The 65,209-nt window shown below is 43.2% G+C and overlaps 1 protein-coding gene across 2 annotated transcripts; it reads right to left on the bottom strand.

Moving 5' to 3' along the window:
* Positions 1 to 4,706: 4,706 nt before the first annotated feature.
* grm3 (glutamate receptor, metabotropic 3) lies at positions 4,707 to 39,719 on the bottom strand. Of its 2 annotated transcripts, XM_030097326.1 has the most exons (14): positions 39,574 to 39,719; positions 35,748 to 35,816; positions 28,067 to 28,126; positions 23,471 to 24,036; positions 21,595 to 21,738; positions 18,967 to 19,236; positions 17,908 to 18,508; positions 10,336 to 10,578; positions 10,018 to 10,207; positions 9,525 to 9,834; positions 9,219 to 9,412; positions 8,939 to 9,071; positions 6,716 to 6,893; positions 4,707 to 4,848 (listed from the first exon to the last, which is right to left on the bottom strand). In XM_030097326.1, the coding sequence occupies exons 4-14, from the start codon at positions 23,783 to 23,785 to the stop codon at positions 4,772 to 4,774; spliced, it is 2,655 nt and encodes an 884-aa protein (XP_029953186.1). In that variant the 5' UTR covers positions 23,786 to 24,036; positions 28,067 to 28,126; positions 35,748 to 35,816; positions 39,574 to 39,719; the 3' UTR covers positions 4,707 to 4,771. The 2 variants fall into 2 exon arrangements, with proteins under 2 accessions (XP_029953186.1, XP_029953187.1); XM_030097327.1 differs by lacking the exon at positions 35,748 to 35,816.
* Between the last annotated feature and the right edge of the window lie 25,490 nt (positions 39,720 to 65,209).

Here is a 65,209-nt window from a genome sequence, read left to right as displayed (position 1 = left end):
TTCACCGGCCCGCCACTCTGCATATACAGCCAATTTAGAGACAAATTGGCCTCAAATCTGTTTCTTGACAGAGGTTTTCAGTGACTTTAACTAAGCTGTCCTGCAGAGGGCAGCAAGACACCGAACTGCAACCATGTGTCCTGCAGTTTAGAGGTGCAGGCTTTGAGCCAGATAGAAGCTGATACCAAGCGAAAAGCAGGTTACATTTCCCTCACTGAACCATCACAGGGACAGATGACCACCACAACCTTTCTCACTCTTAAAATCCACTACGATCCTCTATTAAAAAAAAAAAAAAAAAAACTCAACAAGCACACCTTTTGAAGGTGAAAGGAAGCTGGGCTAAATTGAAAGGATGTGTCCAGGTGAAATGGATGCAAACGCCACACAGAAAGATCCTACGAGATCAAATATTACAATGATCTAAAAGCCAAAGATGGTGTTAATGCATAATTAAATGAGTTCAGGTTGTAGAAAACGGCGCATTCTTCAGGTGTGGTGTTTGCAGAAGGTGCAAGGTCTAAAACTAACCAGCAGATGGCGATCATGGACAGAGAACAACGCGAGACTGCTCATCCAGGTTTGGAAAAAAAAAAGGGAGAACCTGTGGAAATGATCATGTAACCGTGACTAAACAAACAGATTAATCACAGAAGACATGAGCAGAATTGACCTGTATACCTCACACTGACAAGCAGTAAGATGTTCATGAAATTAAGCAACAGTTTGACATGTTAGAACCTGACAAGTCACACTCTGGCACTGACGAGCCAAAACTACTGAATGACTGCTTCAGCTTGTATCTTTTTTCACCTCAGGTCCCCTGTTTAAAAAAAGCTGTCTCTCATTGTTTGTTTATTCCTGCCTGCGCTCTTCCGCACTCGAAGACGCCGAGCCTTCACACTGGACGGCTTTGTGCCGGAGCAGGGAGCCCTCCAGTCGACGCTTTAATTGGAGTGCCATCACTTGGGGAACAGACGAGGCAGAGTGTTTCAGCCATCTTTCAACATTTGCCAGCAAACACTATCAATAGAGTCGGTGTGTGTGAAAGTGATGGTGAGGGGATGTTAATGTTGCTGAAAAGAGGAAAAAAAAAACAAAAACCAAGCCAAATCCATCTATCCCTGCATTCACAATTCAGATTTTAGATGCGATTTATGAGCCCTGCAAGCAGATTTACCACATTACTCCCCCCCCCACCCCCCAGCAGAACGGACAGAAGGATGAGCAGACAACACCAGCTGTTTGGTTGTTGTTATTTATTATGATGCCATCACACCCTCATTATTGCACATATCATGAACACGGAACTATTGCTTTGTGATCGGCCAGTCCCAGAGCGCAGCCTCGACCTCGGCTTCATTTCACCTCAGAGGTCCTGTCTTGGTTTCAGAGCCTTGCAGGCCAAGCTCAGCCTGCAGTATAGCAGGATCTATAAGTGCAGAGACCTTTGTAGAGCACATGGCGGCTGGCAGAGACTGAATAGAGGGGAAATGTCCATAGTGGGCGGCTTGAAAAGAATATTGATGAGTAAAGCCAATTCAGAGGAAGTTACTGTGTATATGAGATAATATGTTTCAAAATGGGAGAATTCTTTATCTGATTTTACTTTTCAACGTCTCCTCTGAGCTTGTCCGACGAGGCTGCCTCACTGGCATGCGCTGCGGTGGGCACCCACATCCAAAGTGCTTCAGCTGAAGTGCGAGCGAGCAAAGTCTGCCGGTCTGGCTTAGGTGGTCCTGGCTGAGATCAACTCCGCAGCAAGTTTCACACACAGAGTGGGGACGGAGTGGAGAATAGGTGGCGAGGGAACAGTTGAAGAGGTGAGCGAGGGGGGGTCAGAGGAAGAGTGTGAGACTGTTGTCCGAGATTAGTCCCCGGACTAAATTAGAGCAGAATCAGGGTTAAGTGCTCTCTTTCTGTGGCCATTAAAAGCCAAGAGTAGACCACAGAGTCTTACGGAGCCAGATCTCATCAGTCGGTGCCAATTTGAATCGGAACCAGCAGCCCTCCGCCGCCCCCTCCACCTTTCTATTCCTCCTCTTTCGGCCACTCCTCACCCCTCCTCCCTCTCTTCCCTTCATGCAGACAAACTGACATTCCGGTAGCAGATGCGGTGGTGGTTGTCCATAGCAACATGCCATGCAGGGTGTATCTTGTGGGAGCAGGACCACTGAGTGAATGGCTAAGCCTTCTTCTAACAAAGGCTGTGAATCTCCGAGATGCTTTGAGCTTCCATAGAAGTGCTGTGACTTCTGGGCTGTGGGAGTGCTTTACATAATCCAGCAGCAGCTTCCCTCTGCTCTGCCACATCGCTCTCTCCTGCTGCTCCCTGCACCTCTAACACACACATACACACTCACACACACACACACACCAATGTAGGTCGACTCATCTTGACGCATCCTCTGAAATTCCTTCAATCCATCATTCAGTGAGATAATCGCAGGATGCTGTTGGCGATCGGCTGTGCGAAGGTGCAGACCGGTCAAAGGATGAATGTTCAACAGTCCTGCCTGCTGTGAATGTTTAATGTGGCGAGAGCAGATTTCAAAAACGCTCGACCACGGAAGCAAAATAAGTGAGGTTAACCACATGTTTCATTGCAAACAAACTGTAACAGTCTCCCTTTATTTTAGACAGAATATTAAATGCAAACATTAGGATTGAATAATTAATAACTTACTATAATCCCATAAATTATTGCATGATGATTCAGTCTTTAAAATAAATCTTTCTAAATTAGTCCTCTAACTTAGGCTACTTATTTTTTGTTTTAACAACTTTGTTTAAGTTTTTTTTTCTTCTCATTTGCCCAACCTCCTCGCAACTGTCCAGCTAAGTCTCAGCCGTTTTTCCAGGCTGAAACACAGAGTCTGACGTGTGCGTGTATTTAGATGAAATCTTATGTATTGTGCACATGAGCGCTGCTCGAGCAATCTTTCGTTAGCTGAGATCTGCCAGCAGCTGACACTGTGTGCTCTGCTCCGTCTCGTGAGCCTCTCTCCGGGGCCGCCGAAGCCAGCTGCTCCACTCTGCCTCTCAACGTCGACACATTTAACACAGACATGTAAACCGCACACTTCAATAGGCCGACGAGTCGCCGACTTCGTCTTAACGGCGTATCTGCTTCTCTTGCACCCCTCCCCTTCTCTCAGCTGTAGAATCCATGGGATGGGAGTATATCACAGATATCCACGTTGAGGTTTTTTTTTTTTTTTTTAATGAGGAGAACAAAGGGTGGCGGAGAAAGTTGTTCTAACCCGGGGATTCCTCAGAGTCACTCTTCCAGCCCTGCAGGTAAACAATCAGTGACTGAAGGGGAATAAAAACTTACTGGTTTTGTAGTGTTGTCATTGAAGCAGATACTCTATATCGAGACCACATTTACATTTACCGAACAAAAAAATTTGCAGCTTGCGTGTAAAAACGGATCTCTTACGACCTCTACCTGGAGCACTATCAGACATACATTAAGGCACATAGCCATATTCAAAACATCACCACATATTGTATCTATGGGGCACAGAAACATGAGCTACCAATCCCCAGTAGTTAATAAAAACACAACGTGTGTTCAGCAAAGCAGATCATTTTTCCTCCATCGGCGTTTCAGTCATCGTTGGACACGAAGGTCATTAAAACGAGTAAAATCACAGATTCGTATTTTGCCAGAACTGCTGCAGCTCTGTCTGTGACCGTAGTTCTCAGGCAAAAAATAAATGCGTTTGTTGTAGTGCCTCTTTTCAGGCCTGCTAATGATTGCTATTAGTAATCCATTACAACGGTCTCTCAGAAGAGGAATAAAACAGCAGTTTGCGAGTGGGAGTGAGATACTGTTGCTTTGTTGAACACATGTCTGGAACTATGGCCATTTAGATAAAGGGATTCCATGATTAGAAATAGAAAACCGAACATTTGTATCAAAAGCAAAAACATATTCTTCTGCAAAAAAAAAAAAAAAAAAGAGAAAAGAACCCAAAACAAAACAAAAAAAAAGAATAGCCACAATAGGTTCTTTTTCAGCTCTAGGATGCAAAGCACATCTATCAAGATGTGAATACATGAATTATCAAACTAAAAGTGTCAGAGTTTGATGAGATCCTCTTTGTACACGTTCATTCCAGCACTTAGATCCTGTCCAGTGTTCTGTCCACATTCATTCCAGGCTTTACAAGACTGTCAACATTGTGCTGTTTGAACCATCAGTAGTAGAATATACAAATGTACAGATACACAATAGAAATGCATACGCAATCGGTTATTACAATGAGACCTACAAAAAATCATGACGATAAAAAGTCTGTGGGGGGGGTATTGCAGGTGAGGCAAGCAGAGCCACAAATGTGCATCCAGACTTGAAGGGACTCGGCCCCTCCTACCATGAGTAAGCGCATGTCTATTTACACAGAGTCATAACAAAGCTATCAAAAACAAAGGCTCCAAAAATTCCTCCTAAAAACGTTTTTTTGTTCTTTTGTTTCTCTACATACAACAGTGTCGATTCCATGTATATACATCCCTAGAAAATAATTTAATTATAGTTACACACTTTCTACATTTTGTGAAACGATACAGTTCTAGTCCACAAGGAAGGAGTTGGTCTGCCTGTTTTTTTTTTTGTGCGTGTCTGTGTACGTGTGTTAATGTCGATGTTAACGTGTGTGAGGCCGGGGAAACATCGGGGGGGGGGGGGGGGGGGACGGGGATGGACGTTCAATCGTTGGCTAACAGTCGCAGGGGGCAGGTTTAGAGAGCGGACGGGGCGCGGTCACAGAGAGGACGTGGTGGAGTCGACAATCTCTCTCCCGTTGCACACCGTCGGCACGTAGTGGGCGCTCACGGAAGCTGGAAGAAGGCACACAATGAAAAAACTGAAATCAGATCACACTCTGGTGAAACAAATGAATTATTTCTTATAAAATTAATGCGTTATTAAAGACTTCCACTGAGTTGCTTTTCTTGTTTGTATGCAGAAAGTCCAGATTTTAGAATTGGCTATTTGATTGTTCTACCAAATTCGACTCATTTCCTCATCGGCTTTGCTTCGTGCAATATTGATATACCAAATAGTGCAGGCACACGCATGCTAATACTGCTGATCTCCATATTTCGGGCCTCGCGATGACAAATCGAGAGAAAAGAGGGCAGCTGCAGTAAGAGAAAGTCTTGATGTGGAGACGGTGCGGCACGGGCCGCGGCTAGCTTGATTTCCTAATATGAACCCCATCGAGCGTGCCTGGGACGCCTCGGGCCAAACCCTTGATGAGAGGAAGCATTATTCCTTAGAGCCTGCAGGAATTGATCTAACCCAGGAGTAGGACTCTGTCCATTGACGGCGTCAAAAAGCTTTTAAACATTATGCAACATCTTATTGATGCTTTGAGTTTTTGAAGTGCTGCTATGCTCAATATTAGTGAATGAGTGACATTTTTTTAATATGCAGAGGATATGCGCACCATTATCTTTGTAAAGTTGTAGCCGTCTGTTCATTCAGTTTTAAATAAGTTATTGGAACTCAGGGTGACATTATCGGTTAGCTGATAAATCCTGGATCCTCAAACCTTGCAGAAACCCTGAACAGACCGTGGCTTGCTTCAAGCAATTGACTAAAGATCTGAAAATAAAGCCAAGTGATGTCTAACAGGTAGGGAAAGGCTATAAAAAGATAGCAAAGTGCTTCTGGGTAGCAATTTCCACTGTCCGTAATGCCATTAACAACTAGCAGTTAAGAGCAACTGTGGAAATCACAGCATCTGAAAAACTACCATACAGAGTCAAAACAAAAAAGAAAGAAAAAAACCCACATGACTGCAAGGAAAGCTGCAGGAAAATTCAGCTGACACACACCTGATGATTGCAACGTAAAGCAATGTTCCGTATTGAAAGCTGTGCCCATGTCACAACATCTGGATGAGCCCGGAGCAGATTAGAGCATAAACGGACGAATCAATTTCAAACTGAGCTCTTTGGAATAAATGATGAGACGGTAGCAGTTTCCCCCCCGGGGGTTAATAAAGTATTTCTATTCTATTCTGTGCCTATTATATAAGGTGTATTAACATTTTTTTTTTTAACTGCTAATGCATATTTATAGCTGTCAGCCAAAAACCCGAATGTGAAAAAGCATCTGGCTTTTTATAAGACGATCTTGCCAAGCAGACCTGAATTCCTCAATGAACCACGTCAGAAAAAAAAACACGTCGGCTCAAATCAGCAATTAAACATGCTGAGCATGCTAGAAAAACCTAAGAGAAAGATCAAAATGTAAAAAAATGTAAAAAAAAATATGAGCAAGAAAATACAAAAAGTGTTGAATTAGCACACATACAGATTTAAAATGTTTATCAGTCTGATCGAGTGGTGTGTTAGTAAATGCTGCCTTGGTGTTATGCCATTGAAAAAACTGGAAAAAAAAAAAGACAAACTGACTTGTATTTACTACAAAATACATTCAAACTGCATAAAGACATCAACAAGACATGGTTGGAAGACTGCAGTGGCTGTTAAGTGGTAGTAAAAAAACAAATTGCAGGCCTTGCATTTAAATGTGGGTGTAAGTCACTGCTAAACTCAACAACATGCAGTAAATATTGAAACTAATGGAGTGTAATTGGAAATTTAAACTGCATTTCAGAACACTGTGGGTCCATAAATATGTATGAGGAAATGGGAAACGCAAAACACACTGAATCATTGTAAGAGCTTCCCGTACCATGTGACGCGTATGTGGTGGCGGCGCCGCTGACGCTGAAGCGGTTGAGGTTGAGCCGGTGGCTGGTCACGTTCTTCTGCGGCTGGAACATGATGATGTGGACTTTGGGAGCGAACATGCAGCCGAGGACCACGAAGCCGCTCAGGCTCACTGAGATGCACATGGTGGTGGTCTGAACCTGGAAGGTGAAGGCGGGAACTGTGAGAAGTGACTGGTGAACGCCACGTCACCGCAGATGGCCGCAGCCGCAACTCGAAAAAAGAGTGAGTGTGAGGAAACCAGCTGGTGGAGCTTCAGGAGAGCGGTGTTCTTGTCTCATGGAGGAGTCTCGCTGCTTCACAGTCCCGAGTTGGATTATTGGATGGTAATCTCATAATTTCTAAATATAATTTAAATCACTCAGAGCACACTGATAATGCTGTAGCTGGATAATAAGTCATTTCTACGTGCTCCTGTTGCCAACACGGCTTGTAAAGTGAGCGTGCAGCTCTTTGTAGGCAGAGCTTGTTACCTTGTAACAGTCCACAGCGTAACAGCTTCAGAGTCGATCAATAAAAGACTCGATCAACTGAGAACACAGTGGATGAAAAACTTCTCTCGCCAGTAGCTTTAGATTCATTTTCTGGAATTTATTGCATGAAATCAATGCTGACTTCGTTAGATCTTATAATTGACCGCAGGTTGTGCAGCTCTGTTTAGGCCGCCATGACCGGAACTGTGAGTGTCTGAAGGTAAAATCACAACACAGCTCAGTCCATCAGTAATCAAACCGTCCAAGTTTCCTCTGTGAGTGTGTATTCTTTTGTGAGTGGGTGGGTGGGCATGTTGGTGTTATTATGACTGTACCTGACGAATCTTAAAAAAAAAAACTATTTCAAGAGATCGAGAGAGAGAGAGAGAGAGAGAGAGAGAGAGAGAGAGAGAGAGAGAGGTTTTTTTTCTAAATGAAGGATCAAATGAGCAAACCTGGCATCAGCACTCCTCTCTTGTGCCCTTTGATATACTGTGAATGGGTGTGTGCTTAAGGTGTGTGTGTGTTGTGTGTGTGTGTGTCTGTGTGCTTAAGATTTGTTGAGCTCAGGTGGTGAACACTCGCTCTCCTTCGCTGTTAAATCTGGACATGTGTCAGCAGTTTGACAGAGCCAGCCTGTTTGTCACCCCGGCACTGCAGAGCCGGACGTTTGCCAGCAGGATTAGGAATAGTTTAGGTGAGTACAACATCTGCGTTGTTGCTCTTCTGTCTCCTGTGTGCCGCAGTTAGTGATTTTTGGGGACTAAAATTACTCAATGTTCGATTGATGGGAAAAAAATAAATAGATTTCGATATCAGCCTGTCCATCCATTACCGCAGGAGAGCAGCTAGATAGAACCAAAACAATCAGACTATTTCCATGAGGTTGCGCTCACACTTGGCAGATTTGGTGGGATTAAAATGAACAGTGGTGTGATTGTTGTGTTACTGTGGTCCGTTTGCGGAGGTGTGAAGGCTGCCGTCCGAATCTTGCTCCGCACCAAGCGAGGACGAGCAACTTTTGGTCAGCTTCCAGGCAAACTCGAGCACAGTTTGCTAAAAGTGTGAACGTGCCATGGAGCCAAGAGGAGCTGAATGGACCAAACACCGGATGTGACAGGTGTCAGAGGAACTGTCTCCCTGCTGCAGAGCTTTGTTATTGTGTGAGATGAAGGAAATCTTGCCGCTGTTTTGCAAAGCATGAGCAAAAATGAGCTCTCGAGAAATCCTGCTGAAGAGTGAATTTTCAGTTCTTTACTCTCACATTCAGATTGACAGATTTATTGTTAATGACTATTTGGATTCATAGGAAGAACTCTCCTATTGCAGTTTAATTCACGTTATCATTTCTTAAAAACTGTGTTCATCGCATTGATATTAAAATCTGTCCATAAAGTGTTTTAAGCAAAGAAAAATATAATTCTCTCTCTACCCACCCCATCACTCTTTCTGAGGTTGTCACAAATCACAGTTTTTATAAAAATGTCCACTGTGTTGTCTGTTCTGTTTACTTTGTCTATAATGCAAAACGAAAATCAATGTGAACCACAGGAAAAAAAAAAAAAAAAAAAGAAATAGACTATAATCTTCTATTCTTCTCCGCTTTAGTCTGGACAAATGTGAGCATAGCCTGAGGTTAGCATCACAGCCAGCTGCTTTAGAGTCGAAGCAACGTCTCCCTAAACTGTGTGTGTGTTTGTTTTAGAGCGTACCCTGTAGTCACTAGATGTAACATAGAAGATGGGAAGAAAGGCCAGCCATATTATGCAGGTGGTGTACATTGTGAATCCGATAAACTTGGCCTCGTTGAAATTCTCAGGGCACTTCCTGGTCTTAAAGGCATACCTGGAAGGAGAAAACAGCACTTCTGATTAGACAGACAACACCAGGAAAAGGTCAAAACCCAATCTACCAAAAAGCAAAATCCTCTCAGTGTTTGCCGAAGAGCCGGGCTCCATCTGTTACTAATGTGTTCAGCTACGAGACGCTTACACAGTACACAGGATGACCAGGAGCACATCATATCCCAGCGACAGCAGCATGCTGGAGTCGCGCACGTTACACTTGAGGATGACGGTCTGCCGCCGCTCTGGCAACGTGAAGCGCCGCGTCCCGGGGACCTCCAGCAGGAGCCACACCGACACCATCACGAGCTGCACCGAGATGAGACTCAAGCAGATGAACACCTGCAAGAGAGGCAGAGGGAGAGGAGCGGGGCCATCAGGATCCGCCGTTCGGTCCGTCCGGTCGTCCGTCTGGCTGATGTGGATGGATGGACGCAACGCCGCGATCAATCACCTGAGAAGATGGGCTAATGAAGCGTGGTCTCACTGCGCCCGCTCCGTCTTTCACGCCGTTGAAGATCCTGGCGATCCTGTTCGTTTTGGTGAGGAGGGCGGAGTAGCAGACAGCGAACGACGTGCCGAGCCCGAGGCGCCGCAGGGCGCAGATGGCGGGAGAGGGCTTGGCCAAGAAGAGGAAAGTCATAGCGTAGGACATGAAGACCCCTGAGAGGAGGATGTAGCACAGCTCTCTGCCCGACGCCTTCACCAGAGGAGTGTTGTTGTGTCTGATAAACACCCAAAACACCAGACCGGTGCACATGAACCTGCAGGCAGACGATCACTCTCATTTAGTAGCTGTTTGTGCTGTCAAAGAAACTATGGAAAAGTTTGACAACATACAGAAGTAACCTTCTACTATTGATTATTTGATTATTGTTTGCATCTGGTTAAGATAATCAAACTGTTAGATACAAATGGGCTATCATCGGAAATCAAAGGCATCTCACCCTACACAGGCAATGGTAATCGGACCGATAGCCCAAGCGTCTTCCCACATGATGTAGTCCTCAGGAAGGTCGTAACAGGAGGTCAGGTCGTCAGTGGGCCATTGGCCGGGAGCGCAGGGCGAGCAGGTGAACTCATCGGCCAGGTATTCATGAGGCTCACAGGCCGTGCAGATCCAGCAGCAGTACTCACCTGGGAAACAGCAGGATGAACAGTGAGCGTGGCAGTTTTTCTTTTTCTTTTTTTCTTTTCTTTAAAGGCTCTGCTGAGAGTTATGTTGCTCATAACTAAAAGAAAATGGATTAAATTCTCTCTCCTACCTGCCTGCATTTTCTTCATCTCGTTGCGTTCGCAGGGGTCGCTGCACTGTGAAGTGGGCACCGTTTCTCTGGGCCAGCGGATTAGCTCGCTGCTCAGGCTCAGACTCTCGGCCCATTCGCCCACTGGCACATAGCCGTACCGATCGCCGGAGTGCTGGTAGCTGAAGATGTTGTATCTGCCCATGCCGTCCCCCTGGGAATCAAACTTCACTACTGTCTCACTGCCTGGAGGCGAGAAAGGGGCTGGAGGGGGGCGAGAGGAGAGACAAAGAGTGTGAAAAAACCCCCTCGATAGAGCCAGTGGAGTAGGAGATCAAAGATAAACAATCACAAACAATCGTCCCATTGAAGCTTCATTGATGCTTTTTTAAAAGCAGCAGTGAAGACAGACAATAAGCGATGCTCAGTTAAGCCTGAGGAGTCCAGGACAGACAGCGTAGGGTGTTTTCATTACTGAAGACCAGCCGGTTACAAAAGTATTTTCTAACAGGCTATAAATGCCCGTGTTGCTGGGTGATGTGAGTATCACTGGCCTCCCTAAGGTCACATAGGGACGAATTCACCGGTCTAAATTCTGGTCTGAGTTTATTACCAAATGCATCATTAACAAACTGCCCATAAAGTCGTATAAGCAGAACAGCAGAGGATTGAATCCCTGGGCAATGCTATAGCTACCCACACACGGATAGAATTAGCCTCTGGGTCTCTTCTATGACGAAGGTACAGTGCTGAAACTGCCAAATTGGTTTGTATGCATGTTGTTATGAAAGGATTACCATCTGCCCCTGAGGATGTGCGAACAGAGGAGATTGTAAAACTGGCAGGATACGAAAACCACAAGATAAATAACAGGAATAAAGGGCTGGGGTCTCAGATAAATGTAGCTTCTCGGACCTAAAGCAGGCAAAGTTCACGTCACTCCTTCAGAGGCGCTTCTGCCTCGGCAGCAGAACAATCAGCTGTGCTGCTGACACGCGGAGCTGTATATTATATGCAGCTGCCTGTCAAATCATGATGTGATGAAGGATGGCTCGGTGTGCGCCGGCTTCATAAGGCACCGCTCGTCAACGTATAACAAGGCTCTCAGTCCTCGGCGTGAAGCGGCGCCGATAATGCGGCGCTGCCGCCCCGATACCCCTGTGTCTTGGGGCAAACTTGAAGAAATCACAAGCCAAATTCATTCTCCATACATACCAGCTTGGGATCAGTGGAATGAATCAGAATACAGACTGCAAATAAGCTGTTGGGCAAGGGAGTGTGCGTTTGTGTGAAGACGTGCGCACAACTGAGTGTGGAAGCTCCATTAGGTTTCACTTTACAGTGTGATGGCTGAGGTATTGCTCTGAGCGCTGTGGGAGGCTGTGCTGACAGAACCAAAGCTCTGACCCCGCTGTTAGCGGCGTGCCGGCGCGAATGTGTGTACGCACACGCATGGATCCCCGACAAAGGCTAAAGCTGTGCTATTGTTGTGAAAGCTCAGTGTGTTCGGAGAAGAATGGCGTGTCAGATGGCAGCAGAGGGGGTTAGGGTTTATGAAATCCATAAATCACAGAGACAGCACAACCCTCTATCTTCCTCCTCCCTGCCTCTGTCACAGGAAATTCCAAGTGTCAAGTCTTCTTTGGATTTCGGAACTAAATGTTTCTTTGACAGCTAAATGAAACTGATTTCAATAAGATGACGGTGATAATATCTGGAGACGCAGACGAGATATGAAACCATTATTCCACAAGTTGCCAGATAATAAAGTCTGTTAATAACGCCGAGGAATGAGAGAAGCCAGGCACTCCTCCTCCTCCCAGACACCCAAACACACTCTGCCACCAGCTAATTATCATAACCGCACCTTATTAGGACCGTAGATGTGTGCAGAAGCCTAATTAGCAGCATGTGGTAATTACGTGTAATATTGACTAAAGAGATAACAGTATTGGCCTACAGACTCTTTTGAAGGTGCTGCTTCGCCCTTGACTTCCCCGAACAGATCTCAGTCACAGCGAAACCGACTCGGAGGGCTGGTGATTTCTCCGTACTGCCGATGGTGACCTTGCTGACAGCACAGAAAGGCTTATCAAGAAAGTGTATGAGGGCGCAACTTGGAGCCGGGGAAGGCCGCCGAGTCTCCACCGAGTGCAGAGAGGACAGGACAGACAGCGCACGTCCTTGATGGATAGGCAATGTTGTCGCTCTTCATCGCTCACCTAAACCAAATTCAAGAAAGCGCCATGCTGAAGCAGCTGAGGGATCATTTCTGTTTTGACAAGACTCACTCTCCAGCCATTTCTGCTGTGTGGAGATTTTCTCAACTTTAGAAACTGACAACAAAGTCGCCGTTTGTAATGAATGCTCAATGTCGGTCATGTTAGGAGGAGTTAAAACTCCTTATTTCAAACAAAAAGCACGTGGCTAAAAAATTTCTACACAATATTACGCCACAACTGTTTAAATCTAAAGGTTATAATGACACTATTTTAACGGTCTGCTCCACTCAACATGAAATTGGGCTGTTTATAGGCCCGGAAATAAAATCAGTCTGACACATGTTTGGTGAAAACACAGAGATGCTTATTTTCATGCAGAAAAATCTTCCTCTAATTATGGAGTTATAGGATAGAATAGTTTTTTGCTTTGGACCTGAGAGGAATTCTACACTTTTGTTCATTTTGTTTGTGCATCATAAACATGACCATCAGTGGTTCCAGCTCATATAAGTGTGTTCAATAGTCTGAGCTCAGCCTTGAGTTTAAAGCCTTGCATAACCACAGTTATTGAAAAAAAAAAAATGCTTTCATTAAGTTAATACACGAGTCTGAATCTCCTGTGGTCCACTAATTCAGGTTCATTCATTTAGGTATAGGGGCTACTTTATGTTCCATAAAGCTGCAAGGTGCACTTTTATTATTCCTGCAACGAGAAATGGTGAACAGTTCTGACAATATTATTAAAAGAGATTACAGTTGCTAGAAAACAGCAATCCCATTACAAGGTTGTCAAAAGTGTAGCAATTTAATTATGATTTGTATGAGTTGATACGGAAGATGGATGGATATTCGAATTATAAAGATTTCCTTAATCCAACAAATGAAAAAAACCCTGAAGTGCCAGTGTGACAAAAGTATCACAGCAGCAGGTGTTTTAAAATAATAGAGGGAGTACATAGTTATTATATGTAATACAGAGAAATTAAGGAATGAAAGGAACCAATGATTATTTGCTTGATTATATCTGATATAAAGAAGTACTTCTGTATTATTTCAAAATATTAGTTAAAAAAAAAAAACATCTATCAACATCATCAACAATGACAGCATTCAACGTCAATGTCAGCTCTTCAAACACTTGCAGACATACTTCAGAGTGGACCGGTTTTGTCAACTGCAAAAAAAAGAAGAAAAAGAAAAAGGAAAAGTGACTGGATTGTCCAAAAGGAAGTTCTTCCCTTGGGAATTGTTCCGCAGCACGCTAGAGTCCAATGCAACGTTGATGAACCATGAACTGAACCTGCTCAGTTATTTAAAGAACTGAATGTGGCGACTGCTCCCAAACAGCAGAAGGCTTTCCTGCGGTGTCTCAACACATTCGGGACAATGGCCTGTAACACTGGAGATAAATGATTCTGTGTCACCTCATCCATACAATGCTTCCCACAGGCCCCGTCCAATCCAGCTGAGACCCACTGCAGGCGCTGCCTTCGGCGCCGCTTCCAATTCTCACTGACTTTTAATGCCTGTTAGCACCCAAAGGTGAACCATGCCAGTTTAGCCACAAACTCCCTAAAACCGTGCATGATGTATAGTCGAATAAATGTTAGAAAATTCACTTTTGAGTCAAAATGTTTGGACTCCTGACAAAATGTGAAGGATTATTTGGATTGTCGAGCATTTCTGTGAGTGCAAAGAGCCAAAATCACATAATTTAACTAAAACAATACTGAGAAAAAGTAAATCGACTAAGGTGTGAGAAACTATAGCGAAATCAGAAACCTGTTTTTCTTAGCATTCCCGCTAACTCAAGAAACACCTTATTATTCTGGCTTAATTAGAAGCATGGTGAAAACAGGCTTTTCATTCAGAAGCTGAGAAATTAATTATGTTCTTGGCCATGTCGGGCTAAAGCGAAGCCCAAGGGGGATTGTGGGTATTAAAGGCAAAGAGGGAGAGAGGAGGCAAAGGGGCTTGGAAGGAATAAGTAGGAATAAGTAATCTAAAAGTGGGGAGAGAAGCATACAGACTCAGAGAAAGTGGCTGGATTTTTCCTTTTGTGTGTTTGTGTGTGTGTGTGTGTGCACTGACTGCATGTATGCATTCACAAGCGCGCACATAGACAGATCGCATTGGCTATATTTGTTCTCCCCGGAGAGTCTCTCCTCGGGGACGGAGGAGCTGCCCGGGCCACAGAGCAACAGACCACAGGGGAACAGAGGACAGATAGGGTGGAGAAAAGGAAGTCAAGGATGAGGCCGAGGGATCTATAGGAGAGAAGGTGCAGCAGCAAAGAGCCGAGACTTGACTGAAAGAAAGGTGTTGAGATAGAGGGTACAAAAGAATGGGAACGGCGGGCCAGAAACAGGAGGTACGGGGATGGAGGATGAGCCAGGAGACAAGATAAGGGCTAAGAATGGGTGGAAGTGACAAGGGAGAAGAGGAGAAGAATACGAGGGATACCAGCAACGCAAGGAACTAATGCCGTGGCAGCAGAGATAGGTAGATGCAGGAAAGCCTTTCGAAGGAGGAATCAATAGAGAATAGGTGAGGGATGGATGGAGAGATGAGCAAAGTGAAGGACTGGAGGAACAGACCGGCGCAGAGAGGCAGAAGAGGCAGGAGAGCAACCTTGTGAAGTCTGAGTGGGATGTGCTGTTTTTGAATGTAGAGAGAGAGAGAGAGAGAGAGAGAGAGAGAGAGAGAGAGAGAGAGAGAGAGAGAGAAAGAGAGAGAGTAGGACACTTTCTGGGTGAGAAAGTGAAAGCAGACAGAGCGATACAGAGAGGGAGAGATGGAGTGATAAAGATCGAGAGAAAGAGTGACAGAAAAAAAAAACCCAGAGAGATGGAGACAGAGGGAGAGAATGAAGAGAAAAGGAGGGAGAGAATGAGTGAAGGTTGTTCTCTAGCATCTAAACGTTGCAGTAAGCTCTCTGCTCAATATGGCCCTGAAGGCACACCGCCTCTGCTAACACAGACATATCACACACACACACACGCACGTACACACATACACACACACACACACACACACACACACACACACACACACACGGAATATCACATCTATCTGAACTGAGGACTGCATGCATGTGTGTTTGCTGCAGATCGGGGAGGTGGGTGGGTGGGAGTTGAATGATGGCTTTGAGAAGTGTGTGGGTTGGGGGTGTCTGCAATTTCACGCTGGTAGAAAAACAAGCATTTCAAGCTACCTCTTTGTAAAAAAAAATAAATAAAATAACGCGGACTACTTTGCACGTGTTTGCGAGCATCTCTTGTGTGTATGCATGTCTGTGCTTTGTGTTTGAAGTGCGTACCAAGGCCTCATAAAATTGCAGGAATATGCCTGTGTGCCTATTACTATCTGGTATGGAACAGTTCCCATGATCTACCCGATCAACAATTGGCAATAGAGTCGGCTTCATTACCATAGCAACTAGCGAGATGAAACTAGATGAGGAGAGCCGCATATGAAAACACTGTCCAAACCACACAACACTCTGCCTCGCTGCAATACACACACCGACGGTAAAACACGCCATCCTCATCGCATTTGGAGGATACAGTCTGCCGAGCGGTGAAGTTAAAATGAAGGGACGGTGCATTTCAAGCATGATGACATAAGGGAACCCAAACTTTGACGTGACGGCAGCGCAACAAACATGTGAGGGAGAAGGAGATGGAAAGAGAGATACAGAGCTCTGAACGGCATTGGTTTTTTCTTTTTTTTTTTCTTGTCTGCTACAGTTCAGACTGAGAGCACTGCGGATGGTGATGCTGCAGTATTTATTCCCCACATTTCAACCTCAACTCACCTCAGCTTCCTCCTTACATGCCATAGATGGAGAGATGTATATGTACACCGGTGAGAGTGAGTCATTCAGGGCTAACCAACAGCTCAAAAGAAGCGACTGCCACAGCATCCAGCCTACCTCCACCGCCGTCCTGATCATTTCTAGCTCTTATCAGCGCAGGTGCTCAGAATACAGTTGTCTCTCAGTCTGTATCAGTCACTGCCTCTGAGCTGTAAAGAACTCAGGAGCCTTGTACACGCTGTTATTCTTTTCCAACTGCAGAAGAAAGACGAGCGCCTCACGGACGTGCATCAGCGGCGAACAGAAGGGAGGGACATGGGTACAAGAGAATATAAGGGAGAAGGATGATCAGATAGAGAGCTGTCACAAAGGGATCCCCCCCTTTTTTCCTCTCTTCTTCTTCTTTCCCAAAACTCACTTCTGAGTGTTTTTAAACTTCCTGGCTGTGAAATCTGTATATCTGTCCCACCCTTCCCTCTCTCTGTGTATCCCGGAGCAGAGAAGTATCACCTCTGCCAAGTGGAGGCAGCGACTGCAATTGCCTCGACTACTTCCTCTTTCTCTATCTCACTCGCACTCCTGCTCGCTCCTTCTCTCCGTCTCGTACAGAAATGCTCCACACGCTTTGATTTGAGGCAGAAATGAAGATGAGGAGTTTCAAAGAGAATCCTCTCCTTCTGCTGACGCATGCTGGCCCACTCTGGAATTGCCTCAGCGCTCACTTGTTCTTTTCCATCCTTCCATCCCTATCTGTTTTTCAGTCTCACGCTCTTTTACCTTTTCCCCAAAACTCTCTTTTCTCATGTTAGTGTGCCTGTCAGTCTTATCTGTAAACCTCATTCCCCATTCCCTCCGAATGCAATGTCATTCTCCCGTCCTCCAGCCATCCCTCTCGCTCTGCCTCCCCAAGCGTCCCGTGGCAAAGCTGCCGTGTTAAGAGTTGTTTGTCGGGGTGTTTTGATGTCTGCTCCTGGTCACGGTTGGCGGAGGAATAAGCACCTCTAAACCTGTGTCAGTCCCTGAGACACAGCAGTTTATTTATAACGCTTCCTTTGTGCGCTATCTGTCAGTCAAGCCAATCCGCCGTCTTTTCCTCCCCGCAACTCTACAGAGACTGACAGACAGACAGGCAGCGCGCTATAGGAGCTATTATAACACACACAATCTCATTAGTGCAAGAAGGAAGAATATGGAGGACGGATTAACCGCGGCTCTCAGTCCTCAAAGCAACTTTGTAGTGTCGTATCAATTACGCATGGGTAATAGGTGTCAATGGCAATCTGGCTCCGACAATATGCAGCAATTAAGCGGATTTGTCTCAGTACTTTTTATGTTCAGTGGCTTGGCTGTTTTGGCTCAGGAGAAGGACAACATCCTCGCGCCGTTCACTCGAGGACCGTTAACAAGGCATTACTCGCACATTCCCGCTTTCTGATATCTTTCCCCTTTCCTCCCAAGCCTACCCTCCAACATCCACTTGTTTTCTCTCTCTAGCCACCTTGAACGGCTTATCTAGGACTCTTCATTCTCCGTAGCATGCTCCAGTTCTCTTACCTGTGAAGCTGACATTAAGGATGTAATCCCTGTAGAGTCTGCGGCCGTCCAGGGCCTTCATGCTGTCACACAGCTTGGTGGTGTTAAAGCACAGGCTCCGTTGCATATTGTGGAGAGCGTAAGCCATGGCGTACACTGCATTCACCACAAACATGATCTTGGACTCCGGCTCAAACTTGTTTTTGTCCATTGACAAGTTCGTGTCGCACGGCGGCAGCGGCGTCTCCCCCGGCGCAGCGGCTCCCCCTCCCAAGGAGCACTGGAACCGCTGCTCCCAGAATTCCTTGTACCAGGGATTTCGAAGGTTTTTGACAGGGTTCAGACCGAGGAAGTAGTGGTTAAACTCTGCGATGGGATTGGCAGCCAACTCGAGTGTGATGGCTCCTTCAGCCGTGACCTCGTTTCCCTTAACAATGCTTTCTTGTGCGCCCCAGCCGTCGCTGGCCACCCAGATGAAGGAGGTGTTAAGTCTGGCAGCTGCTGCCAGAAGCTCTCTGGCGTCGTCGCTGCGCAAGAAAAGGACAGCCACACGAGCGTTTGGCTTCTGGAGGAGCTGACGGATCACAGCTTCATAGGACTTCTTAGCGTTCGAACGCCCGACCTGGACAAAGAGAGAACATGATGTAAGTACTTATGTACACGCGCCTTCAAATCTAAAATGAACTGCTTAAAATTATGTACTACAATCATTCATACAGAAAATAAGCAGAGTCTCGGGGAGGTGTGTATCTCCATAGCAAATGAGATGAAAAATGTGAGTGTGAAAGAGCACAGAATGAGTTCTTGGAGATAAGCTTTCATTTTCTGGTTCACAGCTGATAACACCGGTGTAATAATAAAACCACATCTGAGCGTAAGACAAGATAAGACATAAAGACGAACTTCCATAAGCTCACAAATTTAGCTTCCTGCTCATTGTTTCCGCCGCAGCTTCGGGCCATACATCAGGGTGACATCGCAGATTAAAGTTTTAACTTTTTTAGTCCCGCAAGTTGCTTATATTCATGCAGATTGGAGGGCAGACATGAACTCATAACTAATATGAAATGTGCCCTGTACCTTTTCCGAGGTGGCGATGCAGATGTTTCTCATGCGGGCTTCCTGCTCGAATGCCTCAATGCCGGTTTCGCCATAGTCTCCCTCCGAGGCCACTGTGGACACGTACGTCCAGTTGAAGGAGCGGAGGATCTCGGCCATGGCCTTGGCCTGGTAGAAGTCGGGGGGCACGGTGCGGGCGAAATAATCGTAGCGCGTCTTGTCGCTGAGCTTCGCACTCGTCGAAGCATAGCTTATCTGAGGGATCTGGAAGAGCCTGAGAAGATTGGCAACCTGAAAGGAAGAGAGGCAGTAAATTGAGAAAAATGCCAAAGGAGTAATATTTGCAGCTCCAACTGTGAAAGATGAACAAAAACTTCAGTGACCGTTGGTATATCTGCACCAAGATTCCAATGGAATTAAGCATAAAATTTACCAAAAATACATACAGGATTGTATCTAAATATCACTGCTAATTTCACGCGTAATGCGATTGCTGGAAGATAAAACCTACAGCAGCAAATACATATGATTAGAGGTGAAAAATAGAAAGAACGCATGCACGAACACACACATTTTGATGTCCTATCAGAACTTGCATTCATTTTCTGAATACTTACTCTGACCTTAAAACGTGGGGTAAAACCTAAAAACTGACTGGCTTTTAACTGTTGTCAGGACGAGCAAAGCAAATCGCCAAAATGTGAGTGTGTAAGCTAATTTTGGTCCCCGCAACAATATTAAAACATCCACCCATACACACACACACACACACACACACACACACACACACAGAATTCAATGAAACACTGACTCATTCATTAATGATGGACATCATCTGGGGTCTAGTGGTATCCATATAATATTCCCTTTTACTCTTGATTGCGCTTCGGTCATGTTCTCTTCATCGCAAATTTAGTCACAGATGCCGCACAAACAATGGGAAATATAAGACACACTCGCGCTCGCAAAGACATGTAAACACACAAAGCCAAACATGCACACATGCGCAAATAAACACAAACTGCAAAGCCGTTCTGTTCTCGCCTCCATTTAATCCTTTTAGAGCGCGTCACTCTGGGGTTTTCTATATTTCATTCACAGCGCGGTTGATGAGCTGTTTTGACAACATGTCGGAATCTCATTAGACTAATAATGTAGGAGATTAGGAAACACAGTCACATACATATGTGCGCAAGGACAGGTTGATACACACAAAAACGCACACACACACACTCACAGTTCTGTCGGATTTTTTTGCATTTAAGTTGGGAGGTGACTTTAATGTCACGGAAGGTCACACAGCAAACTGTAACGGCACTGCTGCATTACCTGCCACTGAACAGGTATGTCAGAGGCCTGCACGAGAGAACATGGAGCGTTTACTCTTTTAGTGAAAGCTGCTTTCTTTGAGGGAGAGAGAGAGAGAGAGAGAGAGAGAGAGAGAGAGAGAGAGAGAGAGAGAGAGAGAGAGAGAGAGAGAGAGAGAGAGAGAGAGAGAAGATGTATTCCGTAGGAAATGAAAGGGAAGGAGGAAAAATGGTGCAGTGGAGGGGTTCTGTATGTTTTTCTGCTTGGAATGCAAGTCACACAGACACACACACACACACACACACACACACACACACACACACACACACACACACACACACACACACACACACACGCACACAAATGCAGAGATTTGTGCCCACATATGAATGGATGGAAGGGAGAAATGATGCCTGCTAAGTAAATGCCTTCAAGACATGTAAGTTTAGTCGTGCATGGTTAAACATAAAATAATTCCCCATTACTTCATTTGGAAGCAACAGACAGACTGGCCAAGTGGAGATGCATGAAGAAGCAGTCGGATCAGCTGCACTGGCGGATGAATCAGAAAGCGGGGCACAGTTCAGGCCTCGCAAAAAACCCGGGGTGCGTTCAGAAAACAGGTGAGAACAACAGGAAGAGCGAGAACGAGCCGTGAGAAAACAAAGAAAAATTAATGTGGGATGAAGGACAAGAGGCAGAGCAGACGTGTTAACAATGGCTGCCCCGGGAAGGAGGAGGAGGAGAATAAGGGGGCTGAGGTCAGCACACACCGAGCCCTCCCCAAATAGCCGGAGGGATGCCTCTGAATGTGTATAAAGATGAAGGCAAAAGAGCAATGATGAGACGTAGCAGAGAAAAGATTTGAGGGATGGATAAAAAGCTATACATGAAATGGGAGAGTGAGATGGAGAAAGAGAAGACTAGAAAGAGAAGACAGAAAGACAGTTGCAGAGATTAGGGATTTAAGGACTGATAGGAGGAGGCTTTTGTGCAGTCACAGAGGAGTAAGGGAGAAGGAGGTTTTATGCTAAACTATGCAAATTACCCAGCTCTGTGACAAGAGCTACATGAGCTGGGGAAACACACAAGAACACACCAGCGGAACTCTTGATTCCAAGAATCAAGCACACGCGTGCGCAGAAACACACACACGTCCGAACACACGCAAAGTCACAAAACACAGAGACACAGAAACTGGAACATGTCGCTGGACGCCAGCCACTGCATGGATGTTCAGGAAATCATGTGAGCATGGATGAGTAAAGGACGAGAAGAGCGGCTAAGAAGATGATAATGAATAACGGTTGTACATCCATGACCGCCCGACACTCCTGTTACCTGTATAGAGACGCTGCTGAAGGATCCTCCGATGACTCCTGCGATCGCCAGCGGGCTGTCATCCTGCAGAGCGTAAGATCCATCTGGACAGATGAACTCGGTGTCATCCACCTTGGTGAGCGACGCTCTGACAAACTCCAGTGCCTGCATGGACAAAAACAAGCACATAGATGAAGATTTATTTTTTTATTTTTTACAATGCAAAATTTATGTCTTTTGAAGAGACTATAAACACCCGTTGCCATTTACAAGGGCTTCCTAATGCTTTCAGTACAGGGTCCAAATGACAAATTAACTCCACTGAGACAACAGCAGATTATAACATATTTATGATCTGTGGACAAACAAGTGATGAATCGCCAAGCCAGCATTGGTACGATCCATAAAGAGCTTATTGTATAAGATCAACCCTAAGTCGTGCAGCAATAAGATGCTTCTTCTGCTTTGTTTTTTTCTTCTCAAGATGAAGAGGCAGCCGTCCCCTGAGGGGAAAGAGCTGTGCATTCTTTGATATGGCTCATTTCCCTCCTTGGACGTAGCTTCAATCTCTCATAGTCATCAAGATTTTGCTGTTATCATACGACAAGATTCTTTACCTGTTGTGAGTTATTAGTGGAGCGCTCTGGTCCATTTATTCCACTTGGATATTGCATTAAAATGACGTCCTATAATTTTCTCATAAATCTTAATTTAAGATTGCCCTTTTCACTTCTGATCTCACAAAAAAATGAGTTGGGAAACTTTTTAGAAAACAAAAATGTTGTAAAAGTTGAAGTTGTCCAGCAGTGCAAAGACAACAAATAGATAATTAGGCAAACTTAATTCTGTCTGTGCTGTATTTTAACTTTGCTATAAAAAGTTTATCAGCACTCACAGGTAAACCTAATACATCATAAAACAGGAAGTTGCGTGTCAGAATCAGGGTTGTCAGTTTTAATCGCATTAATCACATTTAATTAATCGAGGGCTGTCAATGATTAATTTTGTAAAGTTGTGATTACTTGCAGATTCAGGGTTAGCAATTGGTTCAAACTAAAGAAATAAGAGAAAACTCATTTTACTGTCATTGAGACATTATTTTTTTCATCCCTGTGCAGCACAGCTGGATTATGAGGATTAGATTCTTCATTTCTGTCTTGAAAACGTTGCAGATATCCTACTGTGGTCATCCATGTCCTGGACCATTCAACACCAAAAGAGAGAATAGGACTGGGCCTCCTTTGAGCATCTCAACTCTAAGATGTTGGATGGTTCAAATTCCACATTTGTGAGTATTTTCTGATGTGAACCTGCTCCACTCAAGTTAAAAGATTCAGATAAAAAGACATTTTTGTGCATTAAAATTGGTGATTTTGTGTTGATTATCAGTTCACAAATGATGTGATTAATCTCGATTAATTGTGGTCAGACTTGCAATTATTCAGTTAAAAATTTTTTTGACAGCACTTTGACACCTCTTTAATTTTTCATCAGTTTTTTTTGAGGATGAGATTGTTGGACCACTGCTGTTCCTACCATATGTAGGCATGTGAAACACACGCAGTAAAAATTAAAAAATGATTATGAGGAGAGCATACCACTGTGTCAGAGATATGACAATTAGATCAATTATCATCTATGTCTTCTAAATATACTCTGGATGTGATCAAATTTTGAATCAAGCTCAAGTGAAAGCTGCTCTCAGCAGCTTTGGATTTATTGTACGTATCTAAATTTACACCTTGCACACATAATTAGCTGCATTATAATTTATTAGAAAGCAGGATAGAATTTAGATTAGGGAAACAAAAGAAGGACCGATTTTAACATTGAAATGTAATCAGATAATGTCGTTAATAATCCGCTTTGAAGAAACACTGATTTATTCAAAGCTCACCTGCTCCAGTGCGTAGGTATCTCTGGAGCAGGTGTCAAGGATGTGGACTCCGAGAGAGACGCCCGGCAGCAGCGTCTTGTCCGTGTTGATTCGGTCTATGGCAAACAGCATGGCCTCCAGCCTCTGGATGCCGCGGTCCTCGTTGACGCGGCCGCACTCCTCCATCCCGGCTCCCTTCTCGTGCACCGGGAACAGGCCGCCGAGCACGAGGTCGCCCTCGATGCGGATCTCCCGTCGCGACTGAGGCGGGTCTGACAGCAAGGCGCCTTGACACATCATGACCAGAACTAGAGTGGGAACGCGCCCCGCCACCATGTTGCGCTCAGAAAAGGGGTCGGGCGGTCAGAACGTGAGGACGGGCTTGAAAGAGAGCGAGCGAGAGGGGGGGTGAGGGGCGAGGGGTCAGTGAGGTGAGGGGTGCGGGTTGAAGAGTGGGGCGTACAGAGCGCGGCGGGGTTGTGTCGGGCGGCGGCCGTGGGTACTTGGGTCGATTGGCGGCCCGCGAAACGGTCAGGGAGAGCTGGGTGGAAGCACACATGGAGGGGCACACCATCTGGGCATCAGTTCTGTTCCGGCGAGAAAGAGGAGAGAGAGAGAGAGAGAGAGAGAGAGGGGACGAGAGACAGTGAGCCCACATGCTACAGGACGAATCACAACGCTGTCAGGAGGCCGGCGATAAAATACTCCAGTACGGGTAACTGTGAAGAATAAAGACAGCAAATCAGACCTTTAGTGGAGTTTGGGGACACTGTTAACAAGAGCTCAAAGTCATTTCCGCTTCACCGCCAAAGCCATGACCAAACGAGAGAGATGGAACTGTTTGGAAATTGTACCCCACCGTTCTCCAACCTCCTCCTCCTCCTCTCTGCAAACTTTTCTTTGCACAGTGTGTGTGTGTGTGTGTGTGTGTGTGTGCGCGCATGTGTGTTTATGTGTGTCTGCCTCTGGTTGTATCAGGATAAGCCAGCTTAGATGGCTGGTTGATACATGAGCCCAGTCTTCTCATGCCACAGATCAGAAAAGCTTCTCTAATCTGATCTCTGTTTCAACAATTCTCTGCTTGTCCATGAGTTTATACCCTGGAGTATACAGACGTGTGTGTGCGTGTGTGTGTGTGTGTGTGTGTGTGTGTTATCGTCTCCCTTGCATAATTACAGTGTGAGGACTGAATGCATTTCAGCATGAAAGAAGCTATCTGACAACAATGAGGCCAACAATAAACAACAGCTGATGCTACTTATCACAGCTTACAACTTAATTATGTGTTTTGACTATTTTGCTCAGCAACACTCCCCACCTCCACATCCGTCACAGGCAGCTGAAAATATTAACCAGTTTTAGGTAATATGAGCTTAATTGCGACCGCACACATCTTATTCAACACAATTTAAGTGTCAAAAGCAACACTGATCAGCATGTTAACACAGCTGTGTCATGTTTTTCATTCATCGTCGTTGGTTTTTATACAGTCGAATTGTACAGGAGCCTTATACTCTACGTTCATCATTTCCTGGCGTCAGTCTCATGCTAACAATTATTTTTTAACACAATCCTGCAGAAGAATAACTGAGGTTGAAATGTGAAGCATGGTTACCTGCTTTCTCATACCTGCTGGAAACCAACTGATCAACCTGAACGTTTCTGTGTGAAGTCCACATGTCCTTTCTGGTTATATATACACCATTTTTTTTCTGGGATTATCTTCTTGACTGCAGCGGTTGCCAACCTGGGGTCAGGGACCCAGTTGGGGGAGCAGCAGATATAGGACTTATAAGGGCGAACGCTTTGCTTGCTCTGAGTTCTGCGTCCTGCGTTGTTATTGCTGCTATATGGATGAAATTCAACCCAGAACACAGACCACCAGCGGACGGCTTCATATCACAGATTAGCGAGGGGCTCCGCAGTCTTTCTTCAGTCAATCAGGGCTTTAAGAAAAAGGGGATTCAGAGCCAGCATGCTCTACAGGGTGAAGGATTTATAAATTATCTATAGGCACTTTCACACCAACGCTGTTTGGCTCAGTTCTTTGGGCAGGTGGGAGAGCTCATCTGCACTTTGGTGTCGACCAAACAAATGACATCTGGTCTGCACGGATCAGTGGATTTCAGAGATAAATGAATTCAAGAATTCCTCGACACAAAATCACTGTGATATTATTGCCGTTTGAAGCAGCTTTATGTGATGGGAAGTTACTCATGAGGTCTCAGTGAACGTGAGCTTTCTTCTTTTTCAGTTCTGTCTTCAGTTGTGTCTTTTGGAATCTTCTGTCCTCTGGAGAGATAAGACAGAAACTGGGAGCTGACACTGTGACTAGAAAAGTCAATCTAGACTGACAAGCTCAGAGCAAAAATTTCTGTTGATTGCATGTTAGTGTGTGTGTCTATGGGTGTAGGCGTGCGTGTGTGAAACAGTGACGTTTTCCCTCCTCGATGTTCCAGCGGGACGAAGGCTTCTCTCAGATCCAGACAGTTCAGGTTTTTTCTGCACGCAGCTGCCATACCCTTACCCCTCTGCTATGTAATATTAAACATCACACACGTATGTCCCCAGCACACACACACATACACACACACACACATCCTGACACAGTCACACATGCACATACACACCTGTGCTTCTCTGAGGAGGTGACCTAAAAGCAGAGTATTTCTGTGTCTCCTTTCTCTCTCAAGCAGAGATGTGAAAAACTCTGTTCAGGAAGCATGTACAGACGCGCAGCGAGCGAGGATCACCGTGAATAAGAGAAGGTGACAGAAGTAACAACACAGCATTTGAATCACAGGTAAATTTAACAAGATGTACCCTGATATGACATTTTAAATGGACTCCTGTCTGCACTGAGCACATTTCATGAAGTTATTTCACGTTAAAACCCAACAAAAGACGGCACCACGCGAAAACTTAATTGAGGTATAAATGTCAACATGAAAGATTCATGCATTCTTGAGGACATCGTCACGCATGCTAAACGCGTTTGTGTATTAGAGGGGAAAAAAAAGAAGTTCCTCTTTGAAAGATTTCCAGTGTTCCAGTGAAACAGCAGGAGTTCCTGGAAATCGAGTCTCCATCCAAACTCGTGTCGTTATCAGAGGCCGCTTTCAAACAAACACGGAGGGGGAAACTTTGTAATGAGCTCTGTTTTGCAAACCGTGCTGCAACCGTGCTGCGGACGTAGCTGCGTGTGTGTGTGTGCGTTTGCTCTGAGTGTGTTTTTAAGCTCATATTCATAAATATGTGAGTTGTGGATATAACACTGTATATTTATGGAGCTGAAACTATCACAGCACCTTATTCAATGTCTTACTTTGACACAACGGCTCGCTGTAATTGCCACCTCTTGAAGTCCGTTTCCGAAGAACTGTGCCAAATAATATCTCCCAGCATTTTTGCGCGGCTTTCATGGTGTCCACTGAAATTGAATGTTTGCTTCATAATAACCTCTTGGAAAGAGCCCAAACCCCGCTTCCTCTCTCAAGAGCGACTGTGTAAGCAAAGCACATGCTGTTAAGCACACAATCTTTTTGTCCTTTCCTTTATTACCAAAAATATATCCAAGGAAACCAAAGCACAAGGCAGGGCGCCTTAATTTCTGATATATTGCCCGTATTTTAAAACTGGTAGTACTCCTGCATGTGAGACTGTCTTTATTAGAGGGGGAAGACACGGTATTGCTGTTGAGAAAACATTCTGGTGCCGGTATGAAGGGCAGTGGCAGAAGCCGTAATAGAAGCTTTTATTTACTGAAGCATATTAGAGCTGAAACCACTTTGACCTCACTGTGTCGGGCGCGATCAGGGCAGAATGGAGAGAAATGTGACTTACACCTGCTGCTTGACTTTGTTTTAAAACACAATAAAAAATGTATCGCGGTGACAGGGAAGGCTTTTTCTCCTTGCAGTTAATACAGAAATGATGAAACTGTTTTCCTGCTTTCAGCAGCATTTTATCCATGTTTATTGGAGACTCACATCAGCATTCAATTCTTCAAATCGACTCGAGATCGCCTCCATTCTGCACCCGGGACAACACGTATCATTGTTTTGATAATCAATACCACTGGAAGAGGAGGAAAACTCCAACATTCAAACACGAGGAATGATTTATAGATTTAGTAAGAGAGAAGGTGGAACTGACAAGCAGTTAGCTTAGCTTAGCATAGAGAAGGAAACGGCCATGCTAATACGTCTTCATTATTACAATGCAATTTAATCTGAAAGATAATATTGTTGCTGTTATTATTAATGTGTATATTAATACTATTAGGTGTTCCTATATCAAGACGAAGCATAACAGGAAAACAGCTATTTATAAGTAACACTTAACTTCATATTTTCCATTAGAAAGTGTAACATGGTTTCCCTCCATTATTTCTATTATTATTTTCTACTTGCAGCTTTATAGAATAATATAACTGTGGATATTCATTTGTAAGATGTGGGAATGTCAGTGATGTGACTGTGAAGCCAAAAGAGGCATCAGGAAGAAAATACCATCTGCAGCAGAGCCAGAACACATGGACAGAGTGGATTCTGTAATCAACAGTATTATTAGTCTCACATTTGAAAGACATACACTCTATAGGTGATCAGTTCTTACCTGAATAAATGAGGATAAGAGAAGATGGCAAACAGCACATGGCAACATCACCAAATACACCTATTGAGGAGAGATGAGGGAAACAAATGAGGAGAGAATTAAACTTAAAGCACGGAAACTGACGGCTAAAAAAATAAAGACTGAGTTAAGGGTTGAGCACTTCCCACTGAGAGCTAGGAAGCTGAGTAAAACCTGACAGACAACTGCATTTCACCTCCGGCCTGGCTAAAGTTGGTAAGTCGGCTGCATGCACGCCTCATAACTGCTCCTTACTTTTGACTTTCCCCCCTGAATCCCCCACGATTCCTCCTCTCTCGTCTTTCACCCACTCATCGCCGGTTCTCCTACATCCACTCTTATTTGCAGCTCCCTCGCACCCTCCACAGCTCTCCCCGTCTCTCCCTCTAACAGGCAGGGCTGCTGCGGTTGACACGTATCCAGCTGAGAGCAGCCACGCTGGGTCGATGGACCGCGGGAAGCTGAGGGGAGCCGCCGCCTGCTCCCCGGTACCTCTGAATATTCGGTCAAAGTTATTAAAAGGTGGGTTGTTATTCTAGATCAGCAGGTCCCTCACTGAACTTGCAATGTCAGAGGTTTATCAGTTAAATCCATCACTTGCTCTGCCGTTAATTATCGCTGTATCTCTCTCTACTTTCCATTTGTCCTCTATTGTAGCCGTTGAAGCCACAGCAGTACATTACCACTCATTAGGGAATGTAAAATCAGGAAACATCCACTGTAAAGTGAAAACTGTGGCTCTGGTCAAAATGCAGAGTGTGTGTGTGTGTGTGTGTGTGTGTGTGTGTGTGTGTGTGTGTGTGTGTGTTACTCGTTACAGTATGTGTGTAGACGCAGAGTCCCAGACTTCTGACAGTCTAACGGGTGCAATGGGCTGTGACCATTAATTATTCACGAAGTACGTTTTAGGCAGGAAAAGAGTGATGATCCATAAATAGGACAGAAGGATCCCACAAAATACAACAGCCAGCAAAACATAATGCACAGACCTCCTTTCTCTTAATCTGTGCTTCAAATAGCAACAAACAAACAAACAAACAAACAAAAACTTGCTTAATTCATTCACTACAGTGAATGTAGATTGACCGCGGGTATGCAAAAGGTGTCAGCACCGGGGAAAACGGTTTAGCATGATGACGGCTAACGTGTGTAGAGCGTCTTTTATCACCATTTACCAGTTCGAATCGATAATTAGTTACTCCGAGCTCAGCCCTTCCGGTATCGATCAGGCAGTCTATTCTGTGACCTGCAGTTGGTCCAAAGGTTAAAGGCGGCATTATGTTGGAAACATAGAAATTGATTTTGTGCACCTTGCACGCCGCTAAAACTGAAAGGATTTCCCTACACAACCATTGATTTTTGCCGAACAACAGGACTTGCGGTTCCACATTTTCGCTGTGCACGATTCGCACGCCGCTCCAGACGAAGAGGTGCATTCATAATGGAAACTGGATTAACCCATATGTAAGAAGTGGTGATGCTTCGGGGGCGCACGGGCTGAATTCTGCTCTCGTGTGCAGTGGGTCCTCCAAAAGTATTCTCCACTAAAAGAGCTTTTAACCTTTGAGCGCCACACAAGTCTGCTGTGGGAGTTTACAGCGTTTTCACAACTGACAATGAAAGGAAAAATAAATAAATGTAATTACATTTTAAACTGCCTGAAATGCATAATAATGAGTTATTCCAGGATTGTCTCTGTGTGTATTTTCAGCCTGTTTTCTGCCGCTATCAAGGCAAATTAAATATGTTTGTGTTTTGAATGATTGGTTCGACAGAAGGAGCAATTTTAAGAAATCACCCTCTGCTCTAGGATATTGTTATGTGCATTTTTTTTATGATCCTCTGGCATTTTATGGACCAATAGAGAGGAAAAAAAAATCGAGAGATTAATCTACAGGGTTGACAAAAACAGATTTACGTTTTGCCTTCCCACTGAGTTTCAATCAGATGTCTCTGTCTTCATGGTGTTCGCTGTGTGTGTTTCCCGGGTTTTGGTGGTCCACAACTCATCCGGCGCCTCGTGATTAAAAAATGGCTGCTCAGCCTAAAAACAGAGCCGGGCCGAGAATTGTGCGAAAGCATTCATCAGATCCTCGTTTCATCACTGTAAAAAAAGGGAGTAGGCTTGTCACAGAGAGAATTACCCTTCCGTGGGAGGCATCTATCAACGTAACTGTCATGTAATGACCCTGGGAGACGTCGCGGGGCATCAGTCACCCTCCGCCGTGACACGGGTCTCGCCGCATCCTGCTTAATTCATGTTCACGCGCGCGCCGGTTTGTCATCGCCGCCGTTTATACGCGCGGCGTACAGAGCATTAACGTTGGCGGTAATGAACAACGCTGACCACAGTGCATCTCCAGAACCTTGAAGAACACATAAGAATCGGTTTAAAGAAATAAAATAGGAATAAAATAAAAATACTGTTAATACCGTTTCAAACCATTTTATCAGAATTTAAACGATGTAGAAAGTCTGTGATTTGCTTGCACACATTAGCCTTGGAGGTTGTGGAATCCATTGTTCCCGCAGCGGCACAATTAGTTCAGGCTTTTGTGTTCAAACACGAAGCCTTTCATCTGCCTGAAGTGTCAAAGTGGTTATTCAGCGTCGTCAGAAACTCAATGCACTGCAACATGTGGTTTGAGAAAAAAAAGCTCGTAAATTATCTTCAAGCCGTCATTTGTATTCTTTTCGGTTTGTTAGTGCTAATATTTCTCGTTCAATAAAAGATCAGGATCCAAAAGCAAACCTTTATATTCACAATTACTGTGATATCAAAGACGAGCTTATAGATTAGTGAAGTGCCGGGCCTGATTTACCAAGAGACTGACTTGACTGAATCCTGTACTCAGAACTCTCAGTTTGTATGCTTTGCATGCGGTTTACAGAGAACAACACAATTAGTGACATGATGTACAAATAGGAGTATTAATTAGATTTCTGATTGTTTTAGACCCTGTTTACACGAGAACGATCTGCTGAAAACTGAATCATTTCGGTGTTGGTTTGACAGCGATCACCATTCAATGGCTGAAGAAGACGCAACAGAAAACAAAATGAGGCGAGGAGGTGTGCGTGGAAGTTATAAAACATATCAGAGCATTACAGCAATCAATCTGAAACCAGACACATGAAAAGGTAAAACACACACCACGTATTCATGGAAGTGAAGACGCTCAATGGAAAGATGAAGATGTTTCTAGGTGTTGAAGTTGACATGTTCTTTCTCTACGTGTCTGATTTTCCTCCCAGTTCATGTTGAGGTGAACTGGTGACTGCAAATCGCCTGTAAATGTGAATGTATGTCTATAATTGTGAAGACTTCTCTCTGTGCTGAACTGGCAAACTTTCCAGAACATCCTACTTCTGTCCATGTTCACTAATGATCAGCTCATGCAAACTGCAAACCTAGATTTGGATAAAGCTGAAAAAATGACGATTACGGCTTTGTCTTCTTTAAAAAGCATTATAAACCTTAGATCACAAACATTTCCTCCTCTTTGTTGACTTTTACTCTTTCGCAGCATGAATACATCTTAAAGGACGCTTGCCTCTCTTCCTCCACGCTGCTGAACCGGCAGTGCGGTGTCCAGACTAGCGTTCCACCGCTTTCAGGCAAAACATTCGGGTTTTGCACAGTTGTTGCATATATTTTTGTCAGCGAGCGATAAATCTTTCTGCAGACTGAAACACCATCTGGCATAATATGAGGATGTTTTTAAATGACGACTTCCAGCCAGTTAACGATCAATCAGAAAGAAATGTGAGATAAATGTGTGAATTTCGAAAAAAAAAAAAAAGAAAAAGAAAATGTCACCGCCAGTTTTGTAGAAACTGTAACTGCAAGACATTTAATACGCTGTATATGAGAATATATGTGATATTTATTGATCACTTCAAAAGGACACTCGCAGCTCAGACCTATGGTTCCCAGGTGTGTGACAGATGCACACACAGCAGTGAGGGAGCGAAGCTGTGTGGTCGGATAGAGGGAGCGAGACCTGTGCATTTCAATTGAATATCCAGAGTAGTTGCCACACCTGATGCAATAGGAGCGACAGAATTACAACACCCCTACGCCTATAATGTGGTCATATCCTGAAAGAGTAGGGTTTTTTATTATTATTTCTTGAAAGACACTGTGAGACAGTAAGTTTCTGTTAGAAAACAGAACAAACATGGGAACCGAAGAGATAATCGACTTGTTTATGTAAAACACTCTTTCTTTTCTGATAAAGAACACGTGTGTCGTGCGGTATTGATTTGTTTTTTCTTTCTGACAGGAACGTCAGCAGCTGGAAGGCTTTATTTGTACTGGATCTGGTTGTGTGTCATTTAATCCCTGGTGTGATCACCCCTCCGAGTGGTTATGGCACAAAAATAAACACATCCACTCACTATTTTCATGCAGTCATCATTTAGTATGTAGATTGCAATGATTAAAACAATTAAACATGTGACACAGATGAGCTCTGACATGAAATAAATGAAGATGTAGACCTCCACACTAATAATAGGTTTACTAATCACAAACTTAATAATAACTGTGATAAAATATGCCGAACGGATGCTGCGAGTGCTTACCATGGTCTGTTCCTTTTTCATATGTTATCAAGCATGCACTTACACAAGCCAAAAAAAGCTCCATCAGTGCCGCTGCTGAAAAAATCACATATATATAGGTATAAACACACGTCGTTTTAAATAGCTATTTCCTTTTTTTTTTTTCAAACTGACTCAGTCTGTTTTTGATCTCTAAATGGCTCCTGTCATGAAGTGTCTCGTCATCAATCACATGTTGACCTTTACAGCCATATCCTGTCTCACAAGCTTAACTTCTAGACTGTTTCTGATATTATGCAAAATCTAAAGATGACCCAAAACAGTTAGCTACAAGAGTTTTAAATCAGACGTCATGACGTTTGAAATAGTAAATGCTGGATCGGCACACTGAAAAACTCCACGGTACGGATCCGGCATGCTCAAACTTTCAAGCAGGAATACTTTGTGTGAAGAGTAGCCGGTGACCAGCGAGCCACCTTACACTATCCATCTCACACAATCACACACACAGTTTCCCTCCTCGAGATCATCATTTATTAAAGAGTCTGATCTCTCTCTGAGACACACCATCACAGCTGTACATCCCACTGCCCTTTCGCTGCCTCGTCCCTCGAGTGCGCTTGTGTGTGTGTGTGTGTGTGTGTGTGTGTGTGTGAATATCTGTGCATGTAGGAAGAGAGAGTGACTTTGTAGTCCTAACACAGTGTGTGTGTGTGTATGTGTGCGGTTCATTGTACCGCGCGGTGACCGTCGTTAATGAGGAGAGGTGTGCTGTGGAAAGCAGCAGTAATTTCCACTCACTTTTCTTTTTCCTCGCAGAGGCTTAACTGTGTAAAAAAAAAAAAAGCATGTGGCGCACAGCAAGAGTATTTTGATGAAAACTTTAAAAGCCAAGAAGAACATAAAGGAGAGCAGAACGCAAAACGAGTTTATGGATAAGTTATATCGCCAGTACAATAGAAGAAGAGCCTACAAATTAGAAACACTTAAAAATCCTGAGAACCAAGATGGACGGTCAAATCAATGCGAAAAAGCAGGATAGCAGATATTTTTAAACTGAGAAGACTAAAACGTATGAAATCATCTTGTAAAGAGTCGATTTAAACTTAACTGGTATAAACATGTGGATAAAAGTCTGATGTGAAAGAGGCATTGGCAGAATATCGAGGTAGAGGAATTTGGAATAAATGAGAAACCTTATTATGCTCAACAAAAACATAAACGCAACATTTTTGTTTTTGCTCCAATTTTTCATGAGGTGAACTTTTCCTATGCACAAAAAAGGATTAGTTCCCTCACAAACTGTTCACTAATTTGTCTAAATCTGCAGTAGTGAGCCGAGATAATCCGTCCACCTCACAGGTGTAGCAGTTCAGGATGCTGATTACACAGCAGGATCATTGCACAGGTGTGTTTTATGGTGGCTACAATAAAAGGACCCGCTAAAATGTGTAGTTTTAGTGTGTTGGGGGGGGAGGGTGCTCAAAAACCACCCGTGTTTGTTGTCCATAACATACGGCTGCCCGTACCATAACCCCACCGCCACCATGAGCCTCTCGATTCTCAACGTTCACATCAGCAAACCGCTCACCCACACGAGGCCACGCACGCTGTCTGCCATCTGCCCTGTACAGTAAAAACCGGGATTCATCCGTGAAGAGAACACCTCTCCAACGTGCCAGACGCCATCGAATGCGAGAATTTCTCACTCGAGGCGGCTACGATGACAAACTGCCGTCAGGTCGAGACCCCGATGAGGATGACGAGCATGCAGATGAGCTTCTTCCTGAGACGGTTTCTGACGGTTTGAGCCGAAATTCTTTGGCCGTTCAAACTGACTGTTGCAGCAGCTCTCTGACCATCTCGGAGGTGGAGGTCCTGGTCTGGCGTGGTTACATATGGTCTGGTTGGAGGTATCGCTAAATTCTCTGAAAGGCTTTTAGAGATGGGTTTTGTTTGAGGAATGAACATTCATCTCACGGTGACAGCTCCGGTGGACATTCCTGCACTCAGCATGCCAACTGCACGCTCCCTCAAAACTTGCAACATCTGTAGCATTGTGCTGTGCGATAAAACTGCACATTTTATGTCCTTTTATTGTGGTCAACCCGAGGCTCAACTGCTCAATAATCCTGCTGTCTAATCAGCATCTTGAGGTGGATGGATTATTTCGGCAAGGAAGTGCTCGCTAACACAGATTTGGACACCTTTGTGAACAATATCTGAACGTAAGAGGCCTTTTTTATACATGGAAAAAAAAAATCTTAGACCTTTAAGTTCAGCTCAATAAAAATGGGAACAAAAACAAAAGTGTTGTGTTTATATTTTTGTTCAGTGTATGTTGGAGAGTAGGAGGATTGAACACCTGTTGTTCAGGAGGGAAAATATAGTGGAAGCTTCACTGTGTTTTGCTACAAACCTTCTTATGGCTGAATAAGAATTAGGGAACCGGGACCTTTTTGTTTTTATTCTATGGCCAAAGAATTGCCAAACATATGCAATAAATCATGCTTACATGTGTAATCACAGACATGTGATGTAAGTCGGAGAAGTTTTTGGGGCTCAACGTAAAGATTAATGTATCATTCAGAGCTCTATTTCTCTGATTTCTGGTCGTTTTTGATAAGAAGTGGTTGAGGAATTAAAGTGTGACACTATAAATGGTAAATGATAGTTGAAAATACAGTTCTATAAAATGATGCATGCTTCCAAAATAGTACCAACTGTCACTTTGTGTCTAAGTTTAATTTTGATGGCACAACACCGCTGTTTCATTCATCGGCTACCTGCTTTTCCTTTGGAGGGACGCGGGGGGCTGGATCCAATCCTAGCTGACATTAGGCGAAGCGGGGTACACAGGGCTATCAAAGAGAGACAGACAACCATTTACACTCGCACTCACACCTACAGGCAGTTTGGACTCACCAGCTAACCTAACCGACAAGTCTTTGGGCTGTGGGAGGAAACTAAAGCACCCGGTGGAAACCTACGCAGGCACGATGAGAAAATACAAAGTTCACATTGAGAACATACGTATTTTCCTCATCATACCACAGTTGTCAGTTGTCCAAAACCAAAGCACTGCTTTTTTTTTTACCTGTTTTGTTAGTGTGTCACACTCCTCCTGACTCTGCTGAGGTTGGATCCCATGTTTTCATCATGGCGTCTTCAGACGATCAGAAAGAGACAGAACAGTTCGGAAAAAAAAAAAAAAGAAGGAAAAATGGAACAACTGTGAAACAATTCAGACCATATGGCTTCATGAGACATTAATTTCATTGATGCTCTGTGTGTTTTTCAAACAGACTGCTGACAGAGACTCAAATAAGTAATGTCACTTTAAAATGGAATCAGCACCATGGACAGCGGCGTACAAAAGCCCTTATGTGCTGTCCTTGAAACACCTGTAATGCTTATGGAAACACAGTTAACCTTTAAAATGAATTATTACTCTGAAATCTGCACCAAAATCACAGCCGTAGCTTAGTGTCCCTCTGTCTAAACCTTTCTGGGTTTTTTTTTTCTTCATTACAGATTTATACCAGTGGTTCTCAGCCTAAGGTCCAGGGTTCCTTTTAGGGATGTGGATTAATGATTTGCACACCCTGAGTTTGTCAGAATTAGATTTTCACCAGGGAAACTGCTCATCAGTTTCATTTTGAGGTCCTTGCTTTTGCATGTTGTTGTACATGGCTTCACTGTGAACTTTTGTGAAGTTAAGCTCTTGAATTGAGTGCTTGATGAAAAAACAAAGACTAGATAATTTAGTTCCACTGGTCGGTTGTCTTGGAATGTCTTGGAATGAATGAACTGCACCTAAAAAAACAAAACAAAAAGAAGTACAACACAGACACTGGGAACTCCAGATTTTAAAGAAATGTGAACTATACTTGCAGCATATGTCAGCATGGACAGTGCAGGGATCAGAATGTGGAACCCAGTGATCCACTATGACTCCATGCAAAATCTTTTGAAAGTGCAAAAAATATCCCTTGCAAAAGCGAGAGTAGAGGATTTTCTCCTTCACAGACTGCACTGACTGTGGTCTGAAAGACTTTATTTTGATTTTAACTAATTCCAAAACATCCCCAGAACTTCAAATACCACTCTTGCAGCAAAAATCCCCTTTTTTGCTGCCTGGTTAAATGCTTAGTGTGCAAGTACTGTACTTCCAAACACTCATAATATCATCAGTCCGTGGTTAAATACTCTTCTACCTCAGCCGTCATGCACAGTCCTGGTGCTCAAAGACCTTACAGAAAATGTAGAAAAAGAGGCACAACTGCTGTAGCTGTGTCAGAAATGTCTACGGATATCTGAATGTGTCTTGCTGTTCCCAGGATCACTGATAGAATTAGCTGGTAATTTCTGCCTCTGTGCCCCATGAGCGGTAAATAAAACAACAGGCACTTTTAGGGGTACTTTTAAGGTTTGCAGAAGTTGAATGTTTCATAGTCGAACAGAGCTGCGTTCCTACATTACAAAGTCTTCCAGACGAAGACTTATGAAACAAGAACAATGCATATAATTATAAATTCAACTCTCCATACTTTCATAAGAAACCAGTGACCTGTAACATTCAGCAATCAGAAGTGCTTGTATAGTCAGAATCTATATTACAGCACAATAGTCTCAATGCACTGAGTTAGCCCTGTTAATAATGAGGTTTTGTACCGCATGCAGTAAAGAAGCCAGTGAGCGGTGCTGCAATAAAGCTAGAAGGCCATTTCTGCACACAGACATACATGAACCTCACAAATGCACACACGCACGCCAACACAATAAGGATACACAGTCTCAAGCTCATGTAAGCACATTCACAGGCGCAAAAATGCTGAAACTCAAGGCCAATTCCATTCAGTGACAGCCATTATCCCCTGCACCGCACACAGATACACCATCTCCAACCACACACACACACACACACAGAAAATAACACCTCTACAGAAATGTGAATACAGGGTTTAGGGTTTGAGAGTTCCAACAAATTGCACTCACACACACCTTTGACCCTCTTTAACATCATGCTTGACCTTCTGTTCTGCTCAAGTCTAGTCTACCAAACTGCATTTATTTGGGAAACACGCAAGCAATAAACAGATGCACAGCAAGTCACAAGGTATTGCACAGTTAATTGGGCACATAAATATGAAATCTGCACACTTGTTTAATGGATCAGTGAAGCACAGAAATAATGTGCCTATCAGTGTAAGATGTAGGTGTTTCACATGAACAGAACAGAGCAAGGCAAATGTCTGGAATCAGTACATGATACACAAAGTAACATGTGAAAGTACACACTCTCTTACATGCATCATGTTGACCCCACCCCAAGCAAACCAAAACCCATGCAGCATCTGCACCTATGAAATTCTTTCATTTCTCACAGGCGTTAGAAAAATTATTATTATTATCATTATTATTATTATTATTATTATTATTATTATTATTATAATTATTATTAACAATATGACTGTTGTTATGAAACAAGGCTTCCCAGACATCTGGCATCACAGGCGCTTCTCTCCCCTCCTCTAGAAATGTTCATTCGTTCACTCTTTTGTAATGGAGATAACTTGAACACCTCATTACTTCAATGTGAAATACGATTTCGTGTAATTTCAGGCTTCAGATTACAACGCCAGCATAGATATATAATTATCTTATAATTATTGCCGAGTAAAATGCTGGTTTGATTTATTCAAAATTATGAAGCATATTATGAATCAATTTTTAATGCAAGCTTGTGACACTGATCAGTCAGAAGGAAGGTGTTATCCTCTCATTTCAGTAAAATCTGACCTTTTGAGGCAGGAGAAGGGAGATAATGTGGATTAACACTGACCCCAAGTTATTCATGAACTGATCAGCACATCAATACTTTATTATGGGCGGTGTTGGATTGAGAATCTGGTATCATGGCACCAGAGGAGTGCTTAAAATGAACATCAGTGTGATCACCAAAAATACATGCAGCATGAAGAACATCTAAACATAACCAAGCATGTATCTTCAAAAAAAAAAAAATGTCAGTATATTATTAAACAGGACGTGAGCTCAATCTTGAATGTTAACAGAGCAGATGCTCTGCAGGGCTGTGCTTTATTCAGATGCATTATCTGTAGTTGTTGCATTAGTTCCAGTGTGTTAGATGAAAGAACTGGGAGGAACCACATGTGGGCTGAATGAAAGAATTTCCCTTAACTAAGTTTAAGTTCCGTCACACCTTCAAGTGCCGTGCTGAGAAATATTAAATCGCCGTGTAACAACTGATCAGGGCATATAAATGTTACCTGCCTGTACCTTTAGTCCCGGTCCACGCGCCCCTGCTCTGGCGCAAGGTGTGGAGCAGGATGTTTGGAGGCGAAACGCACAGTAAAATCATTGATAAACAGTGTCAGGATCCGGATCTGATCCACCTGTGTGCCTGTTTTTTTATTTTTTTATTTTCAAAGACACCCCACCCGCCCATCTTATTCCCCCCCCCCAGGAGCGTGAAGCCAGGGGACATGCCTCAGTGCGGTGTGCCTGAACCCAAATAACTTCTCCACGCAGCGTAAAATACGCAACTGCAGATACTCTTTGTTTCACCTTCTGTATCTTTATCGTGAATCTGCTGCAGAGATTAGCTGCCAGGGATTTCCCCCACCACTCCTATCATATCCCGCGATCACAGGCTGTATCTGATTAACAGAAGAAAAAAAAAATACATAAGAAACACGTTTTACGCAGTCCAACTGGGTGTTTAAATCCTGCGCAAAGTTCAAAGCAAATTGCTCCCCACCGTACGATTGGCTGACGCGCGCTTGAACGCTCCCGGACTGTCAATTTTTCTCTGCACTCTGTCGCCCTAAACTGTAATCTAAGACCACGGCACAGTTTCCCCCAACCGGTAAGGAGAGAAGATGCCATATGTAACATACCTTGACGACCCGGCGTCTTCAGAGGTGTCACAAATCTCAAGCTGCAGGAAGTTTGACTTTAGTCTACTCCTGATCCCTCGGAGGAGTCGCACTGAGAGAGAGGATGGGCGCCACTGCTCTGTGCGCCAGCTCCGTGGACGTGTGTGTGAGTGAGCGCGCGTGCACGAGAGAGAGGGAGAGGGAGAGAGAGAGAGAGAGAGATGGGGAGGGAAACAACAGACTTGGAGAGCTGTAGCCCCTTGCCAAAGGATGCTTCAGTCTCCTAGCAACAACAATCGATCTGGCAAGGAGACATTTTTATTGGATAAAAAGAAAACTTAGCCATTCCCCCCCCCCCCCCCCCCCCCCCTCCTCTTAGCACATGTTTACCACTCAGAACAACAACTCGGGCTTTACCGAGTGAGGGCAGAGAGTGAGGGAGATAATGATAGGGGGTGAACAGAGGGGTGTTTTTCCAGATGAAGGTTTTACGTGTTTTTCAGGTAGCAGAATGACTCCTGCATCCGTCTGTCCTTGAAAACCAACATCCTCAGACAAACAGAAAAAAAAAAAAAAAAAATCCACATTTTCACATCTCTTCTTGTTAAAACTTATTCGAGGATTGTCTGCAGAGAGACGGGGACATCCAGCCTTGGAGTAGAGTCAGGAATTTTTGCAGCGAAGCCTTCATCCAACCCCGAGTGTGATTCAAGTTATTTATTTTTTTTTTTTTTTTTCCACAAGTTAGCTGCCCCTTTGTACCCCTCGATCTCGGCTGTTAACATCTCAGTGCTGTGACAGTGTTTGTGTGTTTGTGCGTGCGTGTTACGTGTACATGCACACACGTGTCTCCGCGTTTGTACTTGTTTGTGTGATTATGCACACGGCGTCATTAGAATGCAAGTATGCAAGTGTGCAGCCCGTATTGAACAGAAAATCCTCTTCACGCATGATTGAGTCATAGAGCGTCCTCTCTCTCCTCCCCTCTCTCTACTTGACACAAACACACACACACACACACACACCAATGCACACCACAGTACACACACTCACAGGGGCACTCAGACTAGAGGCCTGATTTCTGTATTGTAAAGTTAGTCAAGTGCATAGAGATACACTGTCTGAGGGCTCGCTCGCAGCGCTTTTCTGATTGCAGCTGAAGGCCGCAGCATGTTGTTTGGCCTGTTTTATATGCAGATATATGGCCGAGAAGTTTCTGATGCATTCAGATGTTTTTTCTTGTACATATCACATGATGCCATATGGCATCAGAAGAAGAAGAAGAAGAAGAAGAAGAAGAAGAAAAAAAAACAACGCTTTGGGTTGGCAGAGATTGATTAGTTGACTGATGGAGTTAGGAAGAGCATTCACTTCACACCTCTGAGAAACACACACATGCAAGAGAGGGAGGTGGGAAATGCACACACACACGCACACACACACACACTGGAGTGCCCAGTGTCAGTCACAGCTTTCTCGGGCTTCGTCCCTCATCCCTGCCGTTCCAGCTCAGAGATGCTGGCCGCTCTAATAAAGGCCCCATTGTCTGCATGGCATGCATATATGCAAAAAGCCCAGAAAGCCAGCTTTGTCCCATAAGGGGTCGCCCAGCGAGAGGGCTTTCCACACAGACAGCAGGGCCGAAATGGGCAGAGAAAGAGGGAAAGAAAGACAGAAAGAAAGGAAGGAAGAAAACTGAAGGAGAGGTGTGAATCTAATCAATGGCCAGTATGAAAATCCGGAATCCTGGAAGAGACACATAAGCTTGAAATGGAGTCAACATCACTTCTTTAATACTTTCCTTTGGTGAACTTTCACATTGCAAAGTACAGACAAAATGAACACAGGATGGATGGATGGATGGATGGATGGATGGATGGATGGGCCTGGTGCTGTTCAAATACATTTCAGATCATAAATGAACATTTAGACAAATAATTGTGATTTTTAATGTCAGAGTCAAGCAAGTGTGTGTCTGACAGTACTGCAGACTTTTGACTGTCCCAAACCTAGAAATTCATTATTGCGCCTCACTGTGCGATTGAATAATTCCGACCCCCTCGGCCTTTAACTAGAATATAAAATGTGGTTTCAATACTACGATTACCTTGAGATTACGGTCACAGTCGGGTTAAGGCACTTTTATCTTCCTCGCTTGATATAACTGTAATAACTATTTGTGCGTGTCTATGTGTGTGTGTGTGCAGGCATGTGTGTACATGTGTGAAGGAATTTAACATTTCGCCTTATCACAGTGAACCGCTCCGGCTCCTTGCAGCAGGAAGTAGGTCCGCTGGGATTATGTTTCCTTCTTCTTTGATTCCCCACAGATTGTTTGTGTCCTTGCGCTAATAGAATTAGCCATGCTTCATTTCCCATGGTCCTCTGTTCTATCTTGGCCTCATGATGGATGAAGCTTCACACAGAGTGAATGTGCTTAGAAGTGTGCCCACTGTTGGGCCTGACAACGGCTTTAGTTACAACCACAAGTATCCATTTGCTTTGGTCAGTGTGGTCGCCTGTGATGAGGCCAAGTGGACTAAAGGAAAAAAAAAATGGAACCCACTACTGCATGAGTACAGTTAACCATTATGTATTTCTGACATTACGATCCAGAAATTAGCAGAAACTGACACATTTGCTGTTTTAATAGATTAGAAATGACAGTTTATTTTGTGAGAGATTTCATATAAGATTGAAAATTAAAAATTTAGAAATAAACTTAAACTGTTAAAGAAGGAGGATCTTTAGGGTGCAAGAGTTCTTCAGATAATCTCTGCGGGCATATTTTTGTTGAAATAAATCTCAGGAGATCAACTTAACCAAGCTCAGAATTTTTCCCACGACAAAAGAGATGGACTGTCGGGAGAATTAGAATGTTTGGAAAAGTCAGTGTGTTTAATTTCCTGCATAATATCACGCTCACACCAAGAGTTTTCTTTTGCGCAGGTGTGCAAAGTAAAGAAGTGCAGCTGAGAGACTATTTACCAGAATCAACACTGTTGGCCATTCACCAGAGAGATAAATCTATTGCACAAGCCCAGCTACCTGTGTTAAAAAATTACAAATGCCAAATGGACTTTTTCGCACCCTCCAGCAAATGGTGAGCACAAACCTTTCCTTTTCTCTTCTCTCTCCTCTGATACTCAGAAGTGACTTTGCTGTGCTGTGCGCATCTCTGATTTGCCAAAACAATATAGCAAAGGCAGATGCTAGCAAACACACCGACTCTCAACAATATATAGAATTCATTTAAGATGAAAGCACCAGGGAGTTTACTAGGTCTGATCTACATTCTAGGAATTATTTCATCATAACTTTGACAGACAAAGCTTTGCTCTCTCTCTCTTTCAAACTGACTCAGAGCATCGCTCTGTAAGCTACCAACAGGATCACCTTGCTGCACCAAGTCCTGGACGACGCCCTGAGCCTCCCCTACTTCACACTGACTCTGTACCGGTTCTTGAACCTCACTCCACTGGACTGCTGCAGCAGCTTTTCTGTCCGATCTCACCACCAGCTGCACATCCACGATCCCACCTCCTTAATGTCTTCCTCTCCATAAGCTCTGTCCCTCGCTGGGCTGTAGTGGTGGGGCTACAGTTCTGTTATTAGCGTTCTTGGTTCCTTTCTGTCTTAGGTGGTTATTGCTGGTTAGTTCTGCTCAGTCTTTGGTTAGTCAGTTTACTTTCTCATCATCTTTCTGTCTGAGTCCTCAGTTATTATTAATAACAATATTAGAAGAACTGGGAGACCTGTTTTGTTCCAAAGAAGTTTCAACAGGTATTGTCTGGTGTACTAGATTGGTCTGGTTTTTGTGTTGGTTTCTGTTTCTGAAAATGAAATACTCGTTTCAAACTACTGATCTGCTCTGTCTGCGTCTGAGTCTGAACCTTGACATGAGTGGCATAACTCTATAAGCACGTCTCGGGTCAAACTTGTGGAGCGTCAGCTGTGACCCTGGCTAAAATCTGCAAACTTTGGGCTCTAATTTCATGGTGCAACACAACATGGAGCAACCTGTGCAGAGGTTATTTCGTCTGGGACACCACTGTGTGAAGCAAAATTGCTAATTTGGTAGACCGGGCTGCACCGGGGGGGAGGTGTCGACAGACACTGTGAAGAGGCCACAATGTACTCAGTCACATGAAAGACAAAATCACTCAAACAAATACATTTTATTTAAACATGTCTCCTTCTTCTTTCTCCTCACACACTTAGAATGGGTTCTCAATGGCCTCCTGCAAGGAGCAGAGGACGCAGATGTCCCCTGCAGGTGGAGGCGATTCAGCTGCATCCGCCAGCCTAACAAGGCAGTGGAGGAGAGATGAGGCGCTGTCTCTCTGCACTCCCAACCCTCCCGTCCCGACATTTGTAGTGGTTGCACACTTTAAATTAATCAAAAATAAAGAAAATGTTTAACGTGAATTTCATTAACTTTTCATAATAATCAAATGTAGTTTCTGAAGCTTTTATGGAAAAAAAGTCAACAACTGGCTAATCAGTAAGTACAAATATGGAGCATGTATGTCATTTGAAGACATTAAAATTACACATTTTCTTTGTGCTTCTCAGCAAATAAATGATCTCATAATTTTCTGTGATTTTACAATTGATCACGTTGCAGAATGCAATGATCAGTGTCATTAAATTGTCATTAATTGTGTTACTATTTTTAGAGATAAGTAATCTAACTCCTTTCTCAGTTACCGACACGTTAACCGTAAAATGTAAAACAACTAGCTGCCAACAACTGGCAAGAAAATTCCTGCAATACATTCTACAGCATGCTGACTATACATTAAAATACAATTTCTATAAAATAAACACTGAAATGTGTCAAAAAAGTGAACAATTGTTTTGTTTTTCTGGTGTTTCTAACAGCCATGGAGTGTAGTCGAACAGGAATGTACATGGCGAGTCAAATCCCAAACAATCGAATCAATAAAAAGGTCCTACTTCGTTTTGTTGACCACCAGAGGTCGTACATGAGCACTGTGACGTTGAAGCCTCCAGTAATAAACCATTCTTTGAATCAAGTGTCAAAGCTTCCACAAATGCTTGAATGGCCATCACCAGATGTTTACTGACTTGCTGAAGTTTTCAAAGTTGGGAGCAAATTTCCTGGATTTATGCCAGGAATTGTTGTACCCACAATGCATTGTGATAAGGAAAAACAGAGGAAAACCTTGTAAAGAAACCAAAATGGCAAATTTTATATCACATTAGCTTCTACTGTATTTTGTCGTAATTTAAAGCGACACTAAGGAACTTTTCAACCTTAATAAAACATTTTAATATCTTTTGTGACGATACATCGACTTACAACTAGTTGAATGACCCCTCTGTCACGGCCTGAGGGCGTCAGTATTGCTTTCACTTGGACTAAGCAGCTGTGAGGAGGGTGGTAGGAACCCTGCACACTAAAAAACTCCAAGTGTGCGGACTGCTTTACGGCATGCGTCACATCATGATATAACATTGTTTAGCCACCATTAGATTCATTACCTCGTCGCTATCCGTCCTTCACACTGGAAACAAATGTAGGCGAGTTCAGTCCGACAGCACGCCACCGGGAGCAGCATTTTACGACGCCACGCGCTAGTCCTCATGGGAACTGTAGTATTCGTTCAGGCAAAACACTACCGCTTTTGTCCACTGGCGCCGCCAAAATCAACGAAAACTGAAAGTTCCTTAGTGTTGCTTTAAAAGTGCATAATGTGAAATGTGTATGATGCACTCTATTGTTTTGTAAAAAAAAAAAAACAATGTTGCTTTAAAAGTGATACATTGTTGCCAACTCCTCAGGACAGTTCTAAATGACATCATCTAATTTGCATAACTGCTCATTCTACATTATACTCATTATACTACCGAGGTCAAACTGAGCTTTACCATCAGGACCAGTGATGGGAGTAACGTTAAAATAAATGCTGTTACTAACGGCGTTACTATTTTTAGCAACAAGTAATCTAATTACTTTTTGCAGTTACAACTGACAATACTGATAGGCGATGCTCTGCTCCTGTAATTCAACACATTCATCTCAGTTTTTCCTCCACGACGTTTGTGTACAGAAAGAAGGAAGCGTATTGGTGCAGAGTGCGTCACGTGACGTGACAGAGATACAGCCATAGAGCGGCCTGGTCATTCAAAGGCAGCTTTTAAATGGACGTACAGACAAGTACATCTATAGATGTATGTCAGTGAATGTAGAAATGTTGTCTACAGTTCCAAATCAAATATGATTGGTGCCATGTGTCGTCTTGTCACACAATTTTTCAATAATTTAGTTTAGCTTGTTTATTTAGTGCATGTTACTAACAGTTAACAAACTGTTAAATTGCATCAAACTGTTTTGGGTACTTGTGAGAACATTGCAGAAATTGATTTCTGTCTCTTACACTTAGTTCAGAATACCAACGACCAGCTCAGAAAAGTCCAGACATCATTATGCATTGCTGCTTCAGAACAATCCACCAGTGTTGCGCAAGTGTGTGTGTGTGTAAGAGAGAGTATCATATGGTTAATGTTGTTTGTGGCTTTTTATGGCTCCTAACAGGGGGTTGGTCTCTAATTATCATAGTTACAGAGGCATGGCCAACACACTGAGAGCCACACACACTTCACAGGACGTGCACTGACCTGTCCCATGTTCGTCTGCTCTCCAGCGCCACACACACACACACACACTCACACACACACACACACACACACACACACACACACACACACACACACACACACACACACACACAAATGAAATACTTTCTTACCGAGCAGTCACTCACCTTATACACCTTCTCTCCCGGGGGCATTATCCCAAAACTTTATGTGCAGCTTTAAAACTGGGGAATTGCTTGTTCCCTTGTGACAAAGATAATATTCTCTCTGAGAGCTATTTGGTTTGAGCTATAAACAAAAAAATCTTATCACAGTTCATTCCCAGCACTGCTACATTTTTATCGAAAAACAATTAAATTACAAATCATCTAAAGTTTTATTTTTGCAATATAAAGAAAAGGAAGTTCATACACTTGACTTTTCAGTCGGTATTTTTGGGTGAACTGTTTTTTATGAACCCATATGTTGTGTCTCATTTGTTTGCATCCAATCTTCGGCTGTCCCCACTGTAGGTATGACGTTACCAGTCATTGCGCTTCCTTTCAAACATAATAACAATAAAAACAACAACAAAGCCAAACAAAACAAAACAACATTCAAAAGAGAAATAATAAGCCCTAATTGTTGAATCACAGTGTTATCAAAATATACTTTGCATATTGCAAAAACCAGCCGCGCAAGGCAAGCTCTGTGTGTTTACAGCTGCGTTTGTTTATGCTTGTCCACATATGCACACACACGTACGCACACAAACAGACCGTGTATAGTATCTGATTTGGCCTCTCCTCTGAGCTTTCCCACCACGACCACAATTCATTAGTAATTGACCGCAGCAGCCTCACTCATTAAACATTAACAGGATACTGGTGAATAATTGATTAATGATATGAGGCGATCTGCAGCAGCATTCTGACAATAAGAGAGCGCGGGTGAGAGGAAGGAGAGGCCCGATCGATGCGACATATCGCTCGTCGCTCAGTCGCTCAGCCTCTCCCTGTGTGACGCACTCGCTCCCTCATTCACAGATCTGGTCCTCACTCACTCACTCACTCACTCACTCACAATTTATAAAGTTAAAAAGGAGCCCCTTCCCACACACACCCACACACACAGACAGTGAAGGACACGTTCGGGTGGCTGAGCACAGATAAACCAGGTGAGGAAGTTTACAGGAATTTCGGGAAGAGAAGTTAAGAAGATTTTAAGAAAAACCAACATTGAAAAGTGAATTATGTTACAATATTGGTAAATTTAAGGAAAAGGGAGCCCATTAGTTGAAAGCCGGATTGACTGCTGTTAAAAATATCGTGGTTCTCTGCAGGCCTCAGGTCCTCCAGCAGGCCGGAGCATGGCTGAGGACCATAGCGGTGAAGTGCCTCACTTTGAGAGCCAGTTTTAGCTTTTGAAATCAGAGGGCGTAAAGGTCCACGAGGGTTTTTATAATAAAAACACTTCTGAAGCACCAAGACCATTTTAACATTTAAAAAAACAGCAACAAAACCTTAAAATCTGATGGGAAACATGCTGTGAGCCGGTGCAGGGACCTGGTGTAACGTTGGGCCACCTTCTGTTCTGGTCAGCTAAAGGCCTGAAATACCTTTTTGGGTGAAGATCAGAAAACACAACAGTCAACACAACCAGTAATAAAAGCGTGCATCAGCACTTCCATATGAGGCTGAGAGAAAAATAGACCGACCCTGGCTGTGTTCATGAGATAACAAGGCCCTATTTTGTTGCATTCTTTATACGTGAAATAAAACGAAGCTCAGGGTCATAAATGGCAGCCAGATTGTTGAACTTGTTGTGATAGGTTTATCGGTATTGCCAATACTTTTGATCAGCATTTCTCTCTTTGGGTCTCGGGACCAATAGTTAAAGCTTCTGGAAACTGTTTTTTTTGGTTGATTTGTTGTGTGATTTCAGAGTCTCCCAGGAGCTTCCCACTTGTTTAAGAACTGGTTTGGTATCAAATTGGCTGTTTCTTACAACATTACGTTGTTGATTGTTCTGGACTCAAACGCCTTCAAGCATCCCTCCTGATGGGAATGCTTGGTGAAGGTAGTTACACGGAGTTTCATTAGTGTTATCCGTTGTGGGCATGATTAGACACTCGAGAGTGATAAATCCTCTTTAAAGTGCAACCAAAGGTTCGGAGGTTTTAACTTTACTGATAGCGATTCAGTATAATACGTAGGAAACACTGCTGAATCGTCACTGCAGTCTGCTGATATGATCCTGGGAATTTTGCTGACCGTGCAGCTTGCGAGCCAACTAGTGAATTTTTTTTTTGGACAATAGTTTAGTGCTTGATGTAATTTACACAATGCAGTGTGCATGTGCTTGGGCACACACACCCACATACACATTTTAAATTTTACTTTATTACAACCTATAAACTTTAAGACTTAAAGACAGTGCACACACGCACACACATACACTCCATGTCTATTGTTTGATTCTCACATTTAAAATCACTATTTGCATAAAGGTTCGTTTCTGATTTACAATGTTTTTGCATAGCATCGAAAGGGTTTATAGAATTACATCAATTTCCTGCAGTCTTACTCTTCACTTTGCTGTAACTACTACTTGTCCAAACTCAGCCCACCCCCCTATTTTAAAAATGAGACAGGCCCACACAATGTCACTGTGTACACAGGCCCATGTCCCTACAAGATGATACAAGCACTTACATCCTCAATACTTTTGCTGACAACCACAGAGTGAAAATGAGGATAATGGCAGTGATCTAGCATGGAAAATAAGAGCTGGATGTTTCCTTGTCGGAGTCTGGCTGAGAGAGAGAGAGAGAGAGGACAGGCTCATCAGAGCAAGAATAGAGTGAGATATGTCCGCCGTCACTGCTGATGAAACTCTGCAGGACTTGGCAGGACCCCGTCACAGAGGTGCTGGGTGATGAATAGGGGGCAGACTCGTGCGTTTAAATCACCTCAGACTGTGAGTATTTGTATGCTTGTCTGTTTTGTACCCCTGTAGACACACAATGGTGTCTTATCAGTCATGATTTTCAACAGTGGCTCTGCAGACGTACCAGGCCATTATCAAATGTTAAAAATTTAATTAGATTTTGGTGCCAAAAATGCTTTATTTAATGAGATGATCCATCCCTGGATATCAAAGTCCATGATCTTGAAGCCTTGACTTTGGTTTACTCCAAGATACGGTATGATTTTCTTTTCTTTCTTCATCACTGAGTGTGCTGACCGCTATAGCACTGTACGTTTCCCTTCTTCCACAGAAATCTTTTTTTAAACTATCTCTCAGTCAACATTATGTGACATGAGACTCTGTAATTTACTTACCCATGCCCTAAATAGACCAGGAATTATTTAATCTCTGTCTATTAATCTCCCATTAAGTTCATTATCACAGTTGTGAATGACCAACATTCTGAATTGATGCAGACTCCTGCTGCCTGTTCCTTTTCTCTCTTCCGTTCGTTCTTCATCCTTCTTCCTCTCCTGTCACGCGGCGATCGGCAGCAGAAAGTATTGATAAAGAAGACACCTGTAAAAAGTAATAAAATCATGAAAAATGTATTGAAATGCTCTCTTGACTTGACTGATGATCAGCCCTGAGCAGACAGTGACACCGAATGAATGGATGACTGTGCTATTAGGAAACCACCCCCTGACTTTTTAAGTTGACGCCTTCGTCGGAGTTGGCCGCGTTTCCTCGGCCATCACGCCGCTATTTCTGCCCGTGCCAGTCGTTCCAGGAAGGCTGCTCTGAGAGGCGCGCTTTGAAGAGCCGTCCAGGTGAGAGCCTGGCAAAGGCGAAGCTTTTCTGCTCTTTCACAACACAGAGTGCCCTTCGGGGACTCGAATTGCCCTGCAGTGTTATGGATAATAGTCAAATCCCAGCTAAAATTGTGCAAAACACTCTGAAGCGCATGAATATGACACAACTCCGTTTAGCGCTTCCGACGCATGCCGGCACACTTCCAGGCGTACACACACACACACACACACACACACACACACACACACACACACACACAGACACTCTCAGTTTCCTCAGATATTAAAAAATCAAGTTGGACTGAAGAGAAACGACGAGCACAATTGCTCCGGCATGAAACCTCCCCTTGATACCCATTCTGACCGTGAAAAAACACGAAACAAAACAAAAACAAACTGAAGTGGTTTGACTGTTTAGTTTTCTCCCTGGACTTTTTCTTCTTTTCTCTGTCCACCCCTTTTTCGCTTCTTCTTCTCATCCTCCTTTAATGTTGCCTCTCCCCCTCTTTCTAATCAGCACACACACAGCCAGACTACAGACCATATGTGCCTGTGTGTGTGTATGTGTAATTATGTGTGTCCAATTACGTGTGCTGTTCTATTTGGAGATTTCAGAGGAGAGGCAATGGTGGGTAAGTGAAAAGTGAACTCGTCTCTTGATAGCTCCTCAGAGGTGCTCCAAGAATACTCTAAAATGTTTACTCCTACAGGCGTGCTCTGTGTTCTCGCTTTCCGAATGCCTCCAAAGACGGAGATTGTGTGGACTGACATTACTGCACCGCTGCTCCCAGCGGATCCCAGGTGGGATCCAGCTGGACCCCTTTAAAACCTCTGTTTTAAAGCAGGTTTATCAAGTTTTTTTTTTTCTGGTGTTATGGGAAATATTGTCTCTGCAGCCCATCCCACCCTGTCTTCAGGAGTGCAATAACTTCTGAGTTTTTTTATATAGAAAAAAACAAACAAACAACCTAGTAGGCTACTCTGTGACTTGTTCAACACAGCATTGAAAGTCATCAGCAAAGTAGAAATGGTGGAAAGGTAAGGTCTTTTTGACAACAGCATGAATACAAGTGGCACTGCCAAAAATAGGCCAAATATGGTCTTTTGTAATTATTTCTATAATTTAGTGAAAAAAATATGACTTCCATGCCATGGTTGTGATCATTTGGTGTTGTACTTTGATTTCCTTGTAATAATTTCTCTCTCATCCCCTGGATGTATGTTTGTTCTTGAGAATTCAGTTGTGAGAATTTTTTTTTTTAAAATATGTCCATGATTAAAGCCCTCTTTTCTTTTTACAGTGAAAATAATGAAAGTGAGATGGTGGAAGGTCACATGACATGATGGGCCCCTGTGTCCAGAAAAGGGCTCTTTTGGTGTGTGATGTTACCTGACTGAGGGAGAAGGACAGGACTCAGTGCAGGAGATTGAGTAAGTATTCAATAGATATAGTACGGCTCTCTGTTGACACACCTCTGCAGTGTGACAAGGACCATGGGTAATGCCTGGGTTATGATAGGACAGCGATTTCGGTACTTCTTTGCTCTCCATATTGCCGCCGTGACCCATGTGGACGAAACAGTAAAGAGGATCGATGGATGATTCCTGATTGCCTGTTTGCATCTTTGGTCCTATTTAAAAATCTTAACAAGCATTTTGGGGGGGGGGGGGGGGGGGGGGGGGCAGCATGGAAGTAAAAATCACTACAATTTTAATCACTGCTTCCAGTTAAATTCAACTAAATGCCAAGGTTTTTGTTTTGTTTTGATTTTTAAGTAGTTGCAATGAAAACACAATCGTCTCAATATTCTTCCAATGAAAAGCACAGGAACAGATGAAGAGAAGATCGGACTCAGGAAACTGCCAGCAGAAGCAGATTCAGAGAGAGCCGCCATCTGCCTCCACTGATATCAAGTGCTTTAAAAGAATTGCTGATTTGCCCAAGACAGGTCAGGAAAATACGATACAAGAGGAGTGCATATAAACAATCTCCAAGGAACCCATAAATCTCATGAGGTCTCCAGGAAGTTCCAAAGATTTACGGCAATGCAGGTGTCAATGTCCACAGCTGAAAAGATACACATCTGCCCAGGTGAAGGTTTATCAAGCAGTACAGCTTTTTAAAACCATTCGTGAACAGATTTATTGAAAGGAAAGTTTTTTTTTGCTCACATAAACCACCATGGTGGACCACGGTACATGCAGACATGCATAAAATATCAAAGCAAAACAAAACACAAACATGCAAAACAAGCCAAAGTGCCGCACACATTATGACGAACTTTGGTATCACCACCTTACATACACATAAAGAAGCATGTAGATCGCCTCCACCAGTGCACCAAAGTGGGTAATGAATCATTTCCTGCTCACATAATTTCACAGATGACAAACTACCAATGGCACACAAGGTATCTGTTTGTGAAGCCATGTGTGCGCCTCAGGAAAGGCTGTGGTTGGACTGTGGCAGGGTGCCTTGGGGACACAATTTCAGATTACAGCCCTGATGTGGCCTCTTTACTGATCGGGTTAAACAAGCCAGTGACTGTGGTGCACCAGCTGAGCCAGTGTGAATATGATACCGTGATATCACGACTTATTGGCTGCCAGGTGTTGAAATTGGCTCTAAATAAATGACCAGGACACTCCAGTTATTCATCTAGTATATATCTGAAAATGCAAACGAAATGGATTCAAATAAAATATTTTTTTCTCAACCTAAATGCCGGAATTTGTTCAGTTTCTTGTTTGTCGTTGTTTTTAGTTATTTGAGAAGTTCTGTTTTCTGAGACGAGACGGTCTACACTGAAAAATGCTCGAGAGGAAGTCCAGGTCTTTAAGCAGATTTGTCAAATAATACAATAAATCTTTTTTTTTTTTTTGTTATTTTATTTGTGGCAGTAACAAGGTTTCTTTTTTTTTTTATAGATATGAAGGAAGCTTTACTGTATTTTGCACCTTGTTCAGGTTTTTCAGGAGTGTTTTTTCCTACTTTTTCAGAATGCATCAAAGCTCCTATGGACCAAAAATGAAGACTTATTTGAATTTAAGGCTATTATTCAACGATTTCACTGGTACGACCCACTGAATAAAATGTTTTATCAATCTTTTTTCTTTGTTTAACCAGCCCTTCCCTAACTGTTGCAGTTACAAAAGCAAATAGATCTGCAGTTAAACCTGGATTGAAGCACGAGTCGGCTTCGCTTTCCGGCGCGCAGTTTGCAGGAGCAGATATGAACTCTCATGTCTAAATTAGAGCACTCAGTGGCAACACATTGTAAATGAGCCTTAATGAGTTTCCCCAGCCTTTATTTTCTGCACTGTTAGACAGCCCTATGGCGGCAGCGAGACGTCAGCCGCTCCTGCTGGGGCTAATATCCTCTAACCATCGAGATGACACTGCCACCAGTCATTCACATACACACAGGTAATTGCATGCTCTAGGCATACATATATAGTTGTGTGTAAGAGTGTGACTATGAAAGTGAGACAGCTTGGCGCATCCACGAGAGGATACCGACAGAGAGTAGGAGGCAAGGAGGAAAAGTTGTTTTTCATGTTATGCGACAGAGAACAGCGTACTTAATACACCTCAGTCATGCATTTCTTCACTCTTTGCAGCGCGCATTGAGGCGTATGTCTTTTACCATCTACATGTATGATTCTAAACTCAACCGCATGTCTTCTGCAGGACACATTTGTGACATCCCAAACACTTTAACGCTTGAGTGCGTCCATTCAGCAGTATCTGAGTTCTAAATATCTCTTTGAGATTTTCATGAAAAGCACCACAAATCTTCACGTTATCAAAACTCCCCCTCCAGAAAGACCTCCGTCATGTCACACTTTTTTTTTTTTTTTTTTGGTGGGGAGATTTTTCAAACTGCTGGCAGCGTCTGCTGCGTAGACCCAGAGATCTGAACATAGCTGAGTATGTGGGGCAGCATACATTAATCATCGTGATATTGAGCGGAGTGACAGATACTCATATCAGCATTTACATAAACAAGTGGAACAGCCTGTGAATCCAAATAGTGTACCATAAAGTATAGATGATTTCGAGGCGCGAATTTACCACAAACACCGGCGAGCATGAAGTAAGTGACAGGCAATCGAAGGAGCGGGGATCGCATATAAAAAGCAACAGAGCACAGCAGAGACCTTGTCTTCTCCAGGTCAGTCTGACAACCTCTAATTGCTTGCGTCTGAGGATGCACATGGCCTGATGTTTTTAAGTGGATTATGAGTGTGACAAAAAAGAAAAAAAGAAAAAAAAAATCAAGGGTTTTACCATTTGTAGATTTAGCATGTCTACATTTAAAGGGCAAAAAGCCGATCTGTGAATAGACCGCTGATGTGAAATATTCAAGGGATGAGTGCCAATCTAATAATGTTGTGGACGTGATGAACACAGCATCACAACAACCGCACTGACTGTAATCTGAGGATGTTGCGTCACCTCTCGGAGTTAATCTTCTTATGGGGAGAAAAAGAAAATAGCAAGAAAGCTGCTGGGTTGGGCAAAGAAGAAAGATGCTTTAAGAACTCAGACGCCATTATATGAGTTTGCTTTTTTAATCTGTCTGTTAATCTATATTTACGTTTTTTCCACTGTTACTGATTGTACATCAATCATGGCTTCAAATAACAGCACACTTCTTTTATCATCTTATAGATTTCTTAGTAAATCATTGAAACTGAAATGGTTCTTGTACGTTTAAGCCTGTAAAATGGATTAAAATTACATTCAGCTCATGGAAATTCCGTTCACGGTGAAATGTGTTACTTTTGGGGGCATTTTTTTCAGGTGTTTTACTTTGATGCAGCGAGCGAGATGAATTAAGATAACGCCGGTTATTTCTTATCTTATCCCATCTCACCTCATCTCAGCTTAACTTAAAATTGGATTTTGTTTAGAAGACGTCTATACAGCTGGATAAAAGCAAACGCGGGAGAGAGCGACACGTATTTTTTTTTCCGCACACCTTGCGTTCAACTATTTATGTTTTAGAGCATGTGCATCTTCATGCTTCCGTGTGTATCTGCGCTTTTATTACAAATCAATAGGTCATGTGAGGCTGTTATTCTTTATCTGTTTTTGTAACATTCAGTAGTAAATCCCTGAGGAGACACTGTTCACACTCATGGTATTACATACTGAATTTCATTGCTGCCAGGCCACCCTTTAAGTGTTTGTGTGTGTGTGTGTGTGTGTGTGTGTGTGTGTGTGTGTGTGTGTGTGTGTGTGTGTGTGTGTGTATGTGTGCGTACATGTGTGTTTCTTTATGGCTTGAGGCGAAACAAGCAGTGCAGGCTGGACAGAATACACACACACACACACAATAAAGCATCAATATTTGTGAGTGCAGAGGCAACGGTGCAGCTTGTAAGGTGTGAGTAACGGATAAATCTTAAAATATCTGAGTAGCAACCAGCAAAACTTCCTACATTGTTTTCTTTGGCTGAAGGCCTCCAGGTGTTATTGTATATTCATTACCTGTATCCGCCCCCCCCCCCCCACCCCCCCCCCCCCCCCCCCCCCCCCCCCTCCCTCCCCAACCCAGACCCTCCAAACACCCACACATATATTCGCTGGCTCTTGAAATAGTTAGATGCAGATTTTTTTTTTTTGGACTTGACTTGAATTGTTTTTCAGCCTCCGACAGAAACATTATATATGCTCACCGAAAAGCATCACCTTATTTTTTTCCCTCCCTCTCTTCCTCATCTCCTCTTCACCTCTTCCTGCCTCTGCCCGAACTCTCAATTCTTCACTCCCACCTTCCTCCTCCTCCTCCTCGCTGAGTACAGGGCAGGGTAGCAGAACTGTCTCGTCTTTGAGACGTGAGGAGTTTGATCTTCAGAAAGTGGAATCTAGATAGCATGTCTCGCTGTGCTTCGGGGTTCCGTGTGTGTGTGTGTGCGTGTGCGTGTGTGCGTGCGTATACGCCCACACATGTGTCTACCTTCCATTCCAGAGGAAGATAAAAGCCTTAACCCTGCCATTTTTCAGGTGTGCTAAGTAAAGCAACAGGAATAGTTTGCAATTTTAGCTGCCGAACACCAACTTTGCCTTCATGCCTCTCCGAAAAAAATAAATAAATAAATAAAAACAGTCATGAGTCATATTTATCATGTGTCATCACCTCATTATAGTGCATTCCTACACCTCCACCTGACTTTCCTGGGTTATTTTTGTTGTGAAAACAATGAATGGTTCTTTTTCACATGGCACCTTGAAACCCAAAGATATCACTGCGTCACAGTTAAGGTTTAACACCTCGACTTACAAAATGATCCGTTTTTCCTTCAGGTGCTTTGCTAATATAGTACATGTCATTTTTCTCACCTGGCTTTCATTAAAACTTTCAGGCAAATATTTCGAAACAATATAATTTATGTTGTGAAAAGTGAATATTAGTGAAAAGCAGAAGAGAAATTAAATGTTACAAGCAGCAGACACACATCTCTCAGCTTTTTTTTTTGTATTTTGTGGATAACATGATAAATCAAAGGCTCTGTTTGGCCTTGATTTTGTCTATTCAAAAAATATCATTTCTTTTTGCTGTCCATACTATAGAGCTCAGCCCCCTCCTCTGCTCTCCGTGAATACACTGCAGGAATGTCAGGGCTTCATTGAAATGTGTGTGTGTGTGTGTGTGTGTGTGTGTGTGTGTGTGTGTGTGTGTGTGTGTGTGTGTGTGTGTGTGTGTGTGTGTCTACTTCTATCTCTGTAATTCTTCAGTCCGTACAATGAGTCTCCAGTTTGTCTTTGCAGCTCAAGATCTGCGGCAAAAGATATTTTCAGGGAGCCGTGACCCGACCGTTTGACCACCACTAACCGCTTCATTCCTTAAAAAAACAAACAACAACATTAAAAAAACCCACATATCTGCAGTTCTCTTAAAGCTTTACCACCCACACTTTGAAGGATTAGATAACCGGAGCGTCTCCCGTCTCCCTGGAAGACTTCCAAACAGGTGCAGTTTTCAGACGGTGTGGCGGTTTTACATGTGTCTTGCACATCTGTATACTGTTGAACATGTGTGTGTGATCGGGCCTGCGTGCACGTTCAGGTGATAGGTGGTGTGCATTTGAAGTGCAGATGCAGCAGACCAATAATTGCGCACCGCTGGGTAGCTTTGTTGCCAGATGAAACATCGAGAGAGGAGAGAGCGAGAGGGAGAGAGAGAGAGAGACGCTGAGCGACGGAACTGAACTTAAGTAACCCTCCTACAGTCTCACACTTTGAATTTAGCGAGAATTTAACCGAAGAGTTTAACTCTCCTGATGTCAGCGAATGCACCGAACACTCGAGCTGTGTCAAGGTAGCACCAAGAGCAACTTTTTGAGTTCTTTCCATGTACTGTCAGTACAGAGCAGTGCATAATTAGAGCCTGACGTCTGACGTACATTAACAGCTCTGAATCCTCCTTCCACGTCTGCCAACATTGCAAACACTGATGATAAGGAAGCTGGAAAAAGGTTTCAATCTTCATCCTAACTGACTCTGTCAATAACGCAACACCATTCTGGTTTTTATGAATATTTTCAATGCATGACGCACAAGTGCAGATACGATAGGCAGACCTGCTACAGAATCTAGTTCCTAGCCGTAGTTTTTGTTTCTGAAACACTACTTTTGCATTTTTTTTTACCAGTCTGGACTCACTGCAAAATGTTCATTCAGCTGATTTTACCTACAGGACACATTTCCGTGCGCAGTGTGAGGCTGTTTTTGGCAGAACTTTGATCCAAGATTGAGGGTTTACTTGACTACTGTGTGAGAGATTTAAGTGTTCCACACGCACTTCCTTTATCTCCGTTTGCAGCATATTCTTCTCACTGGTACTTCGGTCTGTTTTAAACTTAAGAAAATAGGTCATTCGCACGAGGCTAATCCCACCCGAGGATGCAAGCATTTCTGCGATAGTTGTGGACACACTGATTTTACATTCATTTAAATTCAACATTGAAACAATTTTGAAAGTAAAGCTTCTTGCATATATTAAATGGATTGTCTCTTGAGCTGGGTGTATGGAATACCGGAGCACCCCAGCTGCATAATATGCTCTCAGCAGAGTTGAAATAAAACATAAATATTTAAGGATGAATAAGCAGTATTTCTTTTTTTAAAAATCTATACAGATCTGATCAAGTGTTATTGTAATTTTCAGCTACAAACTATTCTTGGTGTGAGAGTTGGGCCCCTGTTGTGACAACCATGTGTACATGTGCTGAAGCTATACTTGTGTTTGGATGGTGTTTGGCACTGCCTGGTGGGTTTTTTTTTTTTTTTTTTCTCAGTCGGACTATTAAAGAAACCTGCTTGACAGTGTAATACTTTATCAGACTCAAACTCCCCTCTCTGTTGTCAGCCTCCTTCTGATGGGTGGATGCTAGCGCGTGGACAGCCACGGCGGTGGGAACGAGGCGGAGGAATAAATCCACTGGTTTATCACTCTCAGCATGCGGTCGTGTTTATAGGCAGCCTGCGAGGGAATTCAAATTGACTCCACTCCGGCTCATATTCGGGTTTTCTATTGTCAGGGCCAAAGAGATTGGGTACCTTCCTTCATTTTCCTGACGACATTTTCCTAGTTTCCGCACTCTAGAACCCCGCTGCTATCAGCACGAAAGCCTGTTGAAAATAATTTAGCATGAAGACTTGAACACATTAAAAATGCTGTATTTGAAAGGAGAATAAGGGAATTTCTCAAGAATTTTTAAATTAGCAGTCCTAAAGTTTTCTTTGATTCGAACAACAAAAAAAAAAGTTACCTGCTAAGATCTTATTTGGATCTGTTTGTCAGTTAAATGTTTCTAAAAGTGCATATTTAACAAAGAATCAGTGTCAAGTGAGAGTGTGCTACATTACAAAGTATTTATTCCTTTATTGTAATTTTGCAAAAATGATGAGATGATAGTAAGATCAATGTTGCTAAGTACGTTTGCCCCCAAACTAAACAGAGTTCAGAACCTAAACACCTGAGATCGAATAAAGAGAGAAAAAAAAACATTTAACTTACATTTTAAATTTTCAATTGATTTGAGTGACAGGAATAACAGAAGATGCTACTTGTGAAATATTTGAATATTGTACTTTAACATCTTTTTGCATTACATTAGTTTTAAACTCAAAATATAACAAAATGACAACTGAGAAAAATACATTCAAATTCAATTATTTGCAGTGTTAGGATAGTTACTTTAAAAATGTAATTTGTTTCTAGTTAATCATTACTTCTGTACTTCTGTAAATAGTGATATTACTTTAATAGTTACTTCTTTCAGCTCTCAGACTCCTGTCATGGAACCAGCTCCCAGTTTCTCTTAGGGAGGCTGACACAGTCTCTGCTTTCAAGGTAATGCTTAAGACCTTTCTCTTTAGCAAAGCATGCATGACATGTATGTTTCATACATGTCATCAACCATTATCTCTCTTGAACACTTTCCTCCTCCATCCGGCTGTCCCAAGTGGGCGGAGCATCAACAAAGGGGCGGAGAAAATGTCACATGACTACCTGTACCAGGACTCATGCACAAAATATCACTCAAAATGTAATAGTGCCAATTTACAGCCATGATCACAAGAACTGTAAAGGATTTCCCTTTGAGAACTTTCGGTGTTCAAGTGAGTGAAGAGAGATGTTTCTTATGAGCTGAAGATCATGTGGTCAATGATTGCTATATTTGTTATCATTATTATTATTTAAAATAAGGCATTGTAGCATTGCCCTTCTATAGAACGCAAACTTTTTTTTTTTTTTGAGGAAAAATAAGAAGAATGGTACAGTCTAGTGCAGTTTGTTGTTACTTACATAAATCCTGCACCCAAATCCTTGATCAGTTTCCCTTTTAGGGGTAAAAACCAAGTCCTAGATAAATATTGGGAGGAAAGAAAGCAAGTGCTGTGAACAGTTGTATTCATTTAGTATTCAGAATGTAAATAATTTACAATACAATTATAAATTCAGGTTTAAAAATTGGATACTTGTTGAATGTCAATTATATTTACATACTTATGTATTAAAAATTTAGGTTGATTCTTGTTCCAGACATTTACACAGCTGCTCATCGGACGCCACTTTACTAGTTTGCGGACAGGGATAAAATTTCAAGTTGTGCCTGGAAATGCCCCTGACTGGAGCTTTTTTTTTCAGTTGGAGCTGTTTCCTTTGCACTACCTGGTTCCAATTCTTTGCATCAAGTTGCTGTTTTGAATATGAATTACTGAATGAATGGATAAGCTTGAAGAGGGGAAGCCACACCATTATATCAGAAGAGAGCCCGACTGAAGCAGCTTACATCAATAAAAAAAAGACAAAGGGATAAAATCTTGATTATATTTTGTTTCGCTCTCTGTTATCTCTTCTTTTGTGCGCTGGCCCGTTCAAAATCTGCACATGGCGAAGTAACAAGGTGACCGATAAACTGACGATCAGATGGAGGTGAGAGGCTGTTGCATCATTCGGCGCAGAGGGACACAGACGAGCAGACAAGAGCAAAGAGTGTTGTGATTAATAACAAGTAGCCTGATGTGAATGAGTGCTTTTATCCTGGACTGGGCAAGACTGCTCACAAAATTTAGTCCCAGCGTCAAAATAAATATAAAAACAGAAAATATGATGAATAATTACTCCCCAGATTCTAATTTGATGAAATGAACAGACAATGCTGATGGACTGAAATGATAAGGCTGGACGGAACCACCAGTGAGTGACGAAGATGACTTGGGTCCTAATGTGGAGCCATATTGTATGGCCTGTATCGCATTAAGAATTTAGCCCTGAATATCTATTAATCTACACGATAGACCCCACAAGTCAAATATTTATTAGCTCTGATTAGGAAATTCATATTTTAGATATGACTGTGTCTCATTCCTCTCGGCTCATAAATATTCACATTATTTCAGATGATAACCTCAGAAGATTTCAGACGAGACAGAGCTTCTCCGTCAAAAATTCTGCTGTCCAGACATGCATCATATCTTTAAAAGTTTCTTTGAACTTTATCTCGCTGCTATGGAGGATTATATGGGACACTTGTTTGCATTTGTGCTCAGCCATCATCCCACTGCGTTGTGGTGGCTTTTGTTGTTTGGATGCTTGATAAGTGCCTGTGTGTGTTTTGTGTTTGCGAGCCCGTGTGTGTTGTTAGATGTTACAGTGCAGATGAGAAGGCCTGGGAATTCTCCCGGGGACAGATGAAATCTTCAGGAGCAGAAAGAAAGGGGAGCAGAGACAGAAAGGATGGTGTTTGCCAAATTAGCCTGAGATCAGATTGTATAGACTGAGGCTGGTTAGTGTGTGGTCACATTTTGTGTGATTGTGTGTGTGTGTGTGTGTGTGTGTGTGTGTGTGTGTGCTTGCTGGCAAAGTGTTGTCTTTGCAAGTTTGAAGAGACCTCCTATTGGACTGTAAGGGTCATGGGAACCTGCTCTCTCAAGGTCTCCATTGGCCATCTCATAACACACCCCCCACCACACACACACTTTCACACACACATACACAAGCCCAGAAACACCAGAGGTTGTCGTGTGACGCCGTGTTTCTCCCAGTTGCTCTGTCTCCCAGTATCAACACTCCCCTCTAGAGCAGATTAGCGCCACTTGTTTTTGCCAACTGGCTTCCAGCTGCACATGTCTAAACCTGCATTAAAGACTCAGAGGTCCACTGGTCCCACACTCTGAGCTTTGGCACATGAAAATGGTTTGACAGTTCAAATAACAAAATGCACATTCACAAACAAGAAAAGCACACACCTACCTACACTCTCACAACTATGGGGAACCTGGAATCACCACGTGCACAGGGAGAACATGCAAGTTCTCCAAATCTATCTATTCATCCATCCATCCTTCTATCTACTGAGATTTTACTTTCTTTCTTGAGAGTCTTTGAAGAAGCATGCCATACCGTTGTTCTTCACTGGGTGGAAGCGTTGAGTTTGTAAGCTTATGATAACTCAGGTCTCTAATCTGCATCCACAGTGATTGCTTTGTTATACAATATGTCTAGGCAGTATTTAATGGGTGATGCCATAAACCTATCCATCTGCTTGTTTGAGTGACTCAATACACCACCTTGTGGTGCATGACTGAATTGCAACACTGACCCCCATTTTACACAGGCTGTATCTGCGTTGCGTTGTGTCCTCCACAGTGGAGCTTTGCCATCACCCACCAGACACGTCAGTATCGTGGAGTCCCTCTACAGGACCGTGTCGGAACTGCATCATCTCATGAGATTTCACCCTCTGTAACCGTGGAGAAAGCGCTCCATAAAATACATGGACAGTTAGGAGTGAGAAAGACGTGCTGACATAACCGGAAGAGGAGTTTTATTTTGGAGGACTGTGTTTTTTTTCCCTCCAGTCTTTGTGCGCTGACTGCGATATGTGGAGAAAGCAGACTCGCTGCGTATCGCCGGCGGCTCCTTGCGGCTGCGGTGCGATACTGTATAGATTCAAATTAGACCAAAAAATTTCCACCTTGAGTTTAAAGGATTTCAATTACTTCATATTAAAATCATATCAAGACATTTCTTTGAAGTCAGAGCCCTAAACACCCTTCGGACCACTGTTCAGTTTAAACAAACGGGCGAGAAGAGGCACAACATTTGAAAATGACATTAGCAATGATTATCCGTCTTAAATCAGCTAGCAATATGATGCATTACCTCGATTAGGCTCGTTTTAGGGGGTCGGTGATTTGCAATCCATTAAGCAATATGTAAATGATTCTGTTTGTTTGGGGAGTTTAGGGAAGGATGGAGGCAGAGAGAGAGAGAGAGAGAGAGAGAGAGAGAGAGAGAGAGAGAGAGAGAGAGAATTCTGTGTAATTGGCCAGGCTACTATCCTCTGCTGTGGGTTTAATGAGGTAGACGCACAAAGACAGGCACACACACACACACACACACACAGACACACACACACACACACGCGAAACTTTAGCTAACAACCATGATGGTTGTTTGGCCTTCAGTATGCTAAAGCAGTTTCATGTGTAATCAATACAACTTGACAGGAGAATGTTTTAGGGGGTTTAGGAACATATTTTTGTAATCATCTCCTGTCTTGCATCCTCGCGTTGTGAGACATTCAGTTTATAATCTTGTACTTGCGGCTGGAATGCGTGCGAGTGAACGGGACACGTGACAGAACACACACCACCTCGCCTCTGTGTGTAACCGAATTAATTCTGTCTCAGAAAAGGAGTACCTGAAACAAATTACCGAAGAGGAGAGTAGAGAATCAAACTGATTTGTAAATAAAGAGGTCCCGTTGGGAAAATCACCTGGTCGCCCTTTGGTTACTCTCACTGCTTTTTTTTACAGACTGAGAAAAGTGTATGACCCGTAATAAGCTAATCCGTGTGCAGCGGCGGCCGGGCCTGCTTGGGGAGACTGTGTTCTCTCAGGCTGAACCATCACTGCACTGTCGCCTCTCACTTAATGACTTTCTGCTCCACGGAAAACTTGGGCCAGAGAGATTACATATAAAAAAAAAAAGAAAGAAAGAAAGAAAGAGGGGCGGGTTTCGGGGGGAACGCGTGGCAGACAGACAGACGGCAGGGAAAGACAAAGAAAGCAAGAAAGAGAGAACGAGGTCGGTGTGAGCAGTGGAGCATGGCGGGTTCTCTAAGGTTGTGTAAATTGGTTCAGACTGGTGTTGATCTTGATTACTGATCGGTCTTAGTTCTGTTCTGCCCAACACGCCCTGAAGCCTGAACTACCACTGAGATCGTTTGTCTCTGCCCTTTACGATACGACCTACAGCACTGTAAAACACCAGGCCGGTCCGCGGAATAATAGAAGATCGTTTGTTTTCGCCTTTGTTTTTTTTTTTTTTCATACACACAATAATACAAGCAGCTCCAGTGCACAACCTCTGTTACTATAAGCCTTCAGATGAAATACATGAAGCATGAAATGTTTTTAATGTTCATATGCAGAGTCCAAAACCAATTTTCAGGATCTGGAATGGTTCCAATTAAAATGATAGGAAATCGGATGACCAATCAAATCAGGCTCCTTCTGAAATCTAAATCAACTGTTTTATCAAAATCAAAGATTTCTACATTCATATGAAGGTGAAACGCATGTAATACAGGCAAAATGAAATGAAACACTAAAAAGTCAATGAATTTCTCTTCCAAAATTTCCCTCCATGATGGCAGAAGAGACTTTGCATTGAACATTTTTATTTCTTTATTTCTTCATCTCTGAATGGAGAAACTAAACAATGAACTCATATATTTTATATCCTACGATGAGAGTATATTAGCTGTGCAGTGTAGTGTGTGCTGCCACCAACGCTAACATGACCGAAAGCCCCCAAAAAACTTAATAAGGACAAAACATAGATCAAATGACTGTGTCTGTCATGGTGTCTGTTGGGGGGTGCTTTGGGAGTGTGGAGTATGGAGCCGTCCAGTCCCTGTATAACCTGAGTAGGAGTCTGGTCTGCATTGCCGGCAGAAAGTCAAACCAGTTCCCGGGGAATGTTGGACTCCGGCAGGGCTGCCCTTTGTCACCGGTTCTGTTCATAATTTTTATGGACAGAATTTGTAGGTGCAGCCAGGGGCCAGAGGGGGTCCGGTTTGGGAACCACAGGATTTCATGATCAGTGATGAGGTCAGTGTATTGGTTTGTTGTGGTGACTCAGCTATGGTCGTGAGCTTTAGTTCATGACAGGACACTTCAACAAGAACCCTTCCTCCCAAAGGTTTTCCAAAAAATCTTTTTGATCAGAGATTCTGAAAATTTTCCTTAAAGGTGCATTAAGGAGTTTTTCAACTTTAAAAATACTTCTTTTCCACCATAAATATGCTACAAATATTCAGTAATGTGTACAATGTGCCCTTACATATTCATTGCAAGTACGCTAACAGCGCTAAATTGTCACTTGAAAGTTGCAGTTTTTGGGGAGAATTTGAGATGATGTGACGTAATGCGCGCTCCCACTGACCTGATTTCCTTAAGTTTCGGTTTGTCCGCCATTACTCCGCCAGATGCTAAGCAGCAACAGCTGAGCAGGATCTTCCAGAAAGTAAGAAAAGACTGGCTTCTAGCACTGCCACAACTCCAGCACAGACTCCACCAGGCAAAAGAAACTTAAATTTTACTCCAGCGCTATTTAAAGAGCGAGGAAGGAGTCCCCCTCTTCCGTGCACGTACATGGACGCAAGCCACAGGCACGAGTGTTTCACTAAGCTGCAGTTACGCCCAAGGCCTGCAGGGGCCGTTGTTTAACATAAAACGTCCAAA

The sequence above is a fragment of the Salarias fasciatus genome, chromosome 7 (genome assembly GCF_902148845.1).
Source record: "Salarias fasciatus chromosome 7, fSalaFa1.1, whole genome shotgun sequence".
Classification (NCBI taxonomy): domain Eukaryota; kingdom Metazoa; phylum Chordata; class Actinopteri; order Blenniiformes; family Blenniidae; genus Salarias; species Salarias fasciatus.
Note: the sequence above shows the minus strand (reverse complement) of the source record. Positions and strands in the feature narration are given on the sequence as shown.

Bases quoted from the DNA above. Each gene is read 5' to 3' on its own strand.
- grm3 (XM_030097326.1), bottom strand. From the start codon at position 23,785: ATGGTGGCGGGGCGCGTTCCCACTCTAGTTCTGGTCATGATGTGTCAA. The intron at 18,509-18,966 runs GTACAGGGCACA...CTCTTTGTCCAG, and splicing joins GCATCGCCACCTCGGAAAAG to GTCGGGCGTTCGAACGCTAA. The intron at 9,413-9,524 runs GTGATTGATCGC...CCTCTCTTGCAG, and splicing joins TCATTAGCCCATCTTCTCAG to GTGTTCATCTGCTTGAGTCT.